The sequence below is a fragment of the Homo sapiens genome, chromosome 4 (assembly GCF_000001405.40).
Source record: "Homo sapiens chromosome 4, GRCh38.p14 Primary Assembly".
Taxonomy (NCBI): Eukaryota; Metazoa; Chordata; class Mammalia; order Primates; family Hominidae; genus Homo; species Homo sapiens.
In genome coordinates, this window is record NC_000004.12 from 108,741,335 (window position 1) to 108,813,167 (window position 71,833).

A 71,833-nucleotide genomic window follows, 5' to 3' on the forward strand; every position below is an offset into this window, starting at 1 on the left:
CACTCATGTGCTCCTGCTTGAGTACATGCAGGGGGTGGGCATAAGTGATGATAAACTTGATGGTAAGAGGAAGATGATTGGTTAAAAGAAGATTTCTTGGCCAGGTGCAGTGGCTCATGCCTGTAATCCCAGCACTAGGAGGCTGAGGCGGACGGATTGCCTGAGCCCAGGAGTTCAAGACCAGCCTCCTGGGCAACATGATGAAACCCTGTCTTTACAGAAAATACAAAAATTAGCCAGGCGCAGTGGTGTGCACCTGCAATCCCAGCTACTCAGGAGGCTGAGGTGGAAGGATTGCTTCAGCTTGGGAGGTCGAGGCTGCAGTGAGCCAGGATAGTGCCACTGCACTCCAGCCTGGGCAACTACCCTGTCTCAAAAGATAATTTCTTACCTGACAGGTAAATGACTTGGTTTGGGTGATACAATCCGTGAATAGACAAAGCAGAAGTCTCCTGACTCTGAATGCCCTGCTTCAGCTACTGCTGCTGTTCCAGAAACGTCTTTATGCGTGTATTTCTGTGTATATTCCTTGTTCCCTTCTCAATCCCCACGGGATGGTGATTAACCAAGTTCCTTGCTAGAGGCCTGAATTATTCTATCACTTTTTAATATTTGCTGTTTGTGATTTTTTTCTGAATGACTTTGCTTTTACCATCCCAACCCTTAATATTCCCTGCAAAGGGTAGGTAAACACTTTTCTAGTAATTTTTTTTGTTTACATCATATTTTATTTTATTACAGTCAATAAATATACTTTTATATATGAAATCATTATAGAATACATATTTTAAGGCACTAAGTCTCAAAAGTGAAGGCACCTGTTATACTTTGCTCTCTAATTTGACACATTAAAACATGAGAGGTAAATCTGCCAATTTATTTTGAGTTTGCAAGCTTACAATTTAATAGAATAAATCAGGTAGCTTCAGAAATCAACTAAGAAAATTAACAGGCTAGAGTCTGAACTAATAATCTTGACATGGTTTGATTATCACTTGGTTTATTCTGATTACTCATTTACCTTTTCATTTATGAATCTAAACTGACAATTCCACCTTTAGAGGTATAATAGAGCTATTAACCGATGAGACACATCTACTCATTCTCTGTAACTCTGGACATCGCATCTTGCTTTAAAATGCAAATCAGTCATGTCTTGAGCCTCTTACTGAGCAGTGAATGTGTATCCGTGCACATTCCATTTCTCTTTCTGCTGGGATTTTCTTTGGAGTCAGTGGTGCTGTCCCTAAGCAGTTCTATGTGGGCTTCTTTCAGCATCTGCAAGACAGGCACACAAAGCTCCAGTGGGCATCCACCTCTAATCCAGCCTCCACAGGACTGACTTAACAAGTCCACACACAAACAAAGGACACAGAAAAACCAAACAAAACAACACTGCTTGCTCCTTTCTAACCCTCTCCTCAGTATCTTCAATAGACATTTGAAATGTGATGTCAACAGAAAATCCGGGACTCCGAGTCAACTTTTCATAAAATGTGTGCCAACTTTGCTAACCCTAAAGTGGGATTTCTTGTGCTGAACACTTCTTTTGTTTTGTTTTGTTTCATTTGCAGGACTCTTTAATGCTTGGGGAACCAGTGGTTACAGCTGTGATTCTTAGACTTGATAAACTGTTCTTGACATCAAAGAATAATTGATTCCTATAATTGGTTTGTGTTGTTAGACGAAACAGAAGCCATGCTGTTAGCGAATCACTTGCTCTCATTCAAACAGCCTGATGATTTTAATCATGAAAAAAGACTTTGCTGACTCCATTGGATGCGCAGGCGGGCTCGAGGCACTGAGTGTTCCTTTATGCATCGAACTCATAAACAAATAACAAATTATGCAACAAAGCCTCTCAAGTTTTTGCCTTTCTGTTTCCCAGCCCAGGGTGCTCTTTCTCACACCCTGGGCAGCTCAGGAGAGAATGGCAAGGCCCTCTGCTGGAAGCACATCAAATGCAGAAACTAGGCCAGGCAATGCCAGACAGTTCCCAGGCCCCACTGCCATTCGAAGCTTACGCTTTAGTTCGTTTTAGAACCAAACTCTGGCACTTCAGAACCTCCCTACTAATGCTTCTGCTGATTGTAAAGTCAGTGTGTGAGAATCGGAGGCAGTGTCAGGCAGCCCTCAGGAAAAGCAGGAAGGAGGTTAGGCCGTTTTAATTCTCTCTATATATATTTTATAGGCCCTCTTTGCAGGCCCACAAGGCTGTTTTTGGAATGGGAATGATCCTGTAAGAATGGTTCTTTGGCTTTTGATGCGTCAAATGATGTGACACTTGCTGTGGAAATTTAATTGTGCACTCAAAATTGCAACAATAAGTGAACCTAATACAGGCTGGCATTGTTCTAATGGTCACTGCACAATTTTTTGAAAATTTGTATTCCTTTTTTAAACATTCCCCAAATTTTAAACTTTCCCCCTAAAAATAAAGTAGCCAACCCTTACCTTTGTTTTGCATGGAGTATTCTCAGAGGTCACACTTTCGGTTTTGGTTCCCATAGCTTCTTCTAAAACTGAATCAAGGAAGGTATTATGGAGAAGACAAAATAACATAAAAACCTTAAGAAAAAAACTTTTTGGTATCTTAGCAATACCTTTAATGAAGAATGGAAGGAAATGTTATGTGTTAAAAGAATGGGCTGGGCGCTGTGGCTCATGCCTGTCATCCCAGCACTTCGGGAGGCCGAAGAGGGCGGATCACAAGGTCAGGAGTTTGAGACCAGCCTGGCCAATATGGTGAAACCCCGTCTTTACTAAAAATACAAAAATTAGCCGGATGTGGTGGCACATGCCTGTAGTCCCAGCTACTCGGGAGGCTGAGGCAGAAGAATCACTTGAACCTGGGACACAGAAGTTGCAGTGAGCCGAGATCACGCCACTGCACTCCAGCCTGGGCGACAGAGTGAGACTCTGTCTCAAAAAGAAAAAAAAAAAAATCACTATCAAAATTACTTTAAGATTCTTTTGTAGTATTTTACCATTATCATTTATAAGTGGCACTAAGCCCATTTTACCTACTCCTCATTCACTTTATTCAAAGGAAATTCTTCTGGCCCACTATTAATAACACTCAAGCTCTGAGTTGATGCAGACATAGAGTGACAGATTGCCCCAAGCCACAAGCCACACTCTCTCCTCTACCCTGCCCTATGGGATCAAAGGACACATCTGCTTGTGAGGAATGCTTGCCAGGTCTGGGTGTGAGCATGCTCTCTGAGTCCAAAGACAGTGACCCTATTATTAATAACTTATGTGGACTCTCAAGTTTCCAAACATTCACTATTCATATCTATTTTGTATGCTATATTGATTCCTAGCTTCTTGGCTTTATCCTAACCCCAGAAGGCTGAGAAGCAAGTAGAGAAGTTGAAATTTTTTTTTTTTTTTTTTTTTTGGAGACAGGGTCTTACTCTGTCACCCAGGCTGAAGTGTAGTGGCACGGCTCACTGCAACCTCTGCCTTGCAGTCTCAAGTAATACTCCCACCTCAGCCAAGTCCCAAGTAGTTGGAACTACAGGCGCACGCACCACCATGTCCGGCTAATTTTTGTATTTTATTTTTTGTAGAGACAACCTTTCACCGTGTTGCCCAGGCTAGTCTCCAGCTCCTGAGCTATCCTGATCTCAAGTCAAGCAATTTGCTTACCTTGGCCTCTGGGATCTTATAGGCATGTGCTGCCATGCTGGCCTGAATTGTAAAAATATAACTAAAGCAAAAACGACAATATCTATCATTTTTATCATGATATGCTCTTCAACATGGTTTTACAGTGCTAATTTACTTTCTAATCCAATGTATGTTCATAACAAAAAAATAAATTAACCTAGTTGCATAATATAGGTAAACAAGATATATTTTTATGATAGACTATAATTCTGAATAACAAAAGTCCTCAAAAGTTAAATAGTAAAAGATTTTCAATATTTTAAATATTTTTAAAGAAAAAAGCAAAAGAAAAAAATAAAAATTAAGGCCGGGTGCAGTGGCTCATGCATGTAATCTCAGCACTTTGGGAGGCTGAGGTGAGCAGATCACGAGGTCGGGAGTTCGAGACCAGCCTGGCCCACATGGTGAAACCTGTCTCCACTAAAAATACAAACATTAGCTGGGTGTGGTGGCATGCTCCTGTAGTCCCAGCTACTCAGGTGGCTGAGACAGGAGAATTGCTTGAATCTGGGAGGCGGAGGTTGCAGTGAGCCGAGATCCCACCACTGCACTCCAGCCTGGGTGACACAGCAAGACTCTGTCTCAGAAAATAAATAAATAAATAAAAATTTAAAAATAAAAGTTAAAAATGCAAAGTTAGGCTGGACGCGGTGACTTACGTCTATAATCCTAGCACTTTGGGAGGTCGAGGTGGGTGGATCACCTGAGGTCAGGAATTCGATACCAGCCTGGCCAACATAGTGAAACCCCATCTCTACTAAAAATGCAGAAATTAGCCCGGCATGGTGGCGGGTGCCTGTAATCCCGGATACCTGGGAGGCTGAGGCAGGAGAATCGCTGAAACCCGGGAGGCGGAGGCTGCAGTGAGCCGAGATCACAGCACTACACTCCAGCCTGGATGACAGAGTGAGACTCCATCTCAAAAAAAAAAAAAAAAAAAACCACGCAAAGTTAAGCAATTCAGCATATAGCAAAGAACTGTCACACTGTAGCCTATATAATTTTTTTATTAGAAATGTTTCATGTATTAATCACACAATGCTGAAATACTATATACTGTAGTATTTGTGGTCCATGGCACAATGCAGACATGCACTTTTAAATATGCTAGTCTAAAGTAAAAATAAATGACAAAACTATGTTCTTTCAGCAAAAACTTATATTTGGAGTTATATGAATACAAACTGAAAATTTCAATTTAAGAGTCCATGTAGTTACTTTTCAGCTATCTTTTTCTAGTCCTAAATGGAAAGTTACACATTTATTTCTGCCCTGCCTCACTTCCATCATGAATAACAAGATGCATATGCTCATTATGACTAGACCAGGGTTTGAGGGGTGGGTTTGGGAGAGGGAACAAGAAGACATCTTAAAGATCCATGGACCCACCTGTTAGAATCCTATCAAGTTGGTCCACCATGAACTTTGCATCTTCTTCAGTGAAGCACATAGGTGGTTTTATTTTAAGTACATTTCTATGAGGTCCATCGGCACTGAGAAGCACTCGTTTTTCTTTCATCCTAATTTGTGTAGGAAATACATGTGAGTGTATGCAAAGGATAACTACGATTACTGAAGAATTATGTGAACATAGAGCAGTTTAAGTATTCTGCATTTAAGAAGCCCACATTATAAATAGGATGTATTTAAACTTTCCTTTTTCAGAGGGATGGGAGGAAGTCAAGCAAGCTTTCAAGTGGGTAGGCATCCTGCAGCCAAGATACCAAACAGGTGGGTGTGGGGGTGAATTACTTGTAGATGATGTGCTGAGCTTCAGCTGTGGCAGGGGTCCTTTTCAGATGGTCCTTCACTAAATCAATTCCAATAAAAAGGCCAATGCCCCTGCGAGAGGTGAAGAAAAACTTGACCCACAATCTGTCCAACTCTTCACTGTCACAAAAAGTTAACACTATCACCAAACTTCCATTTAATTTCCAAGTTTAATTCTAACTAAATCAAGATACCAATCTATGTTCACAGTTGTTTCTACTTTTGGAAATAAATTAGTTTTTGTCATCCAGTTTTCTTTTCTCAATTATAAAAGAAAATGGCTTAAAAACAACCCTTTCATGCTATTTAGTTTCTCAGGATGTTAATGATGATAAATGTTAACATTATATATATATATATATATATATAATATATATATATATATTATATATATATATATAATATATATATATATTATATATATATATAATATATATATATATATTATATATATATATATAATATATATATATATTATATATATATATGTCAGTATTTCATACATATATATGAAAAATATCCAGCTTTTCAGAATAGCATTTTAAATAATTTTCAATAAATTATTTAGAGCTACATTAAGTTCCTTCTTTTCATCTTTTGGGTGCTGACATTATCCTAACTTTATTAAAAAAGTATAAAAGCCAGGAAAGACATATACCCAAATGTTTTTTTATTGTTGTTGGTTTATTTATTTATTTTATAGAAACAAGGTTTCTTGTTATGTTGCCCAGGCTGGTCTCAAACTCCTGGGCTCAAGCAATATTCCTGCCTCTGCCTCCCAAGGTGCTGGGATTACAGATGTGAACCACCACATCCGGCCCCACCCAAATGTTAACAGTGGTGATATCTGGATTCTGGAATAAGAATAATTTTTGCTATCTCTCTTTTTTGGTGTTTTCCAGATTTAGTTTTATGTACTTTATTATAAACTTACAAGATAAAATATAAACTATTATTATTATTGTTAGAGACGGGATTTCACCCTATCACCCAGGCTGGAATGCAGTGGCACAATCTCGGCTCACTGCAACCTCTGCCTCCCAGGCTCAAGTGATTCTCATGCCTCAGCCTCCCGAGTAGCTGGGACTATTTGTGTGTGCCACCACACCTGGCTAATTTTTTGTAGTTTTAATAGAGACGGGGTCTCACCATGTTGCCCAGCCTATAAACTATTATTATTTTGAAAAAAATGAGTAACTACATGACAACTTCATAATGAACATACCTAATATCTCCTATCAAAGTGTGTTTAGCCTTCTGTTTTTTCAGTAACTCAGTGAGATAATTCCCTACTCTCTTGGCATTTCCTTGAAGGTCTTCATTTTCAATTATATCCAGGACAGCCAAACCAACAGCACAAGATACTGGATTTCCTCCATACTGTAAAAAAAAAAAAGACAAATGAGAAAATATACCAGTTGAATGAGTGGTATTCCCTCATCCATGAGAAATTTGGCTCATACATACATAAGTGAAGATATAATTTAAATAAAATGTTCTCTTATAATATTAGTTTCTCATATTTAGAATAGAGCATGATTCTATATATTCAGGACTGAGTGAAAATTCATTCTAAATTATATTATCCAAGCTGCATAACTGGTATGAAGGACTACCAGTGATTTTATTTGCTCATCCAAACAAAAGCAGACATTATGTTGGGAGTTCAGGATTTCATAGTGTTGCCCAGTGAGGGAAATAGGGGTTTCTGCCCTTGAAGAGCTGAGTAAAAGTAGCTAAGCAATGACATTTTCCCCAAGCAATTTATGTCCTCAGATTTGAATCTTACTTTTAGCTGTAACAAGTCGTATTATATATACTGAACAAACTACAATAATTTTTCCAAGCTTAAAGCTTATGGGGATAAGTCAAAAAAATATAATATCCCAAAGATAAAAATTTAGTATCTCTTATGACAGCTGTATAACATTTATAGTACTGAGTCATAAAAATACTTTAAAAGTGTTTTGGAAATTTAAGTATGATATGAAACAAAGAAATGAAAATATCATAACCTGTAGAATTTAGCAGGGCAACCATCTATCATTGGAAAAATTAATAAGCCTGTTTTAGGACAGGTAAAGATACACAAGCAGAAATACAAGGAGCATTTTGTCAGACAGAATAAAATCTGGTTAGATAAAAGTTTGGCCATATCTAATGCATGTGGGACTTAAAATCTAGATGACGGGTTGATAGGTGCAGCAAACCACCATGGCACATGTATACCTATGTAACAAACCTGCACATTCTACTCATGTATCCCAGAACTTAAAGTATAATTTTATATATATATGTAAGTATTTAAGATGTTTTATTAAAATAAGAAAAAACTTTGGCCAGAGTTCTGGGTGGTTAGCCGGCAATACTGAGCTTTATTCTTTACTACATTGGCAAAAAATATAAGAACATGCATTATTTTTCCTTCTTAGCATTAAAGTTGGAGACCAAAATGTACCGTATTAAAATATTCCATCCCAGAGCTGCTGAAGGCTTCTGCAATTTCTTTGGTTGTTACCACACATGCCACCGGGTGGCCGTTGCCCATCGGTTTTCCCATTGTGACGATGTCTGGAACAAAGTCTTCACCATACATCTGGAAGCTCCAGAAATGTTTCCCAACTCTGCCAAAGCCCACTTGAACTTCATCAGCTATAAACACACCCCCTGCACCGTGTACATATCTGAAAAGCAAAGCGGCAGTCTAATGCCTTCAGGTCACTGAGATCCCCAAACCCACCCACAAAGATGCAAATTATTGAAGACAAAAAAAAAAAGTTGTTAACCTGAAGCCTTAATTTTTCTTAAAAAACATTTCAGTACTCTAAACCCCACATAAATGTCATTGACTTTACAATATAATCACATAATTTTTAGATTAGATATATTCCATACCAGTTGGGTTTGTGCTACTTAAAGTAAGCTATATTGCAGTATTTTTTTTTAAGAGATGGGGTCTCACTCTGTTGCCCAGGCTGGAGTGCAGTGGTATGATCAAACTCCCTGTAACCTCAAACTCCTGGGCTCAAGCCATCCTCCCACCTCAGCCTCCCCAGTAGCTGGAACTACAAACGTGTGCCACCATGCCCAGATAATATTTTTAAAAAGGTTTTGTAGAGAGGGGGGTCTTGCTATGTTGCCCAGCTGGTATTGAATTCCTGGCCTCAGGTGATCCTTCTGCTTTGGCCTCCCAAAGTGCTGGGATTATAGTGCATGAGCCACAGCACCCAGTCCTATTACCATATTACCTTTTAAGTGGGAAGAGAAAGAATCAAACAAGTAGTTGTTAACAGGGTTAGTCTTCAAATATTTACTAATTGGGAAGGCTTGTGTAATGGTTAATACTGAGTGTCAACTGGATTGAATTGAAGGACACAAAGTATTAATCCTGGGTTCCTGGGTATGTCTGTGAGGGTGTTCCCAAAAGAGATTAACATTTGAGTCAGTGGGCTGGGGAAAGCAGATCCATGCTTAATCTGGTGGGCACAATCTAATCAGCTGCCAGCGAATATAAAGCAGGCAGAAAAATGTGAAGAGGAGAGACTGGCCTAGCCTCCCAGCCTACATCTTTCTCCCATGCTGGATGCTTCCTGCCCTCAAACATCAGACTCCAGGTTCTTCAGTTTTGGGACTTAAACTGGTTGTCCTTGCTCCCCACCTTGCAGACAGCCTATTGTGGGACATTGTGATCATGTAAGTTAATACTTAATACCGCCGTGTGTGTGTGTGTGTGTGTGTGTGTGTGTATGATATGTGATATATATACGATATATATGATATGTGATATATATACAATATATATGATATGTGATATATCATATATGATATATATAGGATATATATATATCCTATTAGTTTGGTCCCTCTAGAGAACCCTGACCAATACAGATTTGGTACTAGCCAATCAGAGAGGATGCAGGCTGGAGGCTGGAGCAGAGTTCTGAACCCCCGCTGTTGGACCATGTGTAAACCTTGTACTTGCTGGATCTTGGGGAAGGCTGAGAGAGCATCCAGGAGTCCTGGGTTGGCAGGCACTCAGGTGTGGCTATTTACCAGCTAATCAGGAATTATTTTAATATCTTAGCAACTAGTATGGCCCTACAGAATTGTCACAGTGCTCTCAGTTTGACCAAGGAGGCCCAAGTCAAGTACATACTCTGCCACTTTCTGGAAGTAGCCTGCTGGAGGAATTATTTGTCCGCCACAACTCTGCATGGATTCAGCAATAAAGGCAGCAATCTATACAAGAGAAGATGGTGTCAAAGTCCATTAGGTCCCCCTACAACCCCCCTAAAAAGAGTATATCTTATAGAGCAGGTTATTTTAAAAATGGCTAGGAATAGACCTGTAGCAAGTGGCAAATTAGCCATTTGATTAAAGAAAAAGGAAAAGGTGTCTATGCAGGAAAAGCAATTGATTTAAAGCATTAACTTCTGAAAATCTAGGGTACCAATAAAGCTACCATGAGAAATAGAGGAGATGAGAGCGCAACTTCCATTTCTCCATCATTACATGCAGCAGTTTCATTAGGATGAACTGAATAAGACTGCTATTTTTATTAGTCTTTGGTTATGAACCTGTAAAAAGTTACCTAGGTCCAAAGGCATTGTCGTGATGCCTGTTTCTTAAGCTTGGTGAAGTAGGGCTGCTTGAGGCTGGAATTTGCACCATGAAAGTGGCAGGGTGGTTTGTGGCCACACACTGTAGTTACTGTGCCGTATTTCTAGGTTTTGCCCTAAACCACGCTTAACTCAACAGTGGGCAGTTAACAATAGGAACTACAGATGAATCATTCTAGAGACTAAGAAAAGAGAAGTAGGAAACAGATAATGTTGAAGAGAAAGCACAAAGAATGTGAGATAAGAAATCAAGAGAACCCAAGTTCTAGTTCAGACTACCCCTTAGTAATTGTATGACCTTGGGTTAAATCCTTCACTTTTTAGATATTTGGTTTCTTAGCTGTAAAATGAGGCTGTTGGACTCAAGACTTTTGCTGTACAATTCCATGACTTTGCAAGCACATCTAATATTCTGAAGCACTGATCTTATATTTGTTCATTGCTTTCAGCACTGCTAATATGACAGCAACAATCCAATAAATGTTGAATGCTAATGTTCTCAAAAAATTATTCAAACCCTCTTTTAGCAGCAAAGAGTCCGTAAGATCTTGTTAATGTAAATTTTTTCCTAAAAGTGTTGTTTGCCATTTGTTTAAACAGGTACAGACCACATTTGAAGAGGAAGAGTATGAAGCTTCCTACAACACGTAGAGCTTTAGGTCTACCTGCACAGATGTTTCACATAAGAAGATACGAAAAACAAATGGGTTGGGGAAAAAAAAGAAGAAACAGTTAAGAAATGTGAATGGCTCTCTAGTCATGAAGACAAAAATATTTGAGTTAATTATAAAAAGAAAAGGCCTCATTTTTATTTCAGTTAAGGTTTTTTTTTAAAATAGCCAAGTCTATGCTATAAGCCAATTTTAAGGCAAAGTACTGTCAGGTTGCATTAACATCCACATAAATAACCTACAGATGGGCTGAGAATTGAACATTAAGCTGAAGACAGTAGGGTGAAGACCAAGAAAGTGAAAACAATTTTTTCCTGCTCTCAAGGATTTTGTTTCTGTCTTAGAAGTCCAGGCCCACATCGGAAGAACATTTTCTGCCTTGGCTTACCCAGGTGCAAACCAGCCCCAGGCTCCATGGCTTCAAGAAGGTCGAAGTTCAAGGGAAGCACCAAGGCTCCCTTGTGGGTCTGGAAATCTGCATTGGTCCTCAGGTCCAAGGGCTACTTTGTCTCTTCTCTTCCCTTCACCATATAATGACCCCTACCCCTCTAGACTAGACCCTGCATACCACTGAAAAGGTCAGAATTAGGCAACCAGTTCTGGAACCAGATAATGGTTGTATTTCCAGGATAAATACAAGTAGACAGTCTTAGAGGCATGATTGTAATAACGCATTTTTGAAATTTGAATCAAGTGAAAACGTAACTAGAGAAGAACAGAAAGGGACATTAGATATAATCCTTTTCCATCTCTTCAGTGAATCCCAACAGTTTTAATCCCTTTTATAAAAGATGTTGAGATGTTTCCAAAGCTATAAATACAAACCTTCCTTCCACTGTTATGAGCATCTTCAATGATTTTCTTCACTTCATCTGCATAAGCACTGGCTGAGTCTGCATGGTCTTCTCTATATTTTCCTCTGTAAGTATCTGGAGTTGGTGCCTGAAAACATCAAATAATGCAGTTGCTTGTAATTTGCCTTTTCGACAAACCTTAAAAAAAAGGCATTTCCCCACAAGAACATGTTAGAATGGTGATCATGTGAACTTAAGATACTTTAGGTTTTTTTGTTCTTTTTTTCCCTTAACATTTCTAAATTCTGTGAAGAACTGACATCTTTGAATTGTGAACAGAAGTTTGGATTTGCTTCCAGACTGTTATACATCAAGACTATATCCCTCCTCACATAAATAGAACATTCAAATCAACAAATGTGATGATAGTATTTAAAAATGTCAGTGAATGGAAACTGTATTAACTAGTCTGGATTTAAAATGAGCCAACACCGATCAACTATATTGCAAATCGTAATCATTCAGAAAACTAGAGTGTGTTAGCACTCACTCCAGATCTTAAAATCTTGAAAATATTGATGATTCTCAAGAAATTTGGCCAGGCGCGGTGGCTCACGTCTGTAATCCCAGCACTTTGGGAGGCTGAGGTGTGCAGGTCTCTTAAGGTCAGGAGTTTGAGACCAGCCTGGCCTACATGATGAAACCCTGTCTCTACAAAAAATACAAAAATTAGCAGGGCTTGGTGGTGTATGCCTGTAATCCCAGCTGCTCGGGAGGCTGAGGCTGAAGAATCGCTTGAACGCTGTAAGCGGAGGTTTCAGTGAGCCAAGATCGTGCCACTGCACTCCAGCCTAGGTAGCAAAATGAGACTCCGTCTCAAATAAATAAGAAAGAAAGAAAGAAAGAAAGAAAGAAAGAAAGAAAGAAAGAAAGAAAGAAAGAAAAGAGAAGAAAAGAAAAGAAAAAAAGAAATTATACTGTTCCTCAGTTAAGACAAACACACCAAATAAATTTCACCTTTTCAACAACTTGGTTGGTTTCTTTATTTTACTTAATAAAGCTATATAATAATTTAGCATTATTATACAGAGCAATTTACTTTTTCTTTTCTTTTTTTTTTTTTTTTTTGAGATGGAGTCTCACTCTGTCACCCAGGCTGGAGTGCAGTGGCACGATCTTGGCTCACTGCAACCTCCACCTCCCAGGTTCAAGCGATTCTCCTGTCTCAGCCTCTCAAGTTGCTGGGACTACAGGCACCTGCCACCACACCTGGCTAATTTTTGTACTTTTTTTAAGTAGAGACAGGATTTCGCCATGTTGTCCAGGCTGGTCTTGAATTCCTGACCTCCAGTGATCCGCCCACCTCGGCCTCCCAAAGCCCTAGAACTACAGGCACGAGCCACTGTGCCCGGCCAAGAGCAATTTAAAAACACACTTAGTTCAACTCTGAATTTTGAGTTGGCATTTGTGATAGAAAATGTAACTGAAGATTAAGGAGCAAGAAAAATAAAATGATAGCTCTGAACAACTACTAAACTAATTTGCCTATTGTAATACTCATCAATGTATTTTAAATAGATAAATAAATTTTAAATAACATTCTGTCATTATTTAGCCCTTTGACCTTAGCAAGCCACATAACTGCTCTTGATTTTAGTTTCTCTTTCATGGTTCATCTAGATGAAAGCATTGGCTGGATTATCATTAAGCATTCCTCCAATACAAACATTCTGATTTAGGATTTTAAGACACTTACCACATGTACAAATTCTTTTTTGACATCTTTTCCTTTCTGAAACTTATATGGGCTAATCTCAATTAAGGATGATAGGTGACCATGGTAAGCACTGAAGAGACAAAGAAAAAAAAGCAGTAATCAAAATAATTCCAAGAGAGATATTTTCAAGTATATGAAAACCAGTGTTGCATTTCATCCATATGCATCCATCCAGGGAGAATCTCAACACTGGTGCCAGATTTGACTATATGGGATCTAATTTTTCATGGCAAGACTGGCCCTTAATGTGTACAATTCTTCTTTTACATGTAATAAAACTCATAGAAAGCCAAGCATGTGTCCTCATTGACAATTTCTTTTTAGTTGGGAAAAACTGATGTATTTGGATTATATTGCTAAATTAGATTGTCTAAATGTGAAAAATTGTTTTCTATATCCTCATGCAATACTTTACGTGTATGTATTCTTTAAATGTGTTAAAAGAATATGTGTTACATTCTAGTAAATTTAAAAACAACTTTATATCATAGAATGGGCATCTGTTTCTGTTCGGGATGATTTCTAAAGCATGTCCACTTGCAAATATTAGGCAAATATTACTTGAGAAGGAAAAGGAGATCTTTTTAAGAACTAAGATTGAGGCTAGCCATATGCAGAAGAATGAAACTAGACTCCTGCCTTTTATCATATACAAAAATTAACTCAACATGGATTAAAGACTTAAATTTAAGACTTAAAACTGTAAAAATCCTAGAAGAAACCCCAGGAAATACCATTCTGGACATCAGCCTTGGCAAAGAATTTATGAATAAGTTCCCAAAAGCAATTGGGAAGGGCATGAAATGAGGTGCATATTTAACTTCACCCTCTACATCTGAAGTTAGTGAGTGGGGTGGAGGAGTAGACAAAAATTTAAAAGAAAAAATATCCGTAGGCTAGCCTCGGTGGCTCACGCCTGTAATCCTAGCACTTTGGGGGGCTGAGGCGGGTGGATCACTTAAGGTCAGGAGTTCGAAACCAGCCTGGCCAACATGGTGAAAACCTGTCTCTACTAAAAATACAAAAAAAGTTAGTTGGGCATGGCAGCGGGCACCTATAATACCAGCTAATTCCAGAGGCTGAGGCAGGAGAATTGCTTGAACCCAGGAGGCGGAGGTTGCAATGAGTGGAGATCGCGCCACTGCACTCCAGCCTGGATGACAGAGCGAGACTCCGTCTCAAAACAAACAAACAAACAAACAAACTCTAATAAAGATGGAAGTTGCCAGATTTCTGGTTTAAAATGTAATAAATTCATGTTTGACAGGTAAGATTAGATAGTGACTGTTAATAATTACAGGCTAATGAAAAAGTTTTAAATCTTACGTGGCTGCCGGTTTTCTTTAAAATTTGCTGTAAATTGTTATCTTTAAAATTAGTGACTGCGAATAATCACAATAGTGAAGTGAATGCTTGAACTTTTTTTGAAATTAATTGTATTCTTATTTGGAAAACAATTTAATTACTTACATGTTAATAGTGGCTCAATGAATAATGTGTGAAAAGTAATCCATGATTCATGCAAACTCCATGAAGCTACATCCCCCACAGTAACCAAGAGAGCCTCTCCTACTTCCTGGTACTTAGAAGGAATTAAATATCCCTCTGGATTTAAGCTGGCCTTGATAGCTTAATACATAATTTTTAAAAACATTAAAACATTGCTCCATATATCTGTCCTCTTTCACATGCGTTCATGGTATTAGTATGGATAGGATCAATACAATTTTGTCTCTGAAGAAGCTTCTTGCTTAAAAATCTTGTGTCCAAGACTTACTGGTCAAGAGTGATCACATCCTGGTGGCCTCTGAACTGCCGAGCCAGGCGTAAGGCTAAGTCGTTGGCTTCGGATCTATTAAGATAACATAGAGAGAGAGGACACTGTGACAGTCTCTTTTTAAAACATTTAGGATGTGCCAGGCACGGTAGCTCACGCCTGTAATCCTAGCGCTTTGAGAGGCCAAGGAGGGCCGATTGCCTGAGCTCAGAAGTTAGAGACCAGATTAGGCAACCCGTCTCTACTAAAATACAAAAAATTAGCCAGGCGCAGCAGCGTGCGCCTATAGTCTCAGCTACTTGGGAGGCCGAGGCAAGAGAATTGCTTCAACCTGGGAGGTGGAGATTGCAGTGAGTGGAGATTGCCCCACTGCACTCCAGCCTGGGTAACAGACTGAGACTCCATCTCCAGAACAACAACAAAAAAAAACATTTAGGATGTTAATTACAAAAGTTGTAAGATTACATTTATTCAGAAACTTATAAAATAATAAGTTGAAATCCTCTCCTTCCTCTATCTTGCCTGCCCACTTTACCCTTCTAATATAAGGTTCCTTAGATGTTTTCAGTAAAGAATGAGACATATAGAAGAAACCCAATAAAAATTAAGGATATGCTGCCCATTCCAGACTTTAGTCTAGTTCAGCCACATAGTGACTGAGGACACGAAGAAGCCTTCACTAAATCTGATCTCCACAGGAGGAATGGGAGACTGAGGGCCCATTAGCTTGGCTGCCAACCCTATGTCATATTTACCCAACATTTGACTAGCTTCCTTCTCTATAAAATGAGTATCAAATTTTTTCCTATATATTTCAGACAATCTAAATATACTACCCAAAAAAAGGAAGAAAATAATAATAAGTGGAATGTTTACTATCCGTTAAACATCATGCTGAGGATTTTACTTGTATTTTTTCTCATAACAGCATTACAAGTATTGCCATCTCCTTTATATGGATAAAACAGCCTCAGAGAGGTAAAGTAATCAGAATAAGGTCTCATAGCTAATATGAGGTAGAGCAGGATTCAGACTGAAGACTTTTTTACTTTTAAGAGTATTTTGTTGGCCAGACATGGTGGCGGTGGCTCACGCCTGTAATCTTAGCAATTTGGTAGGCCAAGGCGGGAAGATTTCTTGAGGTCAGGAGTTCAAGATCAACCTGACCAATCTAGCAATACCTTGTCTCTAAAAATAATAAAGTAATTTTTTAAATTAAAAAAATAGAATATTAGTCTTGGCTGGGTGCGGTGACTCATGTCTGTAATCCTAGCACTTTGGGAGGCTGAAGCGGGCAGATTGCTTGAGCCCATGAGTTTGAGACCAGTCTGGGCAACATGGTGAAACCCCATCTCCACAAAAAATACAAAAATTAGCCCAGGCATAGTGGGTTATGTAACCCCTATGGGTTACAGGGGCTCACCCTGTAACCCCAACACTTTGGGAAGCCGAGCCAGGCACAGTAGTGTGACCACCATGCTGGACATAAATTGGTTTTAAAATATCTTAATGGAAAGTGAATCACAGAGAGTCATATAATCAAATATTCACGGAATGTCTAATAGTTAATTTTCATATATATTTCTTTCTTTTTTTTTTTTTTTTTTTGACGGAGTCTCACTCTGTCGCCAGGCTGGAGTGCAATGGTGTGATCTTGGCTCACTGCAACCTGACTGCAATTCTCCTGCCTCAGCCTCCCAAGTAGCTGGGACTACAGGCACACACCACCACGTGCAGCTAATTTTTGTATTTTTAGTAGAGACAGGGTTTCACCATGTTGGCCAGGATGGTCTTGATCTCTTGACCTCGTGATCCACCCTCCTTGGCCTCCCAAAGTGCTGGGATTACAGGCATGAGCCACCACGCCGAACCATATTTCGTTTTTAAAATAGGAGTTTCTACTATATATCTATAAAGCTTTCCCCAATATAATATTGCACTTTAAGCACATATTTAGACATGCATTTGCAAAAACATACTCCTAAATATCTGCATAATAGTCTATAGAATGGATATATAATGATTTGAATTTACAGAATTTAAAAGTTGGGGCCAGGCACGGTGGCTCACACCTGTAATCCCTGCACTTTGGAAGGCTGAGGTGGGCAGATTGCTTGAGTTCAGGAGTTCAAGAGCAGCCTGGGCAACATAATGAGACACTGTCACTAAAAATCAAACAAAACAAAACAAAAAACTAAGTTAAAAAGTTGAGGCAGCCCGAGGTGCCTGCCTGGAGATGGCCAGCCTGTGGGTGTTGGTGCTGGCCCCAGGGTCCCCACGCTGACCCCGAGGCGCTGCTGGTGGCCCTGTGCATGGCCTTCCAGACCAGCCCGCATCTCTTGGGGCTCCTTCTGGCTGGGCACGGTTGCTCATGCTTGCAATCCCAGCACTGGGAGGCCGAGGCGGGTGGATCACCTGAGGTCGGGAGTTTGAGACCATCCTGACCAACATGGAGAAACTCCATCTCTACTAGAATACAAAATTAGCTGGGTGTGGTGGCGCATGCTTGTAATCCCAGCTACTCAGGAGGCTGAGGCAGGAGAATCACTCAAACCCGGGAGGTGGAGGTTGCAGTGAGCAGAGATAGTGCCATTACACTGCAGCCTGGGGAACAAGAGCGAAACTCCATCTCAAAAAAATAAATAAATAAATGAAAGTTGAAATGTATCTATTTGAGTTTCCTTCTTTTTTCTTTTCTTATGTTTGTATTGGGGAAATATGCTCAATTTTCAACAATCAAAAATCTTTAAAAAGTCTAGCTTGTTGCCAGGCGCAGTGGCTCACGCCTGTAATCCCAGCACTTTGGGAGGCTGAGGTGGGTGGATCACAAAAAATTAGCTGGGCGTTGTGGCGGGTGCCTGTAATCCCAGCTACTTGGGAGGCTGAGGCAGGAGAATAGCGTGAACCTGGGAAGCGGAGCTTGCAGTGACCTGAGATCACACCACTGCACTCCAGCCTGAGCGACAGAGCAAGGCTCCATCTCAAAAAAAAAAAAAAAAAAAAAAAAGTTTTAGCTTGTTTACTAGAGTTATTTCTTGGCTAAAGTTACTCATACACTCATTGAAAGAATATCTTGGCCTATCAATCCTTCAGCTACTTATTGCACTGCCTGAGGAGGTGAGCATCATTTGATCAGTTAGATTCACAGTCGTAGAATAAAGTGGGAGAACCAGAAAGGCTAGGTCCCTAATGTGTGATCACTTAGTGAATGGCAAGAAACTCAGCAAACCCTTTTGGACAAGCTCCACCATGAATCAAAAGGAAAGATTTGTGTGCAAGAGTAGACAAAGTTTAGTGGGAATGGGGAGGGGTGGGAAACCATGAAGCATACCCTGAATTTGTAAAATAACAAACAGAGAGTTTCTCCGGCAGAGTTGCTGAAAGGCGTTTGGCATACTCAACAATGTTGTCGTGGAGGAATCGAGAATTTGTATTTAGCAGTTCCATCTGTTTCAGGGCAGCTTTGACCACTCCTGGGTGACAGTGTCCCACTAAAATTTATGAAACAAAAGCCCAAGAAATAAGTTAGAATTCTAAGTGCCTGGGAATAAGAGGAATTATGAAGCAAGCAAGCAAGCAAACAAACAAACAAACAAAAGTTGAGTTCCTTTCTCTTCCATATTTTGCTGCGATTTTCCCCACTAGGACTACTGGCCCACTCAGCAAAGGAACTGCAGCCACTGCAATTCCCCAAACAAAAATTAAGTGTTCCAAGTCAGCTTTACTCCATGAACATTTCCTCCAAAGCACTGCAAGGACAGGACATTTACCATGGGCAACATTGTTGATGCAGTCCAAGTACTGTTCACCGTTCTCATCAAACATGTACTGCCTCTGGGCTCTCACTATTTTGATGGGATCCGATGCAAAGAAAACTTTGCATGAGGGCCTAGAAATAATCAAAGGAAACACTTTGGTCTGGTAGGACTACTCTCAGTATTTTTCCTTCTCAATGAAGGTCCCCATCAGTGGAAAAGTACAGTTACATAAAGGAAAGGGAAAACACAACCTGGATGACATACATTTCTTTTCATTTCATGTAAACCTGGAAACTTTTATGTTAATCCCCCATTCATGACATTGTTCACATTCCTTATGCTTGTTATATTAAATATGCCATGATTTGACAATTTATTAGAGGCACAGGAATCCACTCTCTGATGGTTCTAATCACACAGACCAATAACTAATTTTCCTTTGAGAAATTTTGTTCTATCAGAAAAAAAATAACCAAGTTTTTTTGGGGGGCTTAATGTGTCAGAAGCTGTTATATATTTTGTAAATATTATTTAATCCTGTCAACAATCCTATGAAAGAGAGGTTATTATCTTTCTCACTCTTATAGGTGAGGAGACCAAGGCACAGAGAAATTAAGTAACTGGTTTAAGGCTACACAGACAGTAAATGAGAAAACCAGAATTTGCAAGTAGGCTGTGTTGTGCTGTAGCCCAAGGTAGACATCTCTGTTTCCCCTTCAATCTAATGTATAAAGACATGAATAGCACTGAAAGCTAAATGCAAATAACCTAGAGTTAAATACTACGCAGGAAGTTTTATAGATTATTTTCATTTTCATGTATTTTGAGTGGTACTTGTCCAGTATCAAATGGATTTTCCATTATTAAATAGTGAAATTCAATTATTCTTCTAAGCATTTAATATGTTTTTTGAGCATAATAAGGTCATCCATACTTTTATTTGGATGAATGGCTGGATTATACATTTTAGCACATAGAAATTTCACAAAGGCTTCTAATCTTGGCTTTATGAACATTTAAGAACTAAAGTTAAATATATTTATTTATTTTGGTGATTTTGCATACATACAAAAAAACCCTCACACACATTGGAGGTAGTTCTAGTAGTAGAAATATACTAAATTGATATGTAACTGTTTAGAAGGAATTTTGATTATTACAAACAGTAGGTAACCTCAAATTTTAAAATTGCATAAGGTTGTGTTATATATTGATTTTTTTTAAGCATCATCAGCTGAAATGAAAATAGTATTTTATAAGAATTTCTTATTGGTTCAAACTCAGCTGTTAGTTTATACCTACAAGTTAAAATCCAAAAAAAAACTTTGTTAAGGATGTGAGCTGAAAGCTGCAGACTTCACATTGCCTTTTTAATACACTTTCCACCTTGCCCGTCAGACTTCAGGTAAAATTCTCCTTTATCCAGTCAGCCCATGGCTACACTCGTGCTTTTAGAAAATTTGTTCTGCTCATGTCAGAAACCATTAGGCATTTACCGGAATCTAACTAAGATTGAAAACTAACGCAGTGAGTGATTAGAAAAAGTAGGGTAGTGATTGATTAATGGGGAAAGAACTGGATTATTTTGATCCCACTTAGCGGCTGAGAGAGATGGAACTAGTCTTCCAAACCACCCAGAAACCCCTCCAGTTGGGGTGAGGAGCTTCAGTCTGAGAAACTGTCCAGCATTCCTCCGAAGAGGATGCGGATTGTTTTCTTCCTTGTAACCCCAAGTGCTCTCTCATGCCCACTGGCCCGGCTGCAGTCGTTCATTTCAAGTGAATATTGCAGACGGTTGACTTTACAGTATTCGGGGTCATTAATCATCATTTATATTTACACGTATCTTTTTAAAAACCACGCACAAAACACTAACATATTAATCTCATCTTCTTGCTCCTGTGAAGTAGAATGTTATTCCTACTTTCATAGAAGAGACAATTAATTTGACAGAGGTCCACACAGGGAATATGACATCCAACGAGAGCTAGAGCCCCTGTCGGTCTTATATACTCACCTTTATATTACTAAGTCGTTTGTGACGGGGGCAAGACAAGCAGGCTGGGAAGAACACAGCTTGGGAGAGCAAGTTGGGTAAGAGGGATCTAAATAAAGTCTCTGCTTTTCTAACAGAAGGTGGTTTCAAGTTTTTCTATTGGCTAGATAAACCCTTCATCACTTAACCAAGCATGCAAGAAGAAAAAGCTCACTTTAAGTAAAAATTGTCAGAATTGGTTTGTTTGCGGAGCCATCATGAAAAAATATTTCTCAGTTCACAGTTTCCAAAAACTTTCGAGTTGTGTGGGGGTGGCGGAGCGCTATCCTTCTTCCACCCATCTCCCATCCCTGGAATGGTGTCTGCTAGGGCTATTGGCCGTCATCCACCAACCCCTCTAGCCGGCCGGCAGCCCCCGCTAGTCCGCCGGCTGCAGAGCGAGCCGGGGACTTTCGAGCGGGCAGGAAGCCCAGCGTTCCGGGTTCCAGGAGCGTTTCTGGGAGTCCGCGCGGCCCCTGCAGGTGGAGGCGCGCGGGGCGCGTGCACAGGCGCGGCGGGCACGGAGTGCGGCTGCAGCGCATCGTTTGTTCCCTAGCCGGCTTTCTCTCTCCACCTTCTGCACTCGTTATTGCCCCCTCTCTGCACTTACTTCCGGGCCAGGGTGCCCTTACCCGATGTGCTTCTTCCTCAGCCCCAGAGTGTCCCGCTTACTGTACAGCTCGCACATGGTGGCGGGGTGCAGGGCGCTGCGAAGGTGCAAGGTGCAAGGTCTGCGCGCCTCCTACGCGAGCCTGGGACTGCCTTGGCGGCCCCGGCCGGCCTTCCTCCCGTTATCCCTCCTGGCGTTCTCTTGCCCGGGGCGTCGGAGGTCACCGGTGGCGTCAACTAGCTAGGATCATCTCCCTTTTAAGTCTGGCTCTGGCGTTGCCCTTTGCCAAGCCCCTCCTCCTCCCCCGCCGGGGCCGCGGGCAGGTCGCCGGGCTAGCAGCTCATTCGCCACCACCCTGTCCTGCCAGGCCGGCTCGGCCCTACCCGCCCCTATCATTCCTCTGAATTCGCCTTTCATTCTCCTAACTTTGCCTCGTCTTTGCTTTTCCTCCTCCTCTGCCTGCGAATTCCCTCCTTCCCACGTTCTTTCTGGTTTCTTTTTAGTGTAGTCCTTTATTTTCTGGTAAAAATTCAGGAGTTAGGCGCTTCCCGGATCAAGACTCACTGCGCAGTCTGATAAGGTAACCTACCATTTACTCAGCACAAGGACGCGTCCTAACGAGAAATAACCCGGACTCAGCCTGTTATCTCCATTGGCAGTGATGATATATGCAGTGTTTCAAACATCTCCTTTAACAATGATTACACTTCTAATTCCTCTAACTATACAACTTACAAAACACATTCACATGACTTATCTTGTTCAGTCTTCAAAACAACCCTGAGAGATGACCACGAGTGTTACCCCATTTAATGAACGGGGAAAGTGAGGTTATTCCCTGTTCTAATGATTATATATCCACTTGATGCTGAAAACGGGACTCATTCTTAGATTTCTTGACTTCCTTCAAGATGGTCTTCTCACACAGATCATATCTGAAGCTAAATATGTGCACAGGTAGAAACTTTTTTTTTTTTTTTTTTTTTTTTTTTTTTTTTGAGGATGGAGTCTGGCTCTGTCACCCAGGCTGGAGTGCAGTGGCGCAATCTCGGCTCACTGCAAGCTCCGCCTCCCGGGTTCACGCCATTCTCCTGCCTCAGCCTCCCGAGTAGCTGGGACTACAGGCGCCCGTCACTACGCCCGGCTAATTTTTGTATTTTTAGTAGAGATGGGGTTTCACCATGTTAGCCAGGATAGTCTCGATCTCCTGACCTCGTGATCCCCCCGCCTCGGCCTCCCAATAGAATCTTAATTAACTGAATCATTAAATCATACATTATTTTAACTAGAAGTCATCTGGTTTAACTTCTCTGCTCTGTAGATAAGAACAGTGAGGCACAGGAAAGGTGAAGGTTTATTCAAGTTCACACAAACACTTAGTCATTGGGTTAAGGATAGGTCATTTTATTCTCTCTGTGTTTTGAAAGGGCAGCAGGGAAAGCCTAATTTGCATGTATCAACACATTTGATAAGTATTTGCAACTGATCTTTCTCTTGAAAAAAGTTATTAATATATATTCATGCACTGCAGGAGGAGTAGAATTGGATTGCCTAAGGTAGAAAGAGAAATGGAGTCCTATGAGGAACAGTGTGTTAATTCCAGATTTTAGGCCAGGCGCCGTGACTCACGCCTGTAATCCCAACATTTTGGGAGTCCAAACTGGGCGAATCACCTGAGGTCTGGAGTTCCAGACCAGCCTGGCCAACATAGCAAAACCCCATCTCTACTAAAAAAATACAAAAATTAGCTGGGCGTGGTGGTGGGCACCTGTAATCCCAGCTACCCAGGAGGCTGAGGCAGGGAGAATTGCTTGAACCTGGGAGGCAGAGGTTGCAGTGGGTTGAGATCATGCCACTGCACTCCAGCCTGGGCAACAGAGTGAGACTCCATCCCCCTCCACAAAAAAAAGAAAAAAAAAAGAATTCCGTGTTTTATAAATGAAGAGCAGGAAGCACTTTGGAGACTTGCAAGAAATCCCAGTTATGTAATCTTGGTCTAGTTCTGTGCCTGAAAGATATTGCCAACTGTATATCTACTCTCAAACCACCTTGACCTGGTGAAGTCATAGTCACACTTCCTTCATAAAACTTTATGGATTCTTGTTGTTAATATTCCCAGTGCCTTAAGAAACTCTGGATTAAGAGTCTTGGGTTCTAGATCTGGTTCTTCCATAAACCAGCTGGGCTTCTTAACCTTTCTGAGGCCCAATTTCTTTGTATTGAAAACTGAGCTCTGTGGCTGGTGGGGAGCTACACAGCTGTAATCCCAACACTTTGGGAGGCTGAGGCAGGTGCATCACTTGAGCTCAGGAGTTTGAGACCAGCCTGGGCAACCTGGTGAAATTCTGTCTGTACAAAAAATTTAAAAATGAGCCAGAGATGGTGGCGTGTACCTGTAATCTCAGTTACTCGGCAGGCTGAGGTGGGAGGATCCCTTGAGCCTAGGAGGAAGAGTCTGCAGTGAGCTAAGATTGTGCCACTGCACTCTAGCCTGGATGACACAGTGAGACCCTGTCTCATAAAAAGAAGAAACTCTCTGACTCAAAGCATTACAAGTAGGGCTTGAATGAGATCATGATTTGGTCTTTATAAGGGTAGAGTCCTGAACCCTCTTCTTTTCTCTTCACTCTTTCCCAAGAGTGCTACCTTATGTTTTAACCATTTATTTAGGAGAAGGCTTCTTAGATTCATTATCTTTTATGGGAAAGCAAGTCACTGTTACATAAAAGATAATTTCCCCATTATTTAACTTTTTTCACGATAGAATATATAACATTGACTGAGTACCAAGGACAGTCTTTAAATAAAGAACTGACACATAATGGATCAAAATAAGGATGGATGAAAGTCGACAGACATCCACACTATACAAAGCTTTATCAAAAAACAAATCCCAAGGTATTTTGGGGTATATTTTCTCATGTACTTCTCAAATGTAGAATTATTTGGTAGGAATGTATGCTGTAGTGTCTTTTCTCTCCAGAAGTTGACACTTGGGCCAGGCATGGTGGCTCACACCTGCAATCCCAGCACTTTGGGAGGCAGAAGTGGGCAGATCTCTTGAGATCAGGAGTTCAAGACCAGCCTGGCCAACATGGTGAAACCCCATCTCTACTAAAAATGCAAAAAATTAGCCATCTGTGATGGCATGTGCCTGTAGTCCCAGCTACTCAGGAGGCTGAGGCAAGACAATCACTTGAACTTGGGAGGTGCAGGTTGCAATGAGCTGAGATCATGCCACTCCAGCTCCAGCCTAGGTAACAGAGCAAGATTCTGTCTCAAAAAAAAAAAAAAAAAAAAGAAAAGAAAAGAAAAGAAAAAAAGAAGTTGACGTTCTTTCAGTTTTGGTCCTGACATTATTGATTGGCTCACTCTATTAAGTGAGTCCTGATCCGAAGGTCATAGATTTCTCAACAACCTAGGCTTGGCCAAACAAACCATACTTGTGCATGACTGAAATGAGGAGGTACAGCCCACGCAAGCTTGGGAAAATAAGAATTCCATTCAATAGTCCAATGAGAAGAGTCTGAATGGCAAGTTTTAATTTTCTTTTTGGTAAAAACCCTGTAAAAATGGGTGGGTGAACTGTATGTTCCCAAGAACAGAGATTATTCAGCTTATTAGACATTACTCAAGATGGAACATGGGCATTTGAAACTTTTCACTCTTTCCTGTTACCCTGTCATGCCCTAATCTACCCTACCCTTCATAGGGATTTGTATTTTCTGAAAATCATACATCATCTGGGACAAATGCTGGGTGTGGTGCTTTTCTGACCTGACACACGGTATCCAAAGAGGGCATCCTTGACCCCAGACAGAACTTTGCATGAGCAATATAGTTCACGTGTCTAAACTTCACCTGAGAAGTCTACACTGCTGTCAACGTGTGCATATAACTGTGCACACAGCTCCTAGTTCAGATTAGAAGGAGGCTGACAGGTTAAAACAGATGTCCATCTCTGGGAGTTCAAAACCACTTCAAAGAAGCCATTTGACCCCAAACAATATGTGTGGGCTGGGTGCAGTGGCTCACGCCTATAATCCCAGCACCTTGGGAGGTCAAGGCGGGTGGATAACTTGGGGTCAGGAGTTTGAAACCAGCCTGGCCAACATGGTGAAACCCCATCTCTACTAAAAATACAAAAATTAGCCTGGCATGGTGGCGTGCACCTGTAGTCCCAGCTACTTGAGAGGCTGAGGCAGAAGAATTGCTTGAACCCAGGAGGTGGAGGTTGCAGTGATCTGAGATCACACCACTGAACTCCAGCCTGGGTGACAGAGTGAGACTGTGTCTCAAACAAAACAAAACAATATGTGTGAATGTGTGCCTCTACTGTGTATCAATGGCACATCAAGATTGTGTAAACTGGCTAGGTACAATGGCTCACACCTCTAATCCCAGCACTTTGGGAGGCTGAGGTGGGAGGATCGGTTGAGCCCAGGAGTTCGAGACCAGCCCAGGCAACATAGTGAGATTCCATCTTTATTTTCTCTAAATAAATTAATTAAATTTTAAAATTGTATAAACCTTTTTCTCTACTCCCTTCATCCTGAAGTTCCCTTCCAAACTAAGTCCAGAGGAGTCTTCCAGACTTGTGTTTGTGTGTGGTGGAGGAGACTTCTGGAGAGGGGGCAGTAAGGTTATATTTTAAATACCCCAGGCTCATCTTAGTTCTTACTGAAACCTCTAGCCAACCTAGGAGCCACATACAAAACTCAAGAAGCTGATGACTGGTACTTGTACTTCATGGTGCTCCAGATGGAGACAGGGATCTAGAATATGGCTTCAGTTTATTTCTCGTGAGTTTATCTCCAATGGTGAAGTGGAGCAGAATATGCCACTGTAGAATAAAAGTTAATTTGAGCTGAAGGCATTTGAGAATCAACAGATGACAGAGAGGCTTGTTTTCTCAACTCCCTTATCTACCTAAAAGCAGAGTCTCCCAAACGAACTCAATCATCTTAAGTCCCCTCCCTAGGAGTTTCACAAAGAGGGAAGATTGACTCTTGTCGCCAGAGCCAAGAAGCCAGCTTCAGGATAAGAGATCGCCTAAGCAGATATTGCCACAAAGCTATCTTATCTCCCAAGTATTTTCCTAAGGACCCATTTATTCTTCCTAAATGTCCCATTATTATTCCTAAATGTCATTTTTTTCTCTTTTTTTCTTTTTGTTTTTTTTTTTTTGAGATGGAGTTTCACTCTTGTTACCCAGGCTGGAGTGCAGTGGCGTGATCTCAGCTCACTGCAACCTCTGCCTCCTGGGTTCAAGCGATTCTCCTGCCTCAGCCTCCCAAGTAGCTGGGATTACAGCTGCCTGCCCCCATGCCTGGCTGATTTTTTTGTATTTTTAGTAGAGACGGGGGTTTCACCATGTTGGCCAGGCTGGTCTCAAACTCCTGACCTCAGATGATCCGCCCGCCTTAGCCTCCCAAAGTGCTGGGATTACAGGCATGAGCCACTGCGCCCGGCCCATTTGTTTTTTTCGTAAGTGCTCTTCCTCTCTTCCTCTCCCTTCTTTTCTCCTCTTAAGATGGTTTATAAGCTCCCAATTCTTTTTTTTTTTTTTTTTTTTACATGGATTTTTGCTCTTGTTGCCCAGGCTGTAGTGCAATGGCACAGTCTCAGGTCACTGCAACCGCCACCTCCTGGATTCAAGTGATTCTCCTGCCTCAGCCTCCCAAGTTGCTGGGATTACAGATGCCCACCACCATGCCTGGCTAATTTTTTGTATTTTTAATAGAGACGAGGTTTCACCATGTTGGCCAGGCTGGTCTCGAACTCCTGGCCTCGAGAGATCTGCCTGCCTTGTCCTCCTAAAGTGCTGGGATTACAGGCTTGAGCCACTGTGCCTGGCCACTAACTGTTCTTTTAAGTCACACTTTTCTTTGTGCTCCCACATACACACATGAATAAAAATTTGTCTTTTCTTTCATCAGTCTGTCTTCTGTCAAGTTTAGTTCACAAGCCTCAGCACTGAATCTAAGTGGGTAAAGTTTTTCATCTCTGCCAGGGTCAACTTCCTAGAGCAAAGGTTGGCAAACTAAGACCTAGGGACCAAATCAGCCCCACTGACTGTTTTTGTGTGACCCATGAGCTAAGAACAGTTTTAATATGTTTAAATAATTAAATCAAAAGAAGAAGGGTATTTCATAACACTTGAAAACTATATGACATTTAAATGTGTGGTCAGGTGTAGTGGCTCACACCTGTAATCCCAGCACTTTGGGAGGCCGAGGCAGGTGGATGACCTGAGGTCAGGAGTTCTAGACCAGCCTGGTGAACTTGGTGAAACTCTGTCTCTACTAAAAATACAAAAAATTAGCCAGGTGTGCCATGTGCCTGTATTCCCAGTTACTCCGGAAGCTGAGGCAGGAGAATAGCTTGAACCCAAGAGGTGGAGGTTGCAGTGAGCTGAAATTGTGCCCCTCCACTCCAACATGGGTGACGGCGAGAGACTCTGTCTTTAAAAAAAAAAAAAAAGGAAAGAAAGAAAACAGAAATTTAAATCTGTGTCCATGAATAAAGTTTTATTGGAACATAGCCATGGTCATTTGCTTATGTATTGTGTATGACTGCTTTTGCTTTAGAACAGTAGAGTTGAGTAGTTGTGGCCTACAAAGCTGAAAATATTTGCTATCTGGTTCTTTAGAGACAAAGTATGCCCCTCTCTGCCCTGTTACATTACCGCTCTATCCTATTACTATGTTTTAGTCTCCTCATAGCACTTCTCACTGTGTCCATTTCTGTTTACCTGTTTTGCCTGCCCCACTAGAACATGAACTTCCCAGGGGCAGAGACGTTAGAAGCTTTTTCTTCACTGCACCCCCAGCACTTTAAGCACAGTACCTCACACATAACAGGTGCTCAGTATGAATGAGTGGATAACAATAGAGAGCATTTTCTTTTTCTTTTCTTTTCTTTTTCTTTTATGAGACAGAGCCAGGCTCTGCCACCCAGCCTGGAGTGCAGTGGGACAATCTCAGCTCACTGCAGCCTCCGCTGCTTGGGCTCAAGCAATCCTCCCATCTCAGTCCCCCAAATAGCTGGGACTACTGGTATGCACCACCACACCCAACTAACTTTTGTATTTTTTTGTAGAGACAGGGTTTCACCATGTTGCCCAGGTTGGTCTCAAACTTTTGAGCTCAAGCAATTTTCTTAAGCGATCCACCTGCCTCGGCCTCTCAAAGTGCTGGGATTACAGGTGTGAGCCACTGCGCCCATCCAATAGACAGCATTTATTGGGCACTTACTATATGTCAGGCACATGCAGTATGTCTTTTAATTCTTGAGATAACCTTGTTGGATGGATACCATTTCTTATGGCCTGACTAGTGTCCCCCCCAAAATTCTGTGTTGAAGTCTACACCCCCAATACCTCAGAACATGACTCTACTGGGGACAGAGACTTTAATGAGGTAAAATGAGGTCACTGGTGAGGGACCCTAATCCCCTATGACTAGTGTCCTTATAAGAAAAAAGAGATTGCCCAGGTGTGGTGGCTCACGCCTGTAATCCCAGCTACTCGGGAGGCTGAGGCAGGAGAATTGCTTGAACCCAGGAGGCGGAGGTTGCGGTGAGCCAAGATCGCGCCATTGCACTCCAGCCTGGGCAACAAGAGCGAAATTCCATCTCAAAAAAAAAAAAAAAGAAATGAAAAAAAAGATTAAGACACAGATATACACAGAGAAAAAGACCATTTGAAGACACTGAAAGACAGCAGCCATCTATAAGGCAAGGGGAGAGGTCTCAGAAGAAACCAGACCTGCCAATATCTTGGTCTTGAACGTCTAGACTTCAGAACTGTGTCAATACATTTCTGTTGTTTAAGCCCCCCAGCCTGTAGTATTTTGTTACGGCAGCCCTAACAAATTAATATACTATTACTGTTACCTTTTTCAGATGAGAAAACTGAAGAACATAGAGATTAAGTACTTCTGCCATTAGAAAGTAAAAGAGCCAGGATGTGAACACTGGGAGTCTGATTCTTATGCTCGTTCTCTTAACTACTATGCTATGCTACCTCTCTGTGGGTGAACAGACAGAAAAGATAACAGGAGAGTTTACTGCAAAAAGTTTTCTTCTTCCAACTGGATAATACATAAGAATTTTCTGAGGACACTATCCACTTAAGGTCTCGATATTTTCTTTTGGAACAACTGGCAGAGTTTGGGAGGTGAGTAACAAAGTCCCAAATCTGACGACTTGGCAGAGAAGTACTGTATCCTTATGGTGAACTGGGGAGGTGCCATTCAGCTCTGCAGGACTTTCACAGAATGTAGAAAAAGACAGTTGCTTTATTCTATAACTCTTCATTCTGGCTGCTCCACACAGTTTTGGCAGACACGAAGTATCTGCTTCATGCCTATCTTGACAGCCGTACCTCCATTAATACTCTGAAAAATTCATATTTCAAGGACACATTTCAAAAAACATGGATCTAGGTGATCTGAACATTGGAAATATGATAGCTGAAGTGCTTTTAGTTCTAAATAGAGAAGGCATAATGTGAACTAAAAGTTTACACTTGCAACCTGGCTTGGTTAGGGCCATGAAAAGCACAATTTCTAAAAGTATGGATTTATTTTGCAAGGAAAAGGAAAGTGTATTTCTCAGTGTACATGACAGGTTAGCACTAGACAAACTTGCCAAATAACAAGAATCACCCAGGAAGCTTGTGGAAAGCACAAATCCCCAGTCCCATCCTGGACCCACTAAAACTGAATCTCCAGAGTGGAGTACTGGTAACCAATATTTTTAACATGTTTCATAGATTCTTATTATCAGGCAAGTTTGAGAAGCATTGTAACAGGAGATAGCATAGAGCCATGTGTCCATTTCAACGTATTCCTAGTCTCAGATACCACTGTCTCTTGCCTGATTTATTATTATTATTTTCAGGGCCTCGCTCTGTTGCCCAGGCTGGAGTACAGTAGCACAATCATGGATTACTGCAGCCTCGACCTCCCGGGCTCAAGTGATCCTCTCACTTCAGCCTCAGCTGGGACTACAGGTGTGTGCCACCACTCCTGGCCAGTTTTTGTATTTTTGTAGAGACAGTTTCTCATTGTGCTGCCCGGGCCAGTCTCAAATTTCTGGGCTTAAGTGATCCTCTCACCTTGGCCTCCCAAAGTGGTGGGATTACAGGCATGAGCCACTGCACCCAGCCCACTTGCCTGAATCACAATGACAGCCTCAGAATTGTCGCTGTAGGTTTCTTCTTGGGTACCCTTCCAGTGTCTCATCCTCAGAGCATCAGGAGTGACACATTTACTACAAAAGCTGGGGCACCACTCTCCTCTGCTAATACTTCTTTTTCTTTTCTTTTCTATTTTTTTTTTTTTTTTTTGAGACCGAGTCTCACTCTGTTGCCCAGGCTGGAGTGCAGTGGCACGATCTCGGCTCACTGCAACTTCCACCTCCCAGGTTCAAGCGATTCTCCTGCCTCAGCCTCCCGAGTAGCTGGGACTACAGGTGCACACCACCACGCCCAGCTAATTTTTGTATTTTTAGTAGAGACGGGGTTTCACCATATTTGTCAGGCTCGTCTGGATCACCTGACCTCAGGTGACCCACCTGCCTCGGCCTCCCAAAGTGCTGGGATTACAGATGTGAGCCACCACACCCAGCCTTCTGCTAATATTTCTTAATGGTTTCCCATTCTCCTTAAAAATAAAATCTGGGAGCCTGCAAGTCCTGTGTCCTCCAGCCTCACCTTGGGCTCTCTCCCTATTGCTTGTTCAACTCTCGCCACACTGGCCCTCATCCAAGTTCTCAGCCGTGAAGCTCTCCTGGCACCTGCCCACTGTCACCTCCCACCTCTCTCCATTTCACTCCAAGGCTGTTGGCCTCAGCTTCAACGAGGCGTGCTCATGGTGGCTTCATGACCCCATTACCCTTCTCTCCCGCTTAGGAAATCAAGTCTAGCTAGTCTATCTCTGTTTAGTAGTATCATGGTATCCCATTTTTCTTTCGCAGCACTTGTCACAATTGTAATTAATAAATTAGAAGCTGGGCGCAGTGGCTCATGCCTGTAATCCCAGCACTTTGGGAGGCCAAGGGGCAGATCACCTGAGGTCAGGAGTTCGAGACTAGTCTGGCCAAACCTAGCTGGTGAAACCTCGTCTCTACTAAAATATAAAAATTAACTGGGCATGGTGGCAGGTGCCTGTAACCCCAGCTACTTTGGAGGCTGAGGCAGGAGAATTGCTTAAACCCAGGAGGCAGAGGTTGCGGTGAGCCAAGACCGCACCATTGCACTCCAGCTTGGGCAACAAGAGAGAAACTCCATCTCAAAAGTAAATAAATAAATAAATTAGGAGATTCCCAGCAGCTGAACATGTGGAGGTTCCTGAAGGCTGGTGCCCCAGGTAGTGCATGGAAGCTCCATGCCCCTTCCCTCATACCTCTCCTTATGCATCTCTTCATCTGTATCCTTTGTAATATCCTTTTTTTTTTTTTTTTTTTCTGAGACAGGGTCTCACTCTGTTACCTAGGCTTGAGCACAGTGGTGTGATCTCAGCTCACTGCAGCTCCCACCTCCCGGGGTCAAGTGATTCTTGTGCCTCAGCCTCCCGTGTAGTTGGGATTACAGTAGTGCACCTGTGTTTTTTGTATTGTTAGTAGAGACAAGGTTTCACCATGTTGTCCAGGCTGGTCTCGAACTCCTGACCTCAAATGATCCACCCACCTCAGCCTCCCAAAGTGCTGGGATTACAGGTGTGAGCCACCACACCTGGCCTCCCTTGTAATATCCTTTATAATAAACCAGTCAATGGGCCTAGTAGAGAAAAAAAGAGATGAAATTCATTTTAAGTAAGTTAGAAGAGCACAGTAATACTTGGCACAGAAGTATTGGGCATGTTCAAAAAGCATTACATGTGCTGTGGAAAGGAGAAAATGTCAGATACACAGAAAGACTGGAAACTCTTTTGAGTCCTTTTACTTTCTGTACATACATGCCTTGGATTGTTTTCCAAAGTCAACACTTGACAGAGATTGAGGAAGAAGTAGGAAGGCTCTTTTGTACCAGTATGTTCAACATTCCTCAAAGGAAGTGTGAAGATGAAGAATCAGGAGGAGAAAAGACAGCTTGACTTCTGTATCATTCAGGAGAATAATGGCAAAACACCTAGCAATGAAAAAAGCCATTAGCATGTGCTTTTCAGTCATGTTCACTCTGCTGCCACCTCTCAGAAAAAGCTCAGGATGGCATTGTGTTTGAAGTAAACTGTTTTAATTAATTACTTAAAAAATTAGATGTGTCATTTTATATATATATATATATGTAAAATAAGCTTGCTTAAAAAATATATATATATATATTTTAAGCAAGCTTATTAGGAAAGTAAAGGAATAAAAGAATGGCTGCTCCATGGGCAGAGCAGTGATCATTATATCCTTAAGGCCTATTTTTTCTCCCTAGAATCAAAGTTCAAAGTTCTATAAGCTAGGGCCTGTATCTAACCTTATCCCACTTATCCTAGCATCTAGTCCAGGGTCTGGCATACAATAGAGTCTCAATAAATACTTAACAAATAGATGTCAATTTTAGTAATTAGTGGATAGCAATCACAGCTACAAATTATTGCCTCTTCCCACCATGTGATTGGCATACGCTGGGTACTTGGATTTACATCTCTCCTATCTTCATATCAGCAGGGTAGATATTATCTCCATTTTCACAGAAGAAAACTGAGACTCAGAAGGTTGTATGATTTGCCCAAGTCCACAAAGCTGCTTTGGGGTAGAACCAGGACAAGTTTCCCGTCTGTTTCTGTTTTACTCTAAAATCTGTGCCCCTTCCATTCTGAGTGACTGCTTTGAGGGCTACCTGATGTGCCATTGTTTTCTACCCTCTTCTCAAAGGGTAGAAAGGCACTACCAAGACAGTCTCTGCTAACATAGAGTTAAGACAAAGCTCCTTGCACATTTGACTGAGAATGACAGCATCAGCTGATTTTCCTGGAGAAAGTCTATGTTTGAAAATCATAGTGAAATGGAACAATCTTTTTAAAAAGCCATCTATGCAGCAGCATTCAGCTGACATATTATAGTTCCTTTTTATGTGGAAGAAGTCCAGAAATGTCAATAAGTCTCTAGGTAAGTAGGTACAGAAATAATGGGTGACACTGCAATAACAGACATGGCACATAGGGGTGCCCACGCCTCCAGGCAGCTTTCCAGGAAACAGCTTCACTGGGAACTGGCAGGCCTTAGGAGCCATGCGGCTGCCAAGTTCTTGCCCAGTGAGAGACCTTTCTTCCTGGCTTGTCCCTGAGACTGCAGGGACATGGAAGCAGACCAGAAGCAGCAAAAGTTGTACAGTATGTGTGTTCAACTTTTAAAAGTAGAAGTAAAGTGGGTATTTAATTTAATATTATAAATTAGGTATTATAAACTTTTTGTTTGAAATTTTTACTTATTTATTTATTTTTGAGATAGGATCTCACTCTGTCACCCAAGCTGGAGTGCAGTGGCATGATCACAGCTCACTGCAGCCTTGACCTCCCTGGCTTCAGCTGAACCTCACACTTCAGCCTACTGAGTAGCTGGGACGACAGGCATGCATCACCATGCCTGGCTAAATAATTTCTGTATTTTTTGTAGAGACAGGGTTTTGCCATGGTGTCCAGGCTCGTCTCTAACTTCTGTGCTCAAGTGATTCACCTGCCTCGGCCTCCCAAATTGCTCAAATTACAGATGGGAGCCACCACGCCTGGCCCTTATAAACTTTTTATTTTTTTTCCCACCAAGACAGAGTCTTGCTCTGTCGCCCAGGCAAGAGTGCAATGGCATGATCTTGGCTCACCGCAACCTCCACCTCCTGGGTTTAAGCAATTCTCCTGCCTCAGCCTCCCGAGTAGCTGGGATTACAGGCATGCGTCACCACACCCGACTAATTTTTTTTTTTTTTTTTTTTTTTTTGTATTTTTAGTAGAGACAGGGTTTCACCATGTTGGCCAGGCTGATCTCGAACTCTTGACCTTGTGATCCGTCCGCCTCGGCCTCCCAACGTAAACTTTTAAAAAAGTTTAGTATACTGAGGTTTTCATGGCATTTAATATTTGTAGTCTTGAACCTTTAAATACCACTCCTTCCCCTTTAGTTTTCCTGATTATAAAGATACGTGGTATGATTTATAGCAAGGAGAAAATTGGTACTGTAAAAACCAGAATCACGCTTCCTTTGCGAAAGAGGGCTACTGTGGAAAGCAAAATGCCTAAGGCTTCTGGATATGAAATTGTAAGCTTCGGGGCAGGGTCTTAAATGGGCAGGGTGAGTGACTGAATTGCGCCCCCTGGAAAAGAGGAAGAGCATTCTTGCTCTGGAGATGGAGGGCTCAAGGAGGAGAGACCAGGGGAAAGAAGAGAGAGATGAGATGAGCCTGCAGAGAAGAAAAGGTCAAGGAATCTTTCCATTATTCCATTCTGATTTGCTTGATTTGATACAGTCATGTAGACCCTTTATGCCACCAAGTCTTAGGCAAGTGTATCATACACACACACTGTATTTATCATGTCACTGTTTTGTGGAAATCGTGAGAACAGGGCTGAATTCCACACCTGTGTCCCCAGGAAGAGTGAAACTGGGATTTTGCAGGCGTGGGAAAGTGAAGCAGAGATGGTAAGGAGAAAACAGCAACCTCGGCCATGCCTGGGAACCATTGGCTTCTGGATCCTGTGTAGGACTTCTCCCAAAATGCAGAAGGGGGTTTATAGACACTATTTCCTGGATTTTGACGGGGCAAGATGACATTTGGGTTGCATCGGTGGAGTTTCCCAGGCCTGTCTCTTGTATTCATCATTGGTACCTCTTTTCTTTTTCGGGAAACTGTGGTAGAGGGAAGAGGAGTTTTGGAGACAGGCTAACCTGAATTTGCAACCAATCTCTGTTTCTGTTGCTTAACCTATTTGAGCCACTTAGTTTTTCAGCCATAAAAAAAAGTCTCACAGGACACAGGATTGTGAAGAGGCTTAAATTAAAAGACATCTCATACACAGGTTAAAAATTCAGGTCTTAACGCCAAAGTGCTTGATTCAAATCCTGGCTCTACCATCTGCTAGCCATGTGAATTTGGATAAGTTATTCAATTTCCTCTTATAAAAAATGGGGCAGCTGGGCGTGGTGGTTCACGCCTGTAATCCTAGCACTTTGGGAGGCCAAGGTGGGCCAATTACTCGAGGTCAGAAGTTTGAGACCAGGCTGGCCAACATGGTAGAGAAATCCCGTGTCTACTAAAAATATAAAAATTAGCCAGTGTGGTGGCCTACGCCGGCAGGAGAATCACTCGAACCTGGGAGGCGGAGGTTGCAGTGAGCAGAGAGCACATCACTGCACTTCAGTCTGGGCAACAGAGTGAGACTGTGTCTCAAAAAAAAAAAAAAAAAAGAAAGAAAAGAAAATGGGGCAAATCAGTGCATCTAGCTTCCATGTTGTTGGTAGTGTCAAATGAGATAATATAGTAAAGCACTTTAGTGTAATTGCCAGACAAGTTCTTCTTGCCCACTGCACAGATAAACCCAATTCACTGAGACACGTTATTGCAGTAGAGAAATAATTTAATTATTGCAAGGCAGCTGAACAGGAAGACGGGATTTATTATTCAAATTCACTTCCATGAAGGCTCAGAGGTTAGGATTTTTCAGGAATAGTTTGGTGGACATGGGGACATTAGGGAATGGGTGCTGTTGTTTTGTCGGGGATGCAATCATAGGGGTGTGGAAAAACATGGAGTACTCCTCTGGGTGGAGTCCTGAGTCATAGGTTTGGGTGGAATTGGTCAGTAGCCAGAAGGCAGGAGTCTGAAAAAGCATCTCAAAATATCAATCTTAGGTTCTACATTAATGATGTTATCTATAGGAGCATTTGGGGAAGTCTCAGATCTTGTGACCTCCAGCACAGTAAAGGATTATAGCAAGGCATGCTATGCCTACATTTTAGCAGAACTCAGGCCCCTCCCATAAACCCTTGGGGGCTTTCATTAGTTTTACAAAGGTGGTTTCAGTTCCTGAGCAAGGAGGGGGTTAGTTTTAGGGAGGGACTGTTATCATCCTTGCTTCAAAGTTAAACTGTAAACTAAATTCTTCCTATGGTTAGTTTGCCCTATGCCCAGGAATGAGTGAGGACAGCCAGCTTGTGGGGCTAGAAGCAAGATGGAGTCAGCCATGCTAGACTTTTCCCATTATCATAATCTTTGCAAAGGCAGTTTCAATCATGTCTGGTATTACAGCAAGTGCTTAATAAGTGGCAGCTATTATTGTTATTATTATGTATGTAAAATGTCTGGTTTGGTAAGACATCGATTAATGACTTTTGCACTTTCATTTTATTGAAATATAAGAGCTGTGAATTCCCATGCTACCCACACCTCTTTTTCCCAGAAGAATTAACTAAAAGAGACTCAACCGATCACTTATGTTAGTTATGAAGGTTCATAGAAGCTTAAAAAACACCTCTGCATTTTTTAAAAATAAAGATTTCTGACCAAAGAAGTTTAAAATGTTGTTGAGCCTGGGCACGGTGGCTCACGCCTGTAATCCCAGCACTTTGGGAGGCCGAGGTGGGCAGATCACGAGGTCAGGAGATCAAGACCATCCTGGCTAACACGGTGAAACCCCGTCTCTACTAAAAATACAAAAAAATTAGCCGGGCGTGGTGGCGGGCGCCTGTGGTCCCAGCTACCTGGGAGGCTGAGGCAGGAGAATGGCGTGAACCCGGGAGGCAGAGCTTGCTTGCGGTAAGCTGAGATGGCGCCACTGCACTCCAGCCTGGGGGACAGAGCGAGACCCTGTCTCAAAAAAAAAAAATGTTGATACATACATATATTTTATTTGGAAAAAAAAAGGTACTGTGAGTTCTAAGAGATATACTCCGTGTTTTTCTTTGCACTTCAACAATCTCCTTGTCATTTGTCCTCTAATGCAGAATCTTCGACCTGCCAGTGTGCATCCTCTCCCTGTGGACAGCACACTCTGCCTTTTCATGCTACTCAGTTTTCCTCACACTTCGTTCTGTTTTCCTAGTACTGCTTCAGGTTGATAGCATCTTTCCGTGGTATTTGAGGCATACACCCGAATGCCAGGATTTTGAATGTCATACTAAATAAAGAGGATTTTTTTTTTTTTTTTGGAGTCAGAGTCTCACTATTTCACCCAGGCTGGAGTGCAGTTGTGCAATCTTGGCTCACTGCAGCCTCGACCTCCCAGGCTCAAGCAATCCTTCCACCTCAGCCTCCCAAGTGGCTGAGACCACAGGCGCATGCCACCACACCCAGGTAATTTTTGTAGAGACAGGATTTTGCCATGTTGTCCAGGCTGGTCTCAATCTCCCAGGCTTAAGCGGTCCTCCCACCTTGACCTCCCGAAGTACTTGGATAAATAAAGAGGTTTTTTGTTTGTTTGTTTGTCTGTTTGTTTGTTTTTGAGACAGAGCCTCACTCTGTCACCCAGGCAGGAGTGCAATGGCACAATCTTGGCTCATTGGAACCTCCACCTCCTGGGTTCAAGTGATTCTCCTGCCTCAGCCTCCTGAGTAGCTGGGATTACAGGTGTACGCCACATTGCCCGGCTAATTTCTGCATTTTTAGTAGAGATGGGGTCTCGCCACTTTGGCCAGGCTGGCCTCTAACTCCTGGCCTCTGGTGATCCACCTGCCTCGACCTCCCAAAGTGCTGGGATTACAGGCATGAGCCACCATGCCCGGCAAAGAGTTTTTTAAAAGGAAGTTTTGGAAAAAGAAAGAAGCTTTCCTGCTTGCCCTTTGTCATGGTGGAGCCGAACTATTTAGTGCTCTGATTGTGAGGAGCTCTGCTGAGATATAGAATAGCTTGGTGTGAGAGTTCAGACTTTAGAGTTAGAGGGCTTGGGTTCAAGTCCTGACTCTGAGCTTACTTTTGTGGCCTTGATCAAATCACTTAGTTTTTCTCTTTTTTGGTTTCGTTCGGTAAAATAGGGTAGCTGGCTCTGCAGGGAAGGAGGGTAAATAAATTAATAATCCTGACGAATGGTAAATATGTTGGTTCTTATTGGTAATGTGCTAGGCTATTTTAGTGAGTTATTTCTGACCCAAACCAGTTTCCCACCTCCAGTTTCAGGAAGATAATAAACCTAATAGTGCTGAATTACCAGGACGTGTGTAGGGCTAGTGGTTGATTTTATTCCTTATCCCTGAATGTGCATCACCCTGCACTTTGCTGTAATCTTGAATTAAAGTGGTTCTGAGCCTCCTAATAGTAACTCATTATTGACAGCTTTAGCTTTCTTGAGAGGTCTCATGAGACATCTGAAACTCCTTCTGCCTGGAGCTGGAGCCAGGAAGCTTGGATTCTAGTCCCTATTCCTCACTTCCTATGGGGGATTGGCAGCAAGGCAATTCACTTTCCTGAGCTTGTTTTTATAGATTGGGTAAGATTCAGATGTCATTTTACATGAAATGATTTTTAAGTTGGGGAATGTGCAAAAGATAAGCTATTGTGTGATATGTTGATAATAATGGTAACAGTAGTAAGTGCACTTATTTTATTAGTAGGTGTGACCTCAAGGCTTACCTAGAGTGTGTTTTTAGTTCTTTTAGTCCTCATAATGCTGAAGATCCTAGGCATAGGATTCTTTACCATTTACAGTGGTGGCAGTATTTGGGCAAGATATTATATAGAAGAAAGATTATAAAATGTATGTTAGTCAAATGTTGCTAATTATTTGCCATGATATATAACTTGAAGAAGGAAGATAGAGTTTTGGGGAGATTATTATGTGGAGTTAGACTAACCATGTGCTTTCTGGATAACTTTGGAGAGAGTAGAGGGGGCATATAGGCATTATATTTATAGATCATTTGTAAATTTTAAAATTTTTATTAGAGACAAGGTCTCACTTTGTTGCCCAGGCTGGAGTGTAGTGACATGATCATAGCTCACTGCAGCCTCGACCTCTGGGCTCAAGTGATCCTCCCACCTCAGCCTCCTGAGTAGCTGGGACTACAGGTGCATGCCACAACACCTGGCTAATTTTTACAATTTTTTTTGTAGAGATGGGGGTCTCACTTTGTTGCTCAGGCAGGTTTCAAACTCCTGGGCTCAAGTGACCCTCCTGCCTTGGTCTCCCAAGTGCTGGGATTACAGGCATGAGCCACTGTACCTGGCTCTACAGATTCTTTCATGCTCAAAAATAAATGAAAATACACTCTCCTTTATTTCCAGATGTACTTTTTTCTTGATCCTTGAACTACTTTCTTATTTTGTACCTCAGTAAACACACTTAGTGATTAGCAGAGGTTGAAGGAGAAATCACAAGCTGTTTTCCATAGTCTTAACTACATTCTGTCGTGGAATAAAAATGAGGATTGTCCTATGTGTTCCAGCAGAACCATTAGGTACACCATTTTCTGGGAACCCCTCCTTTTGAATTCCTCTCATTTTGAGGGTCACCATGGCCCAAAGCCACCACTGGTTTCAGGGGACAGTCCTAGGACTCCAGTCCACTCCCAGACAGGTCACTGCTCTGCCTGTCCATTGGTGATATATAAAAGATATGTATGTATGTATGTATGTACGTACGTATTTTTGAGATGGAGTTTCACTCTTGTTGCCCAGGCTGGAGTGCAATGGCATGCTCTCAGCTCACTGCAACCTCCTCCTCCCAGGTTCAAGCGATTCTCCTGCCTTAGCCTCCCGAGTAGCTGGGATTACGGGCATGCACCACCACGCCCGGCTAATTTTTTTTTTTTTTTTGTATTTTTAGTAGAGACAGGGTTTCTCCATGTTGGTCAGGCTAGTCTTGAACTCCCGGCCTCAGGTTGTCCTCCCACCTCAGCCTTCTGAAGTGCTGGGATTACAGGCATGAGCCACCATACCTGGCCAAAAGATTTTATATGTTAAAGATCTACCACTGAAAAATAGTAAAATCTACCATTTATTCTATAGTTAAAATCTACCATTGAAAATGAATTTGTGCAGAAACAAATTCATTTTCAATTGTAACTGAACCTCTGTTAAACTCTAGTTGGAATGTAATTACTCACTAAGAAAACCTTGATTCAGGGCTTAAAAACCAGGTAGATAATATACAAGCACTTTTTCTTCACTTTCAGAACCATTAGTTCAAGAACTATTTAATGTTTCTTTTCAGTTTTCCCCATAACACTTTCTTTGTGCCACTAATATAGAATTTATTTTATGCTACTGGAACATTCCAATGCGTTGATTTTATATTGTCATATAGGTTGCACATACCTTGAAGGCAGAAACCTTGTTTTGTTTTTTCTTTTTCTTTTTTTTTTTTTTGAGACAGAGTCTCACTGTCTTGCCCAGGCTGGAGTGCAGTGGTGCAATCTCGGCTCACTGCAACCTCCACCTCCTGGGTTCAAGCGATTCTCCTGCCTCAGCCTTCCAAGTAGCTGGGACTACAGGCATGCACCACCACTGCCAGCTAATTTTTGTATTTTTAATAGAATGGGGTTTCACCATGTTGGCCAGGCTGGTCTTGAACTCTTGACCTCAGGTGATCCGCCCGCCTCGGCCTCCCAAACTGCTGGGATTACAGGTATGAGCCACCTGCCGGGCATGGTGCTCGGCAGAATTAAGATAAGAATGCTTAATCTTATTCTGGTGCTTTGTATATGCTGTGTGCTAAAGTGTTTTTGACTTAAAGCGTGAGGGTGGGAGAGATAGGTTGAGAAAGATAGAAGGAGAAAAATATTAAACAAATTTCACCTTTAGAATATAATGAAATACTTTTTTTTTTTTTTTGAGATGGAATTTTGCTCTTGTTGCCCAGGCTGGAGTGCAATGGCACAATCTTGGCTCACAACAACTTCTGCCTCCCAGGTTCAAGCGATTCTCCTGCCTCAGCCTCCTGAGTAGCTGGGACTACAGGCATGCGCCACCACGCCTGGCTAATTTTGTATTTTTAGTAGAGACAGGGTTTCTCCATGTTGGTCACGCTGGTCTAGAACTCCCAACCTCAGGTGATCTGCTCGACTCGGCCTCCCAAAGTGCTGGGATTACAGACATGAGCCACCGCGCCTGGCCAATAATTTTATATTAATTGAATTTTTAGAACTTGCTCTACAGAGTTGACTTTATAGGATATAATATTACTATTTTAAAAAAGAACCTAAACAATTCATTTAATTTTACATTTTAATTAAATTTTTAATTTTAAATTTTAAAAGTTAAGAATTCATTAACACTCAGGCAAGTCCCTTAGATGAGGCCACTGGAAGATCTAAGCCTAGCTCTGCTCAGGGCGGCTCCTGCAAAGGCTGTTTTCATTAAAGCCAGTTTTCATTAGATGAGTCTCCTGGGGCAATATATTTGTTTAGAGTTTATTATTTTAATTGAAATATAAATCTTTACATAGTTAGCACCTAGATTTCTGGATTTTTGTTTTGTTTTGTTTTTGAGATGGATTCTCGCTCTGTCGTCCAGGCTGGAGTGCAGTGGCACGATCTCAGCATTCTGAAACCTCCATCCCCCGGGTTCAAGCGATTCTCCTGCCTCAGCCTCTCGAGTAGCTGGGACTACAGGAATGCGCCACCATGCCTGGCTAATTTTTGTGTTTTTAGTGAGATGAGATTTCACCCTGTTGGCCAGCCTGGTCTTCAACTCCTGACCTCAGGTGATCCGCCCGCCTCGGCCTCCCAAAGTGCTGGGATTACAGGCATGAGCCACCGCACCCGGCCTTTGGATTTTATTAATACACATCTTTCCTTGGATTTACGGGAAAAATGTGCTAGTTGTGTATGTGAAGTCTTATTCTAATTCTTGCATTATTTGGATCTGGGACTTGTAGAAACATTTTGTTTGTTTATTTACTTGCTTTTTGATACATTTTCTTAAAAACAGAAAATTATTTGAAAGATAAGATGTATGTGTAGAGAAGATATATTTCAAATAAGTGCATTAGATTTGAGGTCACTGACATGAGTGGAAAGACTTGCAGCTGCAATTCTTTATTATGTGTGAGCTTATAAGGAAACTGGGCTCAAGGGCATTGAAGGATACATAACTTTCCTTGGCATTCAGGGTCTGCCCTCTGTCGGTGATATGTGCATAAAAATACCTTTATCCCTCAGAATTCTGCACTAGATTGAAATAAATTTTATCAATTAGGCATAGTGTATGGGAAGTCAGATGTGAATGAAGTAGAAAACCCTTTAAAAACTCAAACTTAAATTATAATTTTTCTCACTGTGGGATTTGCCGTTAATGCAGAAAGGATAGGGATAAAGTTAAAGAAAAATAGACAAATTACAGACATTTTTCAATTTCACAATTAGAAGAAGTAATTTAAAAATCTTGAATCAAATGAGGGATTGGACATTTTCATTGATGCAGGAGTAAAGGCCACTCCATTTTCTCCATGCATTGAATACACTATTTGATTTTACATAAATGTGTCTTGATCCTTTTTGTAAACCAGTTACTCGCTAATAGTAAACCTAGCAGTCTTGTTAATTATTAATGAGACTCTAAATATTCAGAGAGATAACTTTTTTAGTTCATTGCATAATACTGCCAATGTAAGGGTTTTAAATTTATAATGAAATTATAACTTCATGAAACAAAGTTATAATATAACTTTATTTAAAAATTAACATTAATGGGATTATTAAATAGTGTAAAAATACTAAAATTATATACTCTTTTGCATTGTTTTTATTTTTTATTCAACCTTTTCTTTGGCATTAAAAAACTAACATATGTGAGAAATCTTGGAGAAGAAAAATACATTTTTATATATTACTCTCTAGGTAGTAAATGCTACATCAGTGGGCTGTGGAATCTAACTGGGTTTACACATTGACATTTTTGTAATTTAAAAACTGTCTTTGACAGTTTACAAGCATGAGCACAGTGGCTTATGCTTGTAATCCCAGCACTTTGGGAGGCTGAGGCGGGCATATCACTTAAGGTTGGGAGTTTGAGACCAGCCTGGCCAACATGGTGAAACCCCATCTCTACTAAAAATATAAAAATTAGCCAGACGTGGTGGTGCAGGCCTGTAGTCCCAGCTACTCAGGAGGCTGAGGCAGGAGAACGACTTGAACCTGGGAGGCAGAGGTTTTAGTGAGCCAAGATCACACCACTGCACTCCAGTCTGGGCAACAGAGTGAGACTTTGTCTCAAAAAAAAAAAAAAAACATAAATTTAAAAGAACTATCTTTGTTTTTAAAACTGACTTCAAAATATACTACAAAGCTATAGTAATAACCAAAACAGCATGGTATTGGCATAAAAGTAGGCACATCACCAGTGGAACAGAATAGAGGACAAAGAAATACATTCATACACTTATAGCCAACTGATTTCCAATGAAGACATCACAAACATACATTGGGGAAAAGGCAGTCTTTTCAATAAATGGTGGTAGTCTCGACAATAAAGGCAGTCTCTTCAATAAATTGTGCATGCTAATATCCAATTTTCCTACTACCGTTTATTGAAGAGATCTCTATTTGTCAGTACATACAAAAGTCAACTCAAAATGGATTAAATATAAATGTAGGCCAAGCATGGTGGCTCACCCTTGTAATCCCAGCAGTTTGGGAGGCTTTGGTGGGAAGACTGCTTGAGGCCAGGAGTTCAAGACCAGCCTGAGTAATACAGCAAGACCACTTCTCTACAAAAAATTTAAAGAAATTAGCCAGGTATGGTGGCATGTGCCTGTAGTTCCAGCTACTCGGGAGGCTGAGTTGGGAGGATTGCTGGAGCCCTAGAGATTGAGGCTTCAGTGAACCGTGTTCACGCCATTGCACTCCAGCCTAGGTTTTGAGACCCTATCACAAAAAAAAAAAAAAAAAAGATTTAAATGTAAGTACTGAAACTATGAGACTACTAGAAGCAAACCCTGGGGAAATGCTTCATAACATTGTTCTGGGAAAAGATTTTTTTGGATAACAGCTCAAACTTACAGGCAACAAAAGCAAAAATAGACAAATAGGATTATACAAAACTGAAAAGCTGCACAGCAAAAGAAACAATGAATAAGAAACTCAGACAATTCAATACCAAGAAAACAAATAATATAATTTTAAAAATGCATGAAAGTGGGTATGGTGGCTCACGCCTGTAATCCTAGCACTTTGGGAAGCTGAGACCAGCCTGGCCAACATGGAGAAACCCCGTCTCTACTAAAAAATACAAAAGTTAGCCAGGCATGGTGGCAGGAGCCTGTAATCCCAGCTACTCAAGAGGCTGAGGCAGGAGAATCACTTGAACCCGGCAGGTGGAGGTTGCAGTGAGTGGAGATTGCACCACTGCACTACAGCCTGGGCAAGAGAGTGAGACTACGTCTCAAAAAAAATTATTTAAAATGTTTACTCCAAGAAATACATATATATGAAATAATTACAGCACTAAACCAGGATCCTTTGACCAAATCACAACCTCCTCTTTGATTCCCCTTCACTCTAGGCCTCTTTCAAATTCTTTTTCCTGAGCTGGAAGACCAGTCAGATGCCCGCAGGGTCAGTGCCAAGCACGTTCCCAGCTGGGCGACTGTGTACCTTTCTCTAAGAATGCATGACGTCCTTCCCCCCAACTCCTTGTTTTAAAGGATTTAACCCATTAGGAAGTTCATTTTTCAGTCTAAGCCAAAAAGAGGTGTGGGACATGGCAGTCTTCACTTCGAAGATCCCTTTCCTCCCCCAGTCCCTGTCAAGGGTTCTGGAAGAGGCTGGCTGTTGGGTTTACATGAGGCCACCGGAAGATCTAAGCCCAGATCTGCCCAAGGCGGCTCCTGCAAAGGCTGGGACCTCAGGTGCTGCTTCCTCAACCCTCTCAGTGACCACGACTCAAAGGAGAGACCTGAAGGGTGCGAGGAGCAACAGTGCTTGGGCTGCATTCCAGGAAAGACACCTGTCCAGAGAAACGGATCAGGCTGTCGCATGTAAGATTGAATCAGAGATGGTGGTTTGGGGGTGATTTGGACAAATTAGGTTAGTTTAACAAAGCTCTGAAGTGGCAGAAGATCTCTCCTGGACTACTGATTGAACACAGAACAAGAGATGAGCATGGTGTCAGACTAAGTCTTAGAGAGATGCAGGCCAGTCTCCTCCCACAGGGCCTTTGGACTGCAGGGACAGACACTGCTTCGTACCCTCCGCCAGCAGGAGTCACGGTAAGGAGTGATGGGGTGGAAACTTGGGAAAAAAGCAACAACAACTAGATAGCTTTTGGCATTTTAACATAGAGACAGTGATAAGTGGTAACAACAGCAAAAGAAAAAAAAAACGAAAAACTTGAAGACACCAATATTTAACAACCATTCACCCAAGTCTCACACTTAAGTTCTATTCCCATCGCCTCCATAAGCACCACTGAACTAAATATCTATTTTAAAGCACCCAAACCAGTCCAGACCCTCTGGAAACCAAGAGCCCCAGCCAGAGCTGTCGCCTGTCTTGGGTCCAGGTGAGAGCAGGGTTCTGGGAAAGGCACCCCGTTAGTCACTCAGCGCAGCGCACAGGGTGGCAAGCTCGGGCATGGGCACTTGACAGGGTCGCGGTTGGCAGTCACAGCATCCGTGCTGACACACGAGGAAGGGGACTCTTTGGTAATCCCAACTATTTGGTACCAGAGCCAAGCAAACGTGACTAAAGGGAGCTGGGTCAGCAGAAAGGTACCCCGAGTCTCAGCAATAGGACGGCCCGTGAGAGGCAGGATCCAGGTAGGAGAGAAAAGGAGACCAAAGCACGTCTTGCACAAGGCTGGTATGGAAAGGGCTGATCCTTCTTGCAAGAACGGGAGAATGCACTTGACTGCTGGCTGATCAATCTCTAATTGGCAAGTGCGCATGACAAGGCTCGGCCCTGGCTCCACAGGGAGCCACGAAGCTGACTCAACTGATACAAATGTTCCCATCTCTGCCCCACCCCCAAGTCCCCATGGTTCCACCATCACCTGATTTTCATTTGGACTTCTTTTACAGCTAAAATAGGCATAAATGGCTAAACACAGACCCCCAACACCCCCACCAGGAGGAACACGGCAGATTCTATAATGGCGCAGCCAGAAGTCTGTGGGCGTACAGGCAGCAAAGGGGAGAAACAGAACCGACACCGGCCTCGGCTGATGTGCAAGAAAAAGCGGGAAGGGAGTGTCACGGATGCTTCTGAAGCACGCGAGCGTGATTTTGGATGGAGGCCGGCCAGCAGGGACCGACTTTGTCTAGCTGCTGCCGGTTCCTGTAAGGGACATTTTTTTCTGAGTAAATGGCGATTCCTCTTCCATGTAGCATCCTCTTGGATCACGATGCTAATTATAACTGGAAAGGGGTGTTTTGGGGAGTGTATTTAGGAGAGGAAGAAAGAAAAAACTTTTTAAAAAACCTAGATTGCTCAAAGTTTCTGCTTGTTTTGTAGGAATGGTAAGTCAACTATGAGCAAATATTTTAATTCAACATTAAGAGGAAAAAACATACTTTGGAAAGCATACACAAGAAAAGGTAGTTAATGTTGGATCACTTGTAAAATGGAACCTCAGGGAGCCTAAACAAAAATGCACCTTTGGTCAACTTTTGCTTTTTTTTGAGACAGAGTTTCGCTCTTGTCACCCAGGCTGGAGTGCAGTGGCGCGATCTCAGATCACTGCAACCTCTGCCTACTGGGTTCAAGTGATTCTCTTGCCTCAGCCTCCTGAGTAGCTGGGATAACAGGTACATGCCACCATACTTGGCTAATTTTTTGTATTTTTAGTAGAGACGGGGTTTCATCACATTGGCCAGGCTGGTCTCGAACTCCTGACCTCAGGTGATCTGCCCGCCTCAGCCTCCCAAAGTGCTGGGATTACAGGCCTGAGCCACTGTGCCCAGCAACTTTTGCTTTTTTAAATTCCTAGTTTGACTTCACGTCCCAGTGCTCATGGAAATGATAGCTGCTGCGAGAAGTGTGGAGTTGGAGGAGTCTCCAGGAGCATCAATCAGAGGGTTGGGGGGTTGTATTCTGGCAGTTTCTTGATCTTCTCTTTCTCAGTCTAGCATTTGTCTCTTGCTATCACCAAGGTGTGTGAGTAGCCCTTGGCGACCTGCTCTGAGAAAATGCTATCCAGAGTCTTCACCTCTTGGGCTGCAGTGGAAGACTTGGGCTTGTGGTCCCCATAGCCGTGTTCCCCGAAGGTCGGCGACGGGCCCCAGCTGATGGTGCTCTCATTGGTGGCCACAGTGATGCTGCTCTTTCCACAAGCCAGGCTCCGTATTCTCCAGCCACAGAGGTCCTGCACTGCTTTCGGGTACACGGTAGATTCATGGGAGGTGTTGGTGACCCCCAGAAAAACAGACCACCCACTTCACTGATGGCAAAGAAGCAGGTATAACCAGCATAGATCTGGGACACCCCACGTCCAGAAAAGTCAAACAGCTTCACCAGGCGGGGGACCATCTCATCCTTCTGCTCTGCATGGCCCAGCCAGCCATAGCCACTGGAGCCCCAGAGAAGACTTGCTTCTGGGAGTCCAGAACCAGAGTGTGGTTGGTGCCACTGGCCACATCTTGCACAACCACGTTTGGTACAGGCAGCATCTGTCAATTTTTGGTCTTCTCGATGAAGATGGCCACTTGCAGGGGCACCAGTTTGCAGTCGTATTCTATCTGCTGTGGCCAGGCAATGAACTTCCCATCCGAGTTGTGTCCCAGCTGACCATATTCAGGGCACCCAAAGGAACAGAGGTTTCCTCTGCAGTCTATTATCATACTGAATTCAGCCCCCACAGGCCATTTTGGTAATTGGCTGGCCATTGTACATTATCTGCGCGGGGCTGTGGACAGTGTCTGTCTGGTTGCCAAGGCCCAGCTGCCCCATCTTGTTCTCCCCAAATGCAAACACGGAGCCAGTTTCCCTCAAGGCCAAGGTGTGGTTCTGCCCACATGCTGCAGATACGATCACTTTGTGGCTGAGACCCTCGATGAGTCTGGGGGCTTCCACTCTCTTGGTGTCCCCATGTCCCAGCTGCCCCTTCTTTGAGGAATTTTTAAAAGCTGATCTCATAGAAATAGAGTAGAAGAGTGGTTACCAGAGGGTCAGGATGGGGTGGGGTAGGTAGGAAGGATGGGGAAATGAGGAGAGGTTAGTGAACGGGTACAGGATTGCAGCTAGTTTGAAGAAATAAGGTCTAGTGTCCTATATTTGACTATAGTTGACAATATTGAATATTTCAAAATAATGAGAAGGTTTCGAATGTTCTTACTACAAAGAAATGATAAATGTTTGAGATGAAGGTAAGCCAATTACCCTGATTTGATAATTTCACAATGTATACATGTATTTAAAGATCACACTGTGTCCCATAAGTATGCAAAATTATGGGTCAAAAATACAATAAAATGTAAGAAATCCCTGTCTTTGGAAATTACTATTTTTCTCTCTCTCTTTTTTTGTTTTTGAGATGAAGTCTTGCTCTGTCACCCAGGCTGGAGTGCAGTGGCTTGATCTCAGCTCACTGCAACCTCTGCCTCCTGGATTCAAGCGATTCTCCTGTCTCAGCCTCTTGAGTAGCTGGGATTACAGGTGCCTGCCACCATGCCAGCTAATTTTTGTATTTTTAATAGAGACGGGGTTTCGCCATTTTGGCCAGGCTGGTCTCGAACTCCTGACCTCAGGTATTCCACCCGCCTTGGCCTCCCAGAGTGCTGGGATTATAGGCATGAGCTACCGCACCTGGCCTGGAAATTACTATTTAAAGTTAGGAGTTATCTATCTACTTATTTGTTGTCCCTGTTGTTTGACTTGTAGACTTTGGTACAGCCTGAAGTATAAAATTCCTATTGTTAACTACATAAAATCCTGTTATTAATAAACAAACTCAAAAGAATACCAGAACAAAAGTTTCTTTATTATGAAGCCCTCTCTTTTTAAAAAGCATTCAGCAGAAACAAACAATATAGTGTATGCCAGAATATCAGCATCACTTCTAGAAAATGACTCCAAGTTTCACAGCAGTTTACTGGGTTCCATGGTTTTGGGGAATAGAAAAGCAGGGTAGTACCTGTCATACCTGTATTCAGTTTCCTTCTTCTGTTGTATCCTCCCTTTTTTTTTTTTTTTGAGATAGATTCTCCCTCTATTGCCCAGGCTGGAGTGCAGTGGTGCAATCTTGGCCCACTGCAACCTCTGCCTCCTTGGTTCAAGCGATTCTCCTGCCTCAGCCTCCCAAGTAGCTGGGACTACAGGTGTGCATCACCATGCCTGACTAGTTTTTCTTTATTTTTAGTAGAGATGGGGCTTCACCATATTGGCCAGGCTGGTCTTGAACTCATGACCTCGTGATCTGCCCACCTCGGCCTCCCAAAGGGTGAGATGATAGGTGTGAGCCACCACGCTCAGCCTATTGTATCCTCCTTTTATGAGTTGAAAGTGTCCCCTCAAAAGATGTTGAAGTTCTAACCCCTGGTACTTGTGCATATGACTTTATTTGGAAAATAGGATCTTTGCCGATGATCAAGTTAAGATGAGGTCATTTGGGTAGGCCCTAATCTAATATGATTGAGTCCTTACAAAAAGGGGAAATTTTGTCACAGAAACTGACCCTTAGAGAGAGAAGACAATGTGAATACACAGGGATAAGGCCATCTATTTAATACCAGCCAATGAACCCTTGAGGCTCCCAGAAACTAAGAACCCTTTCAAATAATCAAAATGCCAGGTTTTTTGTTTGTTTGTTTTGAGACAGAGTCTCACTCTGTCACCCAGGCTGGAGTGCAGTGGCATGATCTTGGCTCACTGCAACCTCCGCCTCCCAGGTCCAATCGATTCTCGTGCCTCAGCCTCCTGAGTAGCTAGGATTACAGGCGCGTGCCACTACACCCAGGTAATTTTTTTTCTTGTATTTTTAGTAGAGATGGGGTTTTGCCATGTTGGCCAGGCTGTTCTCAAACTCCTGGCCTCAAGTGATCCATCTGCCTCAACTTCCCAAAGTGCTGGGATTACGAGTGTGAGCCACCACACTTGACAAAAATGCCAGTTTTCTGATTGTATGTTTACTTTTTGGTTTCCTGCATATACCCCAACATCCATATCTTTTACCTGCCCACCACGTTCCCATTTCTCTTTAAATCAGGTTTTGATTTTCTGAAAGTCTGAATGTTGAATTCACTGGTGTCCTGGAATACACTGCAAATAATTCCTACTTGCATTTCACTGACATTAGGTTGCCTTTCCCTGGGTAGGTTCTGCTTGCTTAAATTGTACATGTAAAGGTAACCTCAGCACTTTAGAGGACATATACAGTATGAATTCAAAATATAATTACTTTTAGGAGAGTACATAGAAGTACTCTGAACCATGGAGTACCACTAAATGGAAGCTTTTATTATAATTACCAATTTTACATGATACATGCAGTTATATATACTCTGATTCCTATCTCCTCCCTTACTGTGAAAGGGCTGGTTACATTCAGGAGAATGTGAAGGTCATTTCACCACAAAACACTCTAACTCAGAGTATTGAAGTATTAACTAGATTTATTCTGAGTATCAGTTTTTTCTTATGCATCCCTTTTCATTATCTGATTCACATCTCTCATGAGTGATGTTAATGTAAATGGTTGAATATTCTCAGAGTATAGTAAATATAACAACATAGCACCTTAATCTCACAATAAGGTTATTTTTTCTGTCTTAATTTTATCTTGTTTTATCCTTATATATTTTGGAATATGGATCAGCAGCTTTCCTTTTTTTTTTTTTGAGACAGAGTCTTGCTGCTCTGTTGACCAGGCTGGAGTGCAGTGGCATGATCACAGCTTACAGCGGCCTCAACCTCCTGGGCTCAAGTGATCCTCCCACCTCAGCCACCTGAGTAGCTGAGATTACAGGCATGAGCTACCACACCTGGCTAATTTTTACATTATTGGTAGAGATGGAGTCTCACTATGTTGCCCAGTCCGGTCTCAAACTCCTGAGTTCAAGCAATCCTCCTACCTTGGCCTCCCAAGGTCCTGGGATTTCAGGTGTTAGCATTAGTTCCAGCCAGCTACTTCTATACAATAGGATTTATTCTTACCATGTTTTCTAATGTATTTTGTGCCATTTCCTGCTGTTCTAAGACACAAAAGTAAAAAAATATATATTTTCATATAATATTTACATGTATATAATGTTTACATATATATTTGTACTTGATGTCTGGGTCCAGAGTTACATCTGAAGTTTTTATTATGTTAACCATTATAATTGGCGTCCTACTGCTGTCAGACTTACTCTAACAAATAGATTACTGTTTATTATATTGAAGGAAGGGTGTATTGAACGATGGCTAGCTTTTGAAATGAAAATCTCAAGAGACAGTGACCCAATTTATTATGGGATTTGATATGTTTGATGGAGGGGATAGAAAACATTTTTAGCCAGCATCATGATTTCTAATTTTTGTTTGGGTCTTAGAGAAGAGGGAAGACTTCACCTTCCAGATCCCCTATGTACCAATTCCAGATGTTGGAAACAGACGTTTGGGAGATCTTTGGAGTCCTGTGTGGACTTGTGACCTCCTATCCTAAGTCCAGTCACAATTTTTTTTTTAGCATTCTTGAATTGTACAGTGAGAAACGAGTTGCTTTGGTCAAATGTTCCTCCTTTTTGCCATGGTGTACTCTGGGCATATCCCTAACTTTGCATTGGCTGTAAGGTTCTTCCTTTCAGCTTTGTAGATGAGAGTGCAGTGCTTAGTTTCAAATTCTGGCTCTGCTACTTTCTAGCTGTGTGAGCCTGGGTGAATTACTCATCTTTCTGACTTTTAGTTTTCTAATGTGTAAAATGAGAATAATAAAGTGCCCAATTCACAGTGTGGTTGTAAGGATGAAATAAGATATATGATGGCTCAGCATAATAGTATGTGGTAAGCACTAAGTCAATGACATCTATTATTACCTCTATACTTGTGCTGCTCAGGATGCGTGTCTTACTTGCAAAGAGCTTGGCTGCAGCCCTCTGAGACTGTTAAACTGAACTAATTGATCAGAGTTTGGTCACCTAGTGCCCACATTATATAGAGCCAAGGAACCGGTTAGTTTTGGACATGTTGGCGGATCACTTAAATTCATGCTACTGGCCTTGAAGGCCCTCGAACAAGAGCATTTTCTTGGTTCATTGCAAACCTATCACTAGTGTTAGAAAAATAACCTACGCACGTGTGTGTTAGAGGCATCACCTCTGTGGAGGAAGCATCATTATAGTTACTTATTGACTTCTTGCTGTGCAATATTTTAAATAATGCTTTAATAATGTTTTAGTCAAAATGAAAATATCTTTAAGAGAGCTCAAGCACACACTGAATTGCTAAAAAGTTATATGACAAAAGAAAGAGTGCTGTAATGACATTTTTATGAGTCAATCTTTATTGAATGTCAATAAAATTCTGCACTATTCTAGTTGAATAGGAAGAGACTAGTTCATAAGAAGCCCATTACCCTAAGCTAGGTGTTAATAATCTCTTTGTCTGTGTTAATATTACAATATGCTGCATAATGCCAGGCTTGGAATACAAAAGTTCAGGGTTATGTAAGTGTTCTGGCATGCACAACTCTTTGAGCAAGACACTTGGAATTCTAGCTTGTCCAGCAGTTTAACTAGGCTGCGCAAACAATAGGGGCAAGAATGTAGCAAAATGCCCCTATTTCAACTATTCTTAATATAGCTGTCTTTTGATGGCTTTCTCACAAATTGTTCAGTCCTGAGAGTCCCATATTTTTTTCCTATCAATAGTTTACCATCTTTACACTTAGCAAGGAAACTTGCTAACTGTCTTAAGAGGTGGTGACATTCATTATTTTTCAATTTATCTGAAGAAAACTACCCTTTTCTCTCACTAGCTTTTATATCAAATTTAGTCCTTAAGCCGGTATATATAGTGTATAGGTATTTTTGGGACACTAAATAGTCAATAAAATGCAAGAAAAAGCATTTAGCTTTTAAGAGCAAATGTCTCACTTTCTTTTTTTTTTTTTGAGACGGAGTCTGGCTCTGTCGCCCAGGCTGGAGTACAGTGGCGCGAACTCGGCTCCCTGCAAGCTCCACCTCCCGGATTCACGCCATTCTCCTGCCTCAGCCTCCCGAGTAGCTGGGGCTACAGGCACCCACCACCTCGCCCGGCTAATTTTTTGTATTTTAGTAGAGACGGGGTTTCACCCTGTTAGCCAGGATGGTCTCGATCTCCTGACCTCGTGATCCGCCCGCCTCGGCCTCCCAAAGTGTCGGGATTACAGGCGTGAGCCACCGCGCCTGGCCAAATGTCTCACTTTCTTAACATAGAGCAGACCTTCTTAATCACTGCAAACTTTCTACCGATCTGATAGATATACAAGGCTTCTCTTCGGAAGAGAAAAATAGCTAGTGGTTCATTGAGAATTGACTCTGGGCCAGAGTCTGACCTAAGCATGTATGTGTATTAACTCACTAAATATGTGTATTAACTTACCACCTTGAGGTGGGTAATTTTATCTTTTCCATTTCACAAATTAGGAAACCAAGGCCCACAGAGATCAGATAACTTGCTTTAGTAAGTGGTTGAACAGGGATTCAAATATAGGCTAATTGGGCCAGGCATGTGGCTCATGCCTGTAATTCCAGCACTTTGGGAGGCCGAAGCAGGTGGATCACCTGAGGTCAGGAGTTCGAGACCAGCCTGGCCAGTGTGGCAAAACCCAGTCTCTACTAACATTACAAAAATTAGCCGGGCTTGGTGGCACTTGCCTGTAATCCCAGCTACTTGGGAGGCTGAGGCATGAGAATTGCTTGAAACCAAGAGGCAGAGGTTGCAGTGAGCTGAGATCGCACCACTGCCCTCCAGCCTAGGAGACAGAGCGAGTCTCTGTCTCAAAAAAAAAAAAAAAAAAAAAAAAATAGCCTAATTGGCTCCAGTAACTGAGTTCTTCAACACTAAACTATTTGTGTTTTGGATGCCAAAAAAAACTTCGCAAACATCAGTTGAGAAGAGTCTAGAAATAACTTTTTCCTAATTAAAAAAAAGAAAAAGAAGAAAATGACAAAAATTTAGAGTAGATTTTTTTCTTGCCCAAAATCATCTCATGGAAAATACACATTAGAAAGGCTTTTGGAACACTGTTTGCTTTTTTGGGCTTTCATGCTTCATGTCTCAGTGAAAGGACAAAGTTCTAAGAGCTGGGAGGTTCTGGTTCCAGGCTCTGCTGTTAATAGTTGTATCACATTGGCTGAGTCACTCATTCTCTTTGGATTATTTTTTCCAAGTGAAAATATTAATGCTATTAATCTTATATAGTTATTGAGAGAATCAGATAGAACTGATAGGAAATGATTTAAAAATACCAAGCAGTATGGAAATATAAAGTGGTATTTATAGTTGTTTATTGTCACCAGCCATATATGGAATCATGTCATCTCAGAATTGGAAGAAGTGTTAGAGTCACCTAGGAACAAGGCATAGTGGTGGGGTGGAAAGAGCTGTAACATTTGTCCTGCATTCAAATCTTTTCTCAGCCACTTATTTACTTAATCTTGGACTGGTGATCCAACTTCTCTGAGTCTCGGCTCTATTTGTGAAAGATAATTATATTTTCTTTCCAGGGATATGAGGATTAAGTGTAGTGTCCTGTCACATGGTCTCTCAGGAAATCCTCAGCCTAAAAGAAAACAAAACAAAGCCAGAAACAGCCTGCCAACTGAGATTAATACAAGTAGCAAAAATCACACACCATAATATTTTGAAGATAAATGGAAGTCAATAAACATTTGTTAAGTATTACCATAATAAGTATTTTGGCCGGACGCAGTGGATCATGCCTGTAATCTCAACATTTTGGGAGGCTGAGGCGGGTGGATCAACTGAAGTCAGGAGTTCGAGACCAGCCTGACCAACATGGTGAAACCCTGTCTCTACTAAATACAAAAAATTAGCCTGGCATGGTGGCACGTGCCTGTAATCCCAGCTACTCAGGAGGCTGAGGCAGGAGAAACACTTGAACCTGGGAGGCAGAAGTTGCAGTGAGCTGAGATGGTGCCATTGCACTCCAGCCTGAGCAGCAAGAATGAAACTCCGTCTCAAAAAAGAAAAAAAAAAAAAAGAAGTGTTTTAAGTATTCTTACTAGAGGAACATGTGAAAGGTATGAGATGCCAATGGCATCTTTATTTTATTTTTATTTTTTACCTACAGCCCATGTTTCTGCTAAGTATCTGTATTTTATAAAAACATAGCAATGCTATGCTAACTACTTATAATTTTTAGAGGATGACAATACCACAAAATCTGATGGTTTACAGTTTCTTTAGGTTTATCTATATACACAACCTGTGAGCGGTGGCAGTGTGGTAGGCTGAATAGTGACACTGTAAAGATATCCATGTCCTAATCCCCAGAACCTGTGAATATGTTGTGCTGTATGCCAAGGAGATATTAGGGTTGCAGATGGAATTAAGGTTGCTTGCTATCAGCTGACCTTAAAATAGGGAGAGTATTGGGTTATCCAGGTGGGCTCAATGTAATCACAAGGGTTCTAAAAAGTGAAAGAGGTAGAAGAGAGAGACCCAGAATGATTGCAGCATCTGAAGGGCTTGGCCTAATGTTGCTGTCTTTGAGGAATAATGAAGAGGGTTATGAGCCAAGGAATGCAAGAAGCCACTAGAAGCTGTAAAAGGCAAGGATAGTGATTCTTCCCTAGAGCTTCCAGAAAGGTGCAGCCCTGCCAACACCTTAATTTTAGCACTGTGAGATCCGTTTTGGACTTCTGAACTACAGAACTGTAAGATAATGCATTTGTGTTATTTTAAGCCACCGAATTTTGGTAATTTGTTATAGCAGCCATAGAATAAACACAGGCAGTTTTCTTTCTTTTCAACCCTTTTATTTTCTTTTTCTTTTTTTTTCTTTTGAGACGGAATCTCGCTCTGTTGCCCAGGCTGGAGTTCAATGGTGCAATCTCTGCTCATTGCAACCTCCGCCTCCGGGGTTCAAGCAATTATCCTGCCTCAGCCTCCTGAGTAGCTGGGATTACAGGTGCATGCCACCAAGCCCGGCTAATTTTTGTATTTTTAGTGGAGATGGGGTTTCACCATGTTTGTCAGGCTGGTCTTGACTTCCTGACCTCGTGATCCACCTGCTTGAGCCTCCCAAAGGGCTGGGATTACAGGCGTGAGCCACCATGCCTGGCCTATTTTTCTTTTCTACTTGCATTGGCTAATTGCATTATTTGTACCGGCTAATTGCATATTGTAATTGCATTGTTGCTTCTATTAAATATACTATTAATAATTACTAGTATAATTAATTAGACTATTATTGCTTCTCTTAATAGAATAGTATTAAATGTTCTATTCTTGTTTTTCATTTTAAAAGGAATGTTTATAACTTTTTGCTAATAAGAAATATGTTTGCTATAGGTTTTTAATATATTCATTCCTATGTCAGGTTAAGAAAACTCCATTCTATTTCATCTTTTAAAATCAGAGAATACCTATTAAATTTTATCAAATATTATAACTTAATTTCCCCTTTCTTATGTTATACATTTCTTATCCAATTTTTGTACCCAAAATAGCATAATTAGGCTTTCTCCCTCTTTCTTACATTTTTGGAAAAGATGATGAGTCAGGGAGGAGAGTACTCTTTAAAAATTAATGAATAATTTAGCCCTAAAAGTAGAAAAAGTAATTTTATTGTTGGTGAGTTCTCAAAGCAGTACCAAAAATTGCTAGATGAATTAAAGAAGAAAGTGGGAGCTTATTGTGGCAGTAAATTATAGATAGTAAGTTGTGGGCAGTAAATTTAAAACAGCAAATAGTGTAAAATATGTAGCTAAAACTATCTAAGGGTAGGTTCTCTAGTCTGACATCTATTTTCTTTTTTCTTGAGATAGAGTTTTGCTGTTGTTGCCTGCCCAGGCTGGAGTGCAATGGGGTGATCTTGGCTCACTGCAAACTTTGCCTCCCGGGTTCAAGGGATTCTCCTGCCTCAGCCTCCCAAGTAGCTGGGATTACAGGAGCCAGCCACCACACCCAGCTAATTTTTTGTATTTTTTTTAGTAGATACAACATTTCACCATGTTGGCCAGGCTGGTCTCGAACTCCTGACCTCAGGTGATCTACCCGCCTCAGCCTCCCAAAGTGCTGGGATTTCAGGCGTGAGCCACTGCGCCTGGCCAAGTCAAACATTTTTACTCAATTTTTTCATTATCACTTGCTTTTAGGTTTGTTTTCATTTTCTGCAGGTAGACAGAATAGTATAGGAAACTTCATAATTATTCAATGTCAGTATGGCTAAGATATTGATACCTTGTCCATTTACTAAACATCTCAACCATAGATGAAGTCAACAACTATTTCCACCACAGTTTGACCATTTCAGAACTCCTGTCTTCTCAGCCAGTGACTTGATATATTTGCTCATTATAAGTATGACTCATTTTCTTTCTTTCATTGTTTCTGTATTCCAACCTTCCTTTTAATTTGTAAGTATAAACTCATGATTTAGAAAAGCTTATATCTACTTGACTGCCTTTTATGTACTCTACTGAAAAACATTTTCCAAATGGGACTTTATTACTTTTAGAACTTGTCATTGCCCTTGAATGATGGATTTGGCGGATGCTGAAAGCAGGCTTTAATTCAAGCTAAGAAGTGAATCCTGGTGCATTTTTGGGTAGAGATATGAGAGGGGATTGAGGGTGGAGTGCAGTGGAGATGAAAAGAATGGAAAGGAGTGCCAAAGAATGAGGAGTTACCAGTGAAGACAGCTCTGAATAGTCACTCCTTGGAACAACTCCTGTGATAGGAATGCCAATTGAGAAACAAGGCCCTGCGTACCTCGGGTATGGCAAGTTTTGACTGAATTGGAGCAAACACCGCTGCCGGACAGCATTTCCCAAATTGTGTCTATGAAAGATATATCCTTTATCCCTTTAACAGACATTCTGGTTCATATTCTTCTTTTTCTTTTTGAAACCAAGTTTCGCTCTTTTTTGTCCAGGCTGGAGTGCAATAGCATGATCTCAGCTCACTGCAACCTCTGCCTCCTGGGTTCAAGTGACTCTCCTGCCTCAGCCTCCTGAGTAGCTGGGATTACAGGCACACACCACCACACCCGGATAATTTTGTATTTTTACTAGAGATGGGGTTTCACCATTTTGGCCAGGTTGGTCTCGAACTCCTGACCTCAGGTGATCTGCCTGCCTTGGCCTACCAAAGTGCTCAGATTACAGGCGTGAGCCACCGCACCCAGCCCCAGTTCATATTCTTATGTTGAATTATCTTATTTGTGGAATACTTATCACTATTTTATTGGATAATTGTTTTCCGGAGGACACAGCTTGGTTTAGAAGAAGTAAAGAACAGCCCCACCACCAAGTCTTTTCTGCTATCACTATTTGATGTTGATATCACAGAGAATAGAAGGGAAAATGCACATAGACTTATGTCTCTTGTATCGAGGGATTCTTTTGTTTGCTTGTTTTTGAGACAGAGTCTCGCTCTGTCACCCAGGCTGGAGTGCAGTGGTGTGGTCTCGGTTCAGTGTAACCTCTGCCTCCCGGGTTCAAGCGATTCTCCTGCCTCAGCCTCCTGAGTAGCTGGGACTACAGACACCCGCCACCACGGCTGGCTAATTTTTGTATTTTTAGTAGAGATGGGGCTTCACCATATTAGCCAGGCTAGTCTCAAACTCCTGACCTTGTGATCTGCCTGCCTCGGCCTTCCAAAGTGCTGAGATTACAGGTGTGAGCCACTGCGCCCAGCCAAGGGATTCTTTATTATCAATTCTGAATCAGTAGAAAAGTCATGCAGATTTTAATATGAATTACATGCTCACTGTTGCATTGCATATTCACACACCCAATATTATCCCTGGATGACTTGTTCTTTTTTTCATTTGGTTAATTGCTTTCATTAATATATTATTTTAATTAGTACGTATTTGAGTGCCAACTATGTGCTGGACATTAAAGACATAAGGGCAAACAACACAGAGCTCTCTCTCTCTCTTCATGGAGTCATAGCATGTCAAAAGAGGCAAAGGGAGCACAGAGGAGAGCTACGTAACCAACACTGGAAAATCCAGAGAAGCTTCTCCAGAGGTAGTAACGTCTAAGCTGAGATTTTTTTTCTTTTTCTTTCTTTCTTTTTTTTTTTTTTTTTTTTTTTTTGAGACAGAGTCTCACTGATTTTTGAGACCTCTGCCTCCCGGGTTCAAGCGATTCTCCTGCCTCAGCCTCCCGAGTAGCTGGGATTACAGGCATGCGCCACCACGCCCAGCTAATTTTTGAATTTTTGGTAGAGCTGGGGTTTCACCATGTTGGCCAGGCTGGTCTTGAACTCCTGACCTTGGGTCCTCCACCCGCCTCGGCCTCCCAAAGTGCTGGGATTACAGGCATGAGCCACTGCGCCTGGCCTCTTTTTTTTTTTTTTTTTTAAGCCTCTGAGACAAGTTCAACTAAGCTGACACTAAGGATAAGTAGAAGTTAGGGAGGTAAAGTGGGTTTTTAGGTAAAGGAGGGATGAAACAGTGGCAGAGAGAAAGTCTGGAAATGACAGAGAAGAGCCTGGTTGAATAACTGAAAAATAAGTGCAGGTTGTCTACATAAATGACAAGGAAAAGAATGGCGAGAGGTAAGGCTAGAGGAGTAGATATGGACTGAATAAAGAAGGGCCTTGTAAACGGTAAGGAATTTGAGATTTATCCTGAGAGAAACAGAGCTTCAAGTTAAAGAGTTTCGAGCAGGGAAAGATAATTCTGGCTACTGTGTAGGGCAGGACCAACCACTGTAAGACCTGCAGTTACAGTAATTCAGACATGACACATAAGTTACTTGGCCTTAGGTTGTGACCATGCAATGCTGTGAAGATGGCAGTTGTAGTTTATATTGAATCAGTAGAATCTGCTGGTCATGAAGAGTGACTGGGGATGATGAGGAGGGTAGAGTCAGAAGTGACAGGTAAGTTTTGGTTTCATCAATTGTGTGAGTGGTGATACTATTCCCATAGTGATACTATGTGGGGCAGAGGAGGAGGAATGTGGCAGAGGGGCGGTGGGCAAGATCCGTTCTGCATGTGTTGAATTTGAGGTGCCAGTTGCACATCCAGAAGAATGCAGCTGCAATCAAAACTGGAGTTTGGAGAGAGATAGTGGCATATTGATGGTAACTTAATTCCGAAGGCTTTAGGAGCTCCCTAGGGGAGAGAGTAGTTTCGCTGTGTGGTGGGGGAGGGCTTAATAATGGATTGAGGAGTGAATGGAAGGTGAGGAAGCGGGTATGGTGAGTACATAATCAACCTCCTAGAAGTCAGTCTTTAAGGGAAAGCAGCAAAAAGAAAGGCCAGCAGCTAAAGGGGTGCACAGGTTTGAGGAAAGGCCTTTATAAAAATGGAAGATATCTGAATATACTTAAATGTGTTTAGACAAAGGGAAGGATAAGTTGAAACAACAGGACAAGGTCCCTGAGAAGCCTGGGGTGGATGTGAAGCATTTGTGGCAGAGGTTAGCCTTAAGCAGGGAGAGTGACATCATTTTCAATTGTAATAGAAGGGAAGGAAGGAATCAAGGGTGTAGAGGTGGGCACACTTTCAGTCGGCTCGAGGGGTTTGAGAGAGTCTCTCTGTGGATTTCTTTTCTTTTGTGAATGCAAGATTATCCACTGAGAATGAAAAGGAAGAAATTAAAGGAGAGTAGAAAAAGTTTGAATTACCACCATGATTAGGGAAACACAGACAGATTGTCAGTTGTTGGTAGTTGTTGAATGCACAGGTGAATTTGGAGACTTTGAATTTACGATGAACCAATCTGGGCTACTGAGTGATCTTCTCCCATAGCATTGAGTGGACTATACCAGACAAAGATGCAGAGAAGGTGGACAGATGGGCTATTACATATTTGGCTTTTGGCAAGTGAGCACGTGGAGCAATGGGGTAAAGAAGTTGTTGGCGTCAGTGTAGGTGAAAATTTGTTCTGTGTAACCTAAGTTGGAGAGCAGAGGAAGTGGAGCTGTGTGGGGCACGGTAAGGAGGGCCGAGAGATATAGGGAGTGGAGGTGGTTGTTAGGTGCAAGAATGGGTACAGTGGGAGTCACTGGGAAGGAAATCCTGCCAGGATAGTGGAGAGTCCTCAGAGTGGGATGTTTGAATGCATCATTCCAGAGTTGGAGCAGTTTCAGGGACTGACACAAATCAGTGTGTCAGAGGAGTGAGTGGCAGAATTGGAGGGTGGAAAAAGCCATTAGAAATGAGGCCTGAGAAGATAATGGAATAAGGTGTTGGTTACATTGACCATGTTGACACGTAAGTTACCTCAAATGATGGCATATAGGGAGAAAAATAAGACTGTGAACCACGTGCTAAAGGCTTCAATTAATGAAGGGAACGACAGAAGATGGCTGCAAAGAAGAAGGGCAGAGGGTGCTAGTAACCAGTTATCATTAAGACTCAAATAAGTGGGGCTTTCTATACATGGATGAAGAATTGTGTGGAACTGGCAATAAGGAGCAATGTGGATGCCAACTTTCTTTCCATCTAGGTGGGAGAATTGTGGGAAAATTAGCAGCCTCTATTTGAAGGAGTTGCAAAAGAGTGACCTCAGAGTTTTAGTTAAGGCACTGATGAGGAGAGAAAATTCACAGAAGAGGTTCACAATAAAAGGAAGGTCACCACCCCTGAATTAACGTCAGTCACTTATATTTTATTAAAACAGACTAGACGGCCGGGTGCGGTGGCTCACGCCTGTAATCCCAGCACTTTGGGAGGCCGAGGTGGGTGGATCACGAGGTCAGGAAATCGAGACCTTCCTGGCTAACACGGTGAAACCCTGTCTCTACTAAAAATACAAAAAATTAGCTGGGCATGGTGGCAGGTGCCTGTAGTCCCAGCTACTCGGGAGGCTGAGGCAGGAGAATGGCATGAACCTGGGAGGTGGAGGTTGCAGTGAGCTGAGACTGTGCCAGCGCACTCCAGCCTGAGCAACAGAGCGAGACTTTGTCTCAAAATAAAAATAAAAATAAAAATAAATAAATAAATAAAATAGACTAGACTAGCAGTATTTCTCAAAGTGTGGACCTTGGAACAAGTGCACTACCACCACCTAGGAGCTTGTTAGAAATAGAAATTCTCCAGTCCCATACCAGATCTCTTGAATCAGAAATTTAGGGGGTGGGGCCCAGCTATCTGTTTTCACAAGTTCTCCAGGTGATTCTGATAAATGCTGATGTTTGCGAACTTCCAGACTAGATCTAGCTTCCTAACATGAACAGACAATGAAAAGTCAACAAATACAAATTGAGAGAAGATTTAGAAGGCAAACATTTGATATTCAAATAGATAACAACATGTGTACTGTACAAAGGTGCAGAGGGATCGGAAAAAAATCATGGTCCTCAGTTTCACTGGCTTGCTTTAAACCACATATTAATCATCGTAGGCTTCCTGCTCTTACTCCTGTTCTCCATGGACTAATTCAAACCTCTCTACTTTCTTTAAATTCCTCCCTGATCACTTATTAGGTGATATTCCATCTACCACCAAGCAGGTGATATTACACCATACTTTATATAAAACATATCTTTAGTAAAAGGTCACAACACATCTTCCCTTAGTTTGAGAACTAGTTAGCATGCCACAGACAAGCTCTGTGGATTGTTTTGCCCATCATGCACATTAATAAAATTCAGAAGTCCCAGTGAGTTTTGTTGTTCTTGCAGCTTTTGTTATTTCTTTTCTTTTTTTCTTCCAAGAGAAATAACCGTTTATTTACTAAAAAATATTAATTGAGAACTCACTGAGTTGGGTTCCTGCTTAGTTTTACCATGTGGTGGAGGAGACAGACAAACTACAGTTATTAACCATCTGATAAGTGTTTTAGCAGTGCCAAGTACAAGAGATTATTGGAGTAAAGAAAGAGCATCTCAACTTGGCAGGAAGAGGTGTTTAGTAAGTTGATGCATATGTTGAATCTTGGAAGAAGAGGAAGTATTCTTCAAATGAATGGCAGGGATGGGGATGGAGACTATTTCAAGGCTAGAGAGCAACCAAAGTGATCCTCAAATAGTTTAACATAGGAGAACCTTAGGTGAGGGTTGCTGGCCAGCAAGGCATGAGGTTATAAAGCTAGTCATGGTTGGATCACAATGGGCCTCGGATTCTACACTGAGGTATCTGCATGAGGATGGGAGACTACTGGCAGATTTTAAGCAAAGGAATAGCATTATTAAATTTCCCCGTAGAACTGTTTTTAGGGAAGCTGGTTTTGGCACAATGCTATGGTTTGGATATGGCACGTTCATGCCAAGTCTCATGTTGAAATTTGATCCCCGCTGTTGGAGGTGGGGCCTACTGGGAGGTGTTTTGGTCATGGGGATGGATCCCTCATGAATGGCTTGGTGCCATCCTCATGGTAATGAGTGAGCTCTCATTTTATTAGTTTTTGCGAGAGCTTGCCCAAGTGCTGGTGTTAAAAAGAGCCTGGCACCTTCCCCTGTTCTCTTGCTTCTGCTTTCTGCATGTGGTCTCTGTTCACTGGCTCCCCATTCACCATCAGTGGAAGTAGCTTGAAGCTCTCACCAGATGCAGATGCTGGTGCCATGTTTCTTGTACAGCCTGCAGAACCCTGAAACAAATAAACCTCTTTTCTTTATAAATTACCAAGCCTTAAGTACTCCTTTCTGGCAACACAAAAATAGACTAAGACATACTCGTGCTTGGCTTACATTGAGAAACATTATCAAAATCTGCTGATGTAGTTATAGAAGTGTTCTTTATAAGAAATCTCACATAAAAAATATTTTCAGGCCAGGTGTGGTGGCTCAGGCCTGTAATCCCAGAACTTTGGGAGGCCAAGGCGGGCGGATCTTGAGGTCAGAAGATGGAGACCATCTTGGCCAACATGGTGAAACCCCGTCTCTGCTAAAAATTAGCTGGGCATGGTGGCACGTGCCTGTAATCCCAGCTACTTGGGAGGCTGAGGCAGGAGAATCACTTGAACCAGGGAGTCGGAGGTTGCAGTGAGTCGAGATCGCACTACTCAACTCCAGTCTGGGCAACAGAGCAAGACTTCGTCTCAAAAAAAAAAAAAAAAAATTTCAGGCCAGGTGTGGTGGCTGGGGCCTGTAATCCCAGCACTTTGGGAGGCTGAAGTGGGCAGATCACCTGATGTCAGGAGTTTGAGACCAGCCTGACCAACATGGTGAAACCCTGTCTCTACTAAAAATACAAAAAATCAGTCAGGCATGGAGACACACACCTGTAATGCCAGCTATTCGGGAGGCAGAGGAAGGAGAATTGCTTGAACCCACAAGGTAGAGGTTGCAGTGAGCCGAGATCGCGCCACTGCACTCCAGCCTGGGTGATAGAGTGAGACTCCATCTAAAAATATATATATTTATATTTAATATATATTTATATAAACTAAATTAAATATTTAAAGTATATATATTTATATAACATAAATATACAAATTTATAAATAAATATATACTTTAAATAAATAAATATATATATATTTTCAATTAGCTTTGGTTATTTTGAGGAAACTGTGCCTTGTCACTTTATGGATAAGTGTGTTACTGATTTTTCTTTTTGCTATGAACAACAAGGAACTCAGAGCCATGCTGGTTGTTTGATTTAATGATACTATGTACTTTTATATTCTCTATCTTTTCATTATAACTTTCTTTGTGGTCTTGAACTATGTTTACATATGTTTTTCCAGGTTCTTATTTTTAAACTAATTCATATATTTTAGAAGTTTTCTTTTTTCTTTTTTTTTTTTTTTTTGTGAAACAGGGTCTCCCTCCATCACCCAGGCTGGAGTGCAGTGGCACCATCTTGACTCACTACAGCCTTGACCTCCCAGGCTCGTGATCGTCCTGCCTCAGCCTCCCAAGTAGCTGTGACTACAGGTGTGTACAAGAATGACTGAATAATTTCTTCTTGCATTTTTTTAGAGACAGGGTTTTGCCATGTTGCTTGGGCTGGTCTCAAATTTCTGGGCTCAAGCAATCTGCCTGCCTCAGCCTCCCAAAGTGCTGGCATTACAGGAGTGAGCCACCGTGCCTGGCAATAGTGTTCTTTATAAATGTTCTTTTAATTTTTCTTAAATATTATGGGAAGTGAAATAAAAGGATGAATTTATAAATAAAGCCATATTTACTTTCTTTGAATCACCATCCTCAGAGTGATAGAGGGTATGAGATAGTTAATAGTTGCAGAGAGGCCAGTTAGAAGGCTTCTCCAAAAGTTTGAAAAATGAGGAAAGTCTAAACTGAGACCATGGGATGAGGATGGAGAGAAGGGGTAGATCTGATGGAGATTTAGGAGGCAGAATTGAAGGAACTTGGTGAATTAGATGCTGTGTGTATGAGGGGATGGGTGGGTGATGGAGGTGGGTAGTGTCCATAATGATTCTGAGGCCTCCATCTTGTTTGCCTGGATGGCAGGTGGGGAAGGTGGCACCATTTATTATGATATGGAAGTCTGTAAGAGAACCAGGGGTGAAGTGGAAGATGATAAGCACCTGTGAGACATCCAGGTGGACATGCCTTTATCAGTTGGTCTGAAAGTCGGAAGGAAGTCTGATGAAGACAGAAACGTGGTCTTTGTGAGAAAGAATGAGCTCTTTTGGAGAGAGGGAATGCGTGGCTGAGAAGAGCAAAAGCAGAAGAGAGAATGAAAGTGAGAGCCCTGAGAATCATCATTTAACGATCAGGTAGAGAAGGAAGAGCTGGCAGAGGAAAATAAGGAAGAATAGTAGGATTAAATGACAAGAATATAAAGACTTGAGAACTAAAAATAGTGCTGAAGAGGGTGGCAGTGGTCAACTGCATCTAATGCTGCTGGCAAGATCAACAAAGATGAGCGCTAGGTCTAGCCACTCCACAGTGTGTATATACTTCAAAACATCGTATTTTGCACAACAAATACACACAATTTTATCTTTCAATTACAAAAGCAAAAATATAAGAAAGGTGAGCATTGGGAAGTACTCTTTTATTTGGGACTTGTAAATAATTGGTGTCTTTGTGGAGGCATTTATTCATTCATCATTCATTAAATACATATATATATATATGTAATTTTATTTTATTTATTTATTTATTTTTTTTTTTTTTTAGACTGAGTCTCGTTCTGTCCCCTAGGTGCAATCTGGGCTCACTGCAACCTCCGCCTCCCAGGTTCAAGTGATTCTCCTGCCTCAGCCTCCTGAATAGCTGGGATTACAGGTGCCTGCCACCACACCCAGCTAATTTTTTGTATTTTCAGTAGAGATGGGGTTTCACCATGTTGTCCAGGATGGTTTTGATCTCCTAACCTCGTGATCCACCCGCCTCAGCCTCCCAAAGTGCTGGGATTACAGACGTGAGCCACTGCACCCAGCCCATTAAATATTTATTAAGTGATTATTATACGCTACATTCTAATCATATACTGATGACTAATTTGATGGGAGGATGGTAAGAGGCAACTAAACGTAAGGTAACTTAATTCATCAAGATGGGAAATAGTGGAGGAAAATTAGGAGGGGAGGCCGGGCGCAGTGGCTCACGCCTGTAATCCCAGCACTTTGGGAGGCTGAGGCAGGTGGATCACGAGGTCAGGAGTTTGAGACCAGCCTGACCAACATGATGAAACCTTGTCTCTACTAAAAATACAAACATTAGCCTGTGTGGTGGCGGGCACGTGTAGTCCCAGCTACTCAGGAGGCTGAGGCAAGAGAAACGCTTGAACCCAGGAGGTGGAGCTTGAAGTGAGCCGAGATCGGTCCACTGCACTCCAGCCTGGGCAACACAGCGAGACTCCGTCTCAAAAAAAAAAAAAACAACAACAACAAACCAGAAAGTTCTAGTTTTAGAAAATCCCTATAGCTAGGTATGTTTACCAGGTTAAATGGTGGGGTTACAATATTGTAGAAGAGTAGAATAAAATTCTTTATGAATAATGTTTAAATCAAAGAAAAGAGGCCAAGGTTTTCATGAACATCAATAAAGCTTTATAACAATACAATTCATTATCATTGTTTGGATTAATATTGTAATAATTACACACTTTTTACATTATGAAAATAAGTCATAAATAGTGTAAAAATAATTCTGAAGATCAACTTCTCACAAACTAGGAACCCTGAAAACAAATTTAAAAAGCAAATAAAAACAAACTGGAAACTGAACACAATGCAATTATCTCCAAACCGCAAATCAAAAATCTTATGCATCTTTTGATACAGTAATGTCAGCTGGAGAAATTACAAGGAAATTAAAATAAAAATTGAACAGGGAGAATTCAATCTTTCAATTATTTACACTACTGAGATAAACAGGTTTGTGCCATATTTACAGTGATAAGACACAACACATTCTTAGAATAATCAATTGTATGAGACTGGCCCACAAACATTTAAAAAAATATGCAGTGTAATGCTTGCCAAAATATTTTTTTTTGCATATTTCACTTATTTTGTATTTATGTGAGTTTTTGGCAATATAAAAATAGCTGCACATAGAGATGAACTTTAAAATGTAAAAAATACAAATAAAAATATAATATTTTCTAAAGAAAAATCAGATACATACATCTTTTAAAATGTTATTAAGTTGAATGAAACATTTACAACAGTATAAAGAATATTCACATAAATGTCAACAGTATGTAAGACATTCTTTTGTGAATCCAATTCGTTAATATTTCTGAGATAGGTAAGAATATCAACTACATTTTGAGAGATGTTGGTACTTTCTTTGTTAAGTTGTTAATAAATCACACATAACGGTTTAGGTTGAAAAAGTCTTCTTATGCCCAAAAGGACGGTTCTTTCAATAAGCAGCATAGGCAATTTTATACATTTAAATATTTTGAAATGAAAAAAGTCATTAAAGTGTTTATTAGTACGGGGTTAGCAAAAACCAAACTCCACTAAAAATTTAAGTTAGAGGAGTGTCTCTGCTGTGTCAATTTTATATTGGCAACAAATCTAGCCAATATAAAGATATCCCAAGAAAAATGGGAAGAAGTAGGGACTGACAGTCCTCCTAGCCTAAAACAATTTAGCATAATCATAATTGGTCAAGCTTGTTAATTCCACTAGGGATGTATGATTTTAATAGCCAGAATCACATGTGATTGTTCTTACTTATTATTTTTAGAAAGATAAGATAGGGTTCCTAAGGACTTAACTTCCAAGAGATAGCAGGAGCTCTTGTTTTTACAAATTAGAAAATCCTATTTTTTTGTAGTGTGAAATATTAATATAATTTGATTATTAGGAAGTAAGAAAAAACAAGATTTCAAATATTAGCATCTGTATGTTGCTTATGATCACTTATTAGAAGATGTTAAAACACCACCAAAGTATAGCCCTACTCTGGGTAAGACAATATATAGTGGGGAAAGAAAGGATAACAAATGATGTTAACTTTTCATGCTTCAATAGTAACATTAAAAAAAAAAACCCTTGGAAATTAAGCACATTTCCTAAGTGAGAAAAATATAACATATCAAAGACAATTTTTCCATTGGTACTGACATGCTGATTTGACAATTTTCTAAACTAGCACATATGTCTATATAGATAGATAGTTAGACAAAGGACATGTAGTATAAACTAGTTGATGTGTAAGTTCTTGCTGTCCCATCAGAACATCGTATGCACAGAATGTAAATTCAAAAACAAGACCTTTCTTCTGGTAGGAATTAAAGATATTCTAATGTCCTCTATAAAATCACATGAGAAAAAAAAATCCTCCAAGACTGCTTTTGCTAATGAAAAACAAAAACTGAAAGAAAAAATTAGGTATATTTGTGCACTAGGTACTCTATACGGTGTGTGCAGACTTCTCTGATGCTAGTTTTGTCATGTTTCATCAAATCATATAAACTAAAAGACGAGTGAATGAAAAAGATGAGACACATGAAAGTAGATAAAGGCATATGATGTATGAAATGAATATGAAATAGGAGGATCCATGATCCGAGTAAACACACATCATCTATTGGTACACTGTTTTGTTTTACATTAAGAAAGCCTGGTCATTGGACCATAATTATAGCAAATTCATGAACTTTAAAAATAAAATAACACACTAATGATTTAGGAATGCTATTAAACAGGGAAATAAAATTATCCATAGTAGTTGTATTGTCCATAGAGAAAAAGGAAAAGAGATACATTAGCACCAACCAACATAAATGAAAAACAATTTTAAATCTAAAACACATATCAATTTGCTATCCTTCAATGTTTTATTAGAAATAGAAACTGACCTTGCCTTATTTCCAATGTGTCTTTCATGTATATTTTCTCAACCCTCTATCCAATAACACACATTAAAGAAATCTTTAAGGAAAGTATATTATCTATCAACACATATCAACAAACACAATTCTTTCATTCACTTAGAAATTATTTAAGAATTCTCTATATGACAAAATGGATGCTTGAAAACATTGTAGTAACCAAAAGTTAAAGATTATCCATCATGGTTAAGACCTAGCAATTCCACTGAACAAGGAGGAGTATTTCCATCCCTTTGTTTTTCCCAAGGAAATAAATGTAATGAAAGTTTACAACCTCATTTAATCATGAAATAAGTTGATGTTGTCAAATCAGTTATAGAGCAAAAACTCAATATACACACAGGACAGAATAGTATTCTTTGAAGGGCTGTATTTCAAAAAATTTTTTTATACATAAAGTGTTTTTCTTTTGATGTTGAGGTATCGTCTCCTGAAGCTGTGCAAGTTTTAAATAGTGATCCATTTCAATCCACCTCTTTCTACTAGAGGAGCAGAAAAAAAGATAGAAGGGAAAAAAATATAGCCACTGGACACTGTAGTTTGTTTTCCTGAAGAGAATGTAGTTCCACCCACTTCAGTTCATTTTTCCAAACCATTTAAGACAAATTGTGTCAGACATTGAGCAATACGTTATCCTAACACCATGCCATACAAGAAATTGTTAGAAAATGTCCTCCATTATTTTCAAAATGCTAAACTGGCTTAGGGGTGTGGAATGTTACCAGAAATGTTACCAATTAGACTGATCTAATAGTTTAAACATCTTTCAACCTTAAAAATTTAATAGAAAAAAAAGAAGATGCCATTTTGTATGACTGTCATTTGGTTACATAACATAAATGAGATCATGAGGATTTTAGGTTCCTTGTCTTATGGTTATATCTTAACTATAAGCCAAGGATGAGTTAATTTCCCTTCTGGTGGTGACACCTATGCATGAAACTAGAAATCTTCCCAGAAGATGGCATTGAGTCAGGAGAGAAATTAAATTCTCTAATGGGCTGAAAGGGTGCCTACTCCTCATTGATAATGTTTCTTTCAATGTAACACTTCCACTTAGAATAAGCCATTTCAAAACACGCTACCAACTCTTTACTGTGCAAAGAAATGTTCCATCTAATATGGTTAGGTAAAGTTTGAGCAAGTAGATGAAAAATATTTTCTTTATGGCAACTATATTTCACAGCTTTCTGAGATCTTAGATTTGGTCTGTGGATATGAGGATGAGACAAACATTTAGAAATGTTAAAAAGAGAAAGAAATCTAAATATAGACAAAACTTAAAACCATAAAAATAGAAATTAGTTAATATTACCAAATGTGACAAAATCTTGGCTTTATATTAACTGATAATCTCCATGTACGTTACATTCATCATGTAAAAAAAGTCAAAACTACTTAAAAATGCATAACTTTCATGCTTTACAATGATTAGACTGAAAGTGGAGCTTCTTTTATATTCTATCCAATTATCCAAAACAAGAGAGAAGTTAGTAAAAGGTCATTTTGACTACTGGAGCCAAATTATTATGATTTGAAGACTTCTTAAAAAAATTGTTCAAAACATATGTGACAAAAACTGAAACTAATATTTTTTCAATATTCTTGGGACTAAAGAAAGAAAAAGAAAAAAGCATTAAAAAGAATGAAAAATACCTGTTTCTCAAACTTTGTAGGAAATGTTTGACATGGTTGGATCGTAGGAGGAAGGAAAGCTCTCACAACAACTTTGGCACAGATTGTCCCAGTAAGCTCTCCTATATCATCGGGAGAGGCGATTTTGGCTGATCCCTTCTCAGAACATGTTATTTCTTCAGCAACCCAAGTTTTGGTGGGATGGACATCCCTTTTCCCTCAGGGACAGGATCTCCCATTCCAAGAATCTCCTATTCCAAAAGAAGTGCTGTGCCTCTGTCATTTTTAAAAGCACCTATATTAACACTTGCTGAAATTCAGTTTATTTATACATATTTTTAAAGTCTGTGGTTCTGCATGTTTGCATTTGTAAACCTCTTTCCTACTTGGTCACATGAGAGGCAGTGCTGGAGGCTGAATCGGTCCTCTTCCCATGTCTTCACTGCCAAGGGCAGCCCAAGGAAAACTGGTGGCAGCAACAGGCT

General features: G+C 41.2%; 2 protein-coding genes and 1 pseudogene across 15 annotated transcripts in view, besides 1 other annotated feature; all 3 read right to left on the reverse strand.

The window, feature by feature from the left end:
• Window positions 1–718: 718 nt before the first annotated feature.
• On the reverse strand, window positions 719–21,719 carry ETNPPL (ethanolamine-phosphate phospho-lyase). 6 transcript variants are annotated; one of them, NM_001146590.2, is made up of 13 exons: window positions 21,509–21,719; window positions 18,854–18,972; window positions 18,415–18,556; window positions 15,084–15,158; window positions 13,286–13,376; window positions 11,561–11,677; window positions 9,602–9,684; window positions 7,904–8,129; window positions 6,671–6,825; window positions 5,428–5,517; window positions 5,065–5,195; window positions 2,455–2,522; window positions 719–1,278 (listed from the first exon to the last, which is right to left on the reverse strand). In NM_001146590.2, exons 1-13 carry the CDS (start codon window positions 21,562–21,564, stop codon window positions 1,150–1,152), a joined length of 1,482 nt encoding a protein of 493 aa, NP_001140062.1. In that variant the 5' UTR covers window positions 21,565–21,719; the 3' UTR covers window positions 719–1,149. The 6 variants fall into 6 exon arrangements, with proteins under 6 accessions (NP_001140062.1, NP_112569.2, NP_001317961.1 ...); NM_031279.4 differs by having other exon boundaries at window positions 18,415–18,574; NM_001331032.2 differs by having other exon boundaries at window positions 18,415–18,574; window positions 21,487–21,719.
• Window positions 46,229–46,729: an enhancer, noted in NCBI's record as "H3K4me1 hESC enhancer chr4:109708719-109709219 (GRCh37/hg19 assembly coordinates)". NCBI's record gives its function as "activates a minimal SCP1, AML or CMV promoter by ChIP-STARR-seq in primed H9 embryonic stem cells {active_cell/tissue: H9 hESC(primed)}" and the evidence as "EXISTENCE:reporter gene assay evidence [ECO:0000049][PMID:30033119]".
• RCC2P8 (regulator of chromosome condensation 2 pseudogene 8) lies at window positions 47,304–48,446 on the reverse strand (annotated as a pseudogene).
• The window catches only part of COL25A1 (collagen type XXV alpha 1 chain), a 493,934-nt gene continuing 489,491 nt past the window's right edge, over window positions 67,391–71,833 (reverse strand). For 8 of the 9 annotated variants that reach the window (XM_011532335.3, XM_011532334.3, NM_198721.4 and 5 more), the window contains one exon: window positions 67,391–71,833. This exon is cut by the window's right edge and continues 762 nt beyond it. The gene's annotated coding sequence lies outside the window, so the exon portion shown is untranslated. The other variant, NR_045756.3, reaches the window with a different exon arrangement.

What these genes read in the sequence shown, in the direction of transcription:
- ETNPPL (NM_031279.4), bottom strand. Translation starts at nt 21,564, where the DNA reads ATGTGCGAGCTGTACAGTAAGCGGGACACTCTGGGGCTGAGGAAGAAG. An exon ending in GATGTGATCACTCTTGACCA is followed by an intron (nt 13,377 to 15,083) that starts GTAAGTCTTGGA and finishes TTGTCTCTTCAG; the next exon opens with TGCTTACCATGGTCACCTAT. An exon ending in ACTTGATAGGATTCTAACAG is followed by an intron (nt 2,523 to 5,064) that starts GTGGGTCCATGG and finishes TCCTTGATTCAG; the next exon opens with TTTTAGAAGAAGCTATGGGA.